This window comes from Malania oleifera, chromosome 7, assembly GCF_029873635.1.
Source record: "Malania oleifera isolate guangnan ecotype guangnan chromosome 7, ASM2987363v1, whole genome shotgun sequence".
Lineage (NCBI taxonomy): Eukaryota > Viridiplantae > Streptophyta > Magnoliopsida > Santalales > Ximeniaceae > Malania > Malania oleifera.
This window is the reverse complement of record NC_080423.1, coordinates 10,970,341-11,042,429: the sequence shown is the minus strand read 5'-3', so window position 1 is coordinate 11,042,429 and position 72,089 is coordinate 10,970,341. Positions and strand designations below refer to the sequence as shown.

The following is a 72,089-nucleotide window of genomic DNA, read 5'->3' as shown; positions in this document are numbered from 1 at the left end:
AAATAAATCTATTATATTATATAAAAGTAATCTAAATTTTGAAATCCATAATTACTTGATGGCTCGTAATAGTTTTAAATTTATCTTTTTAATTTATTATTTAAAATGTGAGATGATTACATAATTTAATTAATTAATTTATTTTTAATGTTAACTTATTGTTAGTATCTTTAATGAAAAGTAAATTATATATATTTATGTGACAGATGATATGAATCATCTAACATGCTGTTGATTTAAATTTATCTTATTATTATAGAAATTATTTAATAAAAGATTAATTGCATAATTAGCTAAAAAAAATTTAAGAAAAGATTAACTACATTATATTACATAATTAGAGAATTTAAGTTAATAATTTTACAAATTTAAAAGAAAAAAAAATGGTGCTTGACAGCGGCGGAGGGAGGTTAGAGAGACAGGAGATGCGAGGGTTTTAGAGAGGGACATGAAATGAAAACCGCGCTTCCATTTTCACACACAACGAGGCATGCCCTCGCGCACTCTTGACTGTAGCAGATTCCTCTCTCCTTTTTACGCTTCTTTTTCAATTTCTCCTTACTATTTTTAATCATCATTTCAGTTTGATCTATCCTTCTGCAGCGTCTCGGCTGTAGAACCGCTAAAAGGAGACTGATTCTCGCAGATTCAATTCATTATTTTCAATCCTTTCAGGTTTCCGTTAATGGGTCTGGATTTATGACTCGCTATCCACTCTTCTGCTACTCTGCCATTCCCTCTTACGTGAAAGTACCAACTCTGTTTTTCGTTTCCTCTCTGTAGCGTCAAGAACACGAGCGTCCTCAGCATCAATGCCCAACGGTTTTACCTCATATTCACCTTATTTTCGTCCCATTCCTCAAACCGAAGTTTTCAACAAGTGGGTTTGTCGTTTGATGCTGAACTCAACTCGTTTGGGGGCTTTTCGGGGTTGCTCTGTTTTCATCTGTCTGCAACGCGAAGGTTAGGGTTTGAAGAAGTTCTCTTTTGCTTATCTTTTACTTTGATCGCATTCCTGTTTGTTAGTTTTGGTGGTTTTGCCAAAGTGGGGTTTCAGTCACTCAGAGAAATTGCTCTTGGCTTTGGGGTCGGAGGAAGAGGAAGATGAGGTTAGTTTCATGAAGTGGCTTGTTCGATTCTGGGCAAAAAAATGGGTTGTGCTAGCTCGAAACCAGAGAAGGACGTCGCTTTGCGTCTATGCAAGGAACGGAAGAAGTTCATAAAGCAAGCCATTGATTCGAGGTGCGCTCTTGCAGCTGCTCATGTATCCTACAATCAAGCTCTTCGGAACATCGGCACTGCTTTGCGGCGTTTTGCCGAGGCTGAGGTGTTGATAGAGTCATCTCTCTCGGCATCGGCCACTGAGCTTGACAAAACCCCTTCAAACTCTTCTTATCCTTCTGCATCTCCTTCGCACATTGCTGAGGTTTCCGATTCACCAGTGCACAATAAAAGTCCCCTTTCACCACCAATGTCCACCTTGAGTTACATGAGATGTGGTGGGAGTGCTGCTGCCGTGACTGTTATGGTCAATCCACCCAGTAACAACTTTGTCCATGAAGAATCTGTCGCATTTTCAATGCCGCCACCCCCACCTCCCCCTGATTTTGATTCCTCTTGGGATTTCTTCGATCCTGCTGAAGATGTTGAAAGCTTTAGGCTTGTACGAAGTAATGGTGGAGATGTGAATATTGATAATATGCGGGTGTGGAAACAGTTTGGGGGTAAAGAAGTTGGTTTGGACAGAAAAAATGAACCTGATGAAGCATTCATGAGGTTGAAATCTGAGCGGAAGGCCTCTGTAGTTGCTGGGTATTCAGGTACTCGGATGGTTAGCCATTCTCAATCTGTTGAGCATGATGCCTCGTCAATACCCCCAGAAGGGTTTAGAAGTGGTCATTTTCGTGAAGAGTTACCCATTGGCAAGGCTGCTTTAGAGCAGTCCAGTTCAGAAAGAGAAATGAAGGTTGGGGAGAAAGACCTATCTGAGGAAAGAGAAGATCCTTCAGAGTTTATTACCCACAGGGCTAAAGATTTTCTTTCGAGTATAAAGGATATTGAGCATCGATTTTTTAGAGCATCCGAATCTGGTAAGGAGGTCTCCAGATTACTCGAGGCAAACAGAATAAGGGTTGGATATTCTGAGGTTAAAGGTAATTTTATGTTGTTATTAAGGAGAAGTTTGATTCGCACAATAATTTGCTTATTGGAATTGGATTCTTCTTTTGTTCACTTATACCTTTTTATTCCTGAATTATCTGGTGAGAGCTCTTATTGGACAACTTGTTCTTACAGGGAGCTCCTTTGCCTCAGCTTTCTTGGCAGCTGTCCAGCTAGTTTGTTGCAGAGGCAAAACTGCGCTTGTTTCTCATGGTATGTTTTGGCCTAGATGCAGGAATAATAATAGTCAATTAACAGTATTGTGGGTATCCGTTCATGCTTAAGCACGTTAGGCTTAGGAGCATGCATTTATATTTTTCAGCTGGATTACATTCTAGTGATTCTACTAGGCACTACTTGCAGAACATTTGTGATATACTTTCAGTTTACCCGTACAAGGCAGTATCTTTTCTATTGGTAAACCACATCATGGGTGGTCATAGACCCGCAATCTTTGGCTGTATTGACCATCTATTCCAGATCAAGGAGAAAGGTCATATATTTGTATCTGTCAATTGAGAAATAGAAAATACACTGCTAGGGGATCTAAAAAATTTATGCTTAACTGGTTTCAGGTCTCATGAGCCTTATGTCACTTGAAATTGCCCTCTGCAACTACGTACTGCCAACTGAATTTCTGGGCTTTTACAGTTCACTGTCTGCTCTGTTGGACAACATTTTGTCGTCTCTTTTGATATTCTAACTTCTTATTTTATGCATAGAGCCCCCACAAAATGTAACAAAGATCATAACTTGGAATCGGTCAACATCTTCACAATCATCTTCATCAAAGAATCTTCTTGCTGCATCTGCGAGAGATGATGTCTCTGAGAGTGGAAGTGACTATGTTGAAGCATTTTGTATGTTCGCAGGGAGCCATTCCTCCACTCTGGATAGGCTGTACGCATGGGAGAGAAAACTCTACGATGAAGTGAAGGTATTATGTTTAACCCACTCCATTGAAGTATTCTTGAACCTCTTGACCATCTCAAGTCTCTTATAACTTGGAAGTTGCATAAGCCATCATTTTTAGTGCACTGGTTTTTCCAATTTCATAATATGAAACAAGAATATAGTTTTTGGTTCAAATCATATCCAGGCCATTGTGACCTTATTGATGAACTTGGTAGGCGAGCCGCACTCTAAACAATGATGATGATAATTGATGAGAAGATTATGGGAAAGGAAAGTAAATGTGAGTTTTGCTATGTCACCTCTAAATAACTGTTGTAACCAAAGCTGCTTTAGGTTAAATAGTTTCACTTTATGTTTCGCTATTTGATGCTTTACTTGAATCTTCATATGTCAGGTCCCTGAGACCTCCATACAGATGATTGTGTTACCCACTCCGATAAATGTCTCTTTAGGGACGATTTCCTGCTTCAACACCAGAAATAAGCCCCCCACCCCAAACCCCACCTGGAGAGAGAGAGAGAGAGAGAGAGAGAGAGAGAGAGAGAGAGAAGGTGAGGATTGGACCAGAGTATACATTTGATCTAAAGTTGGTTATGAACCTCTTAATCATTTCCCAGATGAATACATTCCTTCAGAATTTGCTTCTGTTAACTAAAATTGAAATGCAACATACCATGCACAAGGCTCCAACACAAGAGGGTTTGGGGAGGGAATGATACACAGTATGATCTCCACATTTGTGGAGACTGTTTCTGTGACTTGGCACTATGACTTTCAGGTTATTTACTGGACCTAAGATGTACAATAAACATCACCAATGCCTTAATTTGTCTGATCTGTGTGACTGAGTGTTAGAGAGGGAGGGAGAGAGAGAGAGATTTGATGCCCACATGGTTTTTTGTTCCACAAAAATGAACGTGTCTATTGGTATTGGTAGTTTAGAACTTGGTTTTACAGCATTGTTTTGGTCACGGTCTCACAGATATGGAAGTAGAGTGAATTTATTTATTATTGCATATAATTCAATTAAGACTATAAGATTTTGTATGGAAGTTTGCGTTAATCACCATGTACTGGCGATTTTAATGTTTATTACATCAGGACTTGGAGTTAAATTATGGGCTTATTTCATATTAACTTGGCAATTGGGTCTCGGCAGTGCCAATTTATTGCTTTTTCAGTAGTATTGATACTATTCTTAGTGTGGATTAAATTTCTCCAGATATAATGTTGTTTCTGTTCTTCCATCTCGATCATCTTTTGATTGCTGTAGGCTAGTCAGCCTATCAGAAGGGAGTATGATAGGAAGTGCAACCAGCTTAGGCACCAGTTTGCAAAAGATCTTAGCAGCCAAGTGATTGACAAAACCAGATCAGTTGTAAAGGATTTACATTCACGAATAAGAGTGGCAATTCAAGCTGTTGATTCAATATCCAAGCGAATTGAGAAAATGAGGGATGAAGAGTTGCTGCCGCAGCTTTTAGAACTCATTCAAGGGTAAGTAAGATATTGGTTTGTATTTGTATGGATTTGGATAAAATGAAACACAATTGATCCGAGTTCTGTTAAAATTTATGAGTCCAAATCTGAGGTATGAAATCCGTGCTTCCAAACACAACCTAATATTATTTATATTTCCTCAAACATCTACATAGGAACTCAATAAGGACCATAGGTTTCTATTCTGAATTCCGATAAGGTGGGAATGGAATAGAAATTGTATGGGATATAATAATTTACATAACAGACTCCTGAACAGAAGTATGCATTATTTCATCAAACAATGGAATATGACAGAAATAGATAATATGGTGAAATTTGGGAATAATTCTTCCGTCTTTATTCAGTTTATTGATAAACAAAAAAAAATCCTTATATTATGACTATTCTAATCCTAGGATAGACGTGCTGTGAGAAAAAGGTAACCTGAATATTTTTCAAGCCTTTGATAGCCTTATCTGAACTTAAAATAGATCAGATATTAATTTATCTCATTCATCGTATCCATAACAAGTTGTGAACCCTTGGCAGATTGATCAAGATGTGGAAGGACATGCTTGAATGCCATCATGCACAGTACATCACTATTTCATTAGCATACCACGCAAGAAGCTCAAGAGGAACACCCCCAAGTGATACCCAGCAGCCAACCATGGCTCAACTTCAACAAGAGATTGAATGCTTTGGGTCATGCTTTGCAGATTGGATCAACAGTCACACCTCCTACGTGGATGCTCTTTATGGTTGGATGCAGAACTGCATTTTGCTGCAACCCCAAGAACGATCCAAGAGCAGAAGGCCGTTCTCACCTCGTCGAGCTCTGGCTCCTCCAATTTTTGTTCTTTGTCGTGATTGGTTAGCTGGGATTAAATCTTTGCCTTCCGATGAACTTATTGAAGCCATCAAAACCTTCTCGTCTGATCTGCACAGTTCAATGGGGAGACAAGCTGAGGAACTACAGAAGAAACAAAAATCATCTGATTCAATAAATGGAGAATCAGAGACTAAAGAAGAAGAGAGAAACGATGACCAGTCTTCAAATTTGAGCAGCATACAAGCAAGTTTGACGAAAGTACTTGATCGACTAACCAAATTTTCTGAGGCTTCTCTGAAAACATATGAAGATATTCGGAAGAAGAATGAAGCTGATCAAAGGGCTTATTCAAATTGCAGGCCCGCTGTATTTTAAAAGTTTGTGTAATTATTGAATATAACTGTCTCTAAGCTTCCGTTGGAAATAGATTCTCTGTAAAATTCAAAGTACTTGCATGAACCTCGGGCAGGATATAGAGTAAATGTTAAGTGGTGAAGAATTAGTATTATAACTAGTTCTTTCGTTGATTTTTTGGTCATGATATTTATGCAAATGAACTTCGTCTTTTGGTTTTTTTGGGGGGGAAATATGCATAGCTTGTTCTACAAAGTTTCTCCCTTCTCCTGTTAAAACTTCTTCCTAGTTAAAATGCCACTGCTGCGAAAAAAAGATAGGCGCATAGCCAGCAGATTTCTTGTCCCCACTTCCCCCAGAAAAAGTTAAAAAAAGGCCAAACTTTTCTGTTGAGGTTTCAAAAATATTAGACTTATTTTAACATTTGACATTCAATAATAGAAAAAGAAGAAAAACCAACTGTTTTTTTGTTTTCCCCATGGCACTCGTGAAATATATAAACATAAATATTGTTCAAATATTCAAGAAACTTTGTTGTCCCAACTTAATTATTAGGGAGGGGTTCTTTTAAAAAAATATGTAATTTCTCTCTCCTTCTCCCTCCAAAAGTGCAAGCTCCATCATTTTGAATGAATCTCAAGCCGAAAAACTGTACAAAATTGTTTACACGTTTATTTATAGAATTGCAAAAACTATACAAGAAAGTTTTACATATAAGGAAAGACTTTATGCTAACTATAAACACATTTTAAATAAGGAAATACAATAATGAAAGGAAACCGTTGGAGAGAAATAAGCAATCATGAAAGGAAACCGTTGGAGGAAAATTAGCCGAGTCAATCACCACACGTTGATTGACCGATGATAGCTCCAATCTCTGAGTTGTCTTGTTTAACACTCCCCTGCAAGCGAAAGGGGGTTCACGCACTATGAGCGTCGTGAAGGTTAACATCTTGATTGATCACCTTTTCACGAATAAAATGGTAGTCTGTTGGCTTTGGTGTATACCCAAGAAGGGGGGTGAATTGGGTAATTAAAATTCCTAGGTTAATTTCAATTCCACAATCAGTAATTCACAACTTAGGATTTGTCTAAGCACATACGAATACCCTAGAAGAATAATACTGAGCAGATATATAAAACAGATGCAGCAGACTCAGTATTTTCAAATCATTCATAGTATTTAAAGCATGCACAACATTCATATAACTATTCAAATATAAACATACATGTGCATAAATTAAATTGCAGAAATATAAAGAGTATAGGAAAAGAAAGAACTGACACAGTATATGTTGTCGGGGTTCGGCTAACTGTGCCTATGTCCCCACCTTGGCTCACTAGCACAAGGACTTCACTAATGCTCACTTAACGGGTGGAACGACACTGGTTACAACCAAGTCAATTAATGGGACTGACTTTAACCTACACTTTACCAGGATAGTACACCTAACTTTCCTAACTAGGTTTAAGCCAATCCGAGACTATTCATAGGGCTAGTCTCCCTCTTCCGACCATACGTCGGGAATACAACAGATATGAATAATTTGTGTACAATCAAATGTGCTTCTTATGCTAAGCAGATGTGTACAACGATACAACTTAAGATACACTCACGTATGATGTGAAAATAAGCTCAGTGTGAGTATGTGATTTTCTTGTTAAAAATAATCCTTAAATAAAAATACATATGATGGATGCTCAAGGATTTATATCCTAACAGAATATTTCTCCAAATATGTTTTTTCCCAAATAGAGTGCAGGAGAATCTAGGGCTTTTGTTTGCTTACAAATGAACTTGCAAAATAGAATATGTGAGTGTAAACACGATTGCAATAAGACTTTCCTAGTACAAGTTATATGTGCTCAAGTCTTTCAAAAATAACTAATATAAATTTTCTCCCATTGATATTTATCAATAAAATATATGAGAGATCCAAGTAGCCAACTCTCAAAAATAAATTTTCACAAACAAAGAACAAGTGAGAGTATAAACTTTGAAGAAAATAAATGCCTAAGGTTTTAAGTGCTCTCTTTCAAAATGATTTTTCAAAGATATGTAAAAGAGAGAGGAAGTATGAGTAGTATACTTTGAAAAAGATTGAAAGAATATAACCAAAATGAATATAAAAATTTGAGATAAAGTTTTCTTAATGATTTTGCTAATCTCCCTTTAATTAAGACAAATGAAGGGGTATATATAGACTTGGGGAAAAATATGACCGTTGGGGACACGGAGGTCATTTTAGAAAAATATTAATGATGTTTAATTAAAGTTAACCTCGTTTAAACTTGGTAAAAAATTGGGTAACTCGAGAGGGTCGGTCAACCATCTTGATGGTTCAGTCGACCGTGGTGCCTAGTTCGGTCGACCAGGGAGAATTTGAACTACGAGTTCGGTCGACCAACTTGAGGCGACCAAGGTTTTTTGAACTTAAAGGTTCGGTCGACTAGAAACATCCCCTGAGGTGGTTAGGTCGACCAGAGCATTGCAACTCATTTTTTGTCAGTCGACCGAAGAGTCAACTTGTTGACTCCAGGGAGGTTCGGTGGACCGACTAGTCAAACTTTTGACCTTTGGGAACTTCGGTCGACCGAAGTTCTCTATGTGTTGGGGTTCAGTCGACCGAACACACCAAACTTGCGTAATTCAGTGCTATTCTTCTTATGAAGTCACCTTTATTCACATGATAATTGATTCTAAGACTATGGAGACTTTTCATGTGATAATTTGGGACCTAAAGTCAGTCTATGGTCCTTTAACTTTTTAATTTGTCCCAAAAATCTGAAGTCGGTCGACCATTTTTGTAAACTTCGTTTCAACCCTAATCTTTAACCCAAACCAGTTAGTTATCTAAGAAATGAGTTTCTGTATAAAGTGTTGGTCTCTAGGGTCTGTCCATGGTCGTTCTGAGCTATCCATTTATATCATGCATGCAATGCATTATTATAGATCAGAATATAAAAACCAATGCAATTACAATAGAAAGTGTACGTCTTCTTCTATTTTGCTCTTTAGTTCCATGGAATGCGCTAGATTGATGTGAGCTTTAAGTTCCTGCTGGCTTCCATTTTTCGGTATCTTATGTCTGTGCTGAAATAAAAATTTGTTCACACACTAACTGCACACATAAAACACTAGTAGTTTGTCAGTATCAAAATAGAGATCGGACTCAAAAAGTTTATTTAAAATCTAAGCTATTGGAAAGAGTGTTGATTGTGCAGCAAATTGAGAAATCGAATCCATTAACCATAGGGCTTACATAAATTCATAGGGCTGCAAACAAGCAAATATCTTGAAATCTTGTAAAAATTGAGAATTCCCAAGAAGTTGCATATTATATCTTAAGTTGGTATCTTTGGTTGTTTAATTTGAAGTTGATTGATTGGTTGAATGAGTGTTTAAGTTTTGATTTACTTGTGTTGTGTTATGATTGAAGTATTGGATTGTGGATTGAATAAAGAACTAAGTTTTTGTGTGATTGCTAAATCAACAAGAAGTTAAGAATTCATTGAAAGAATTAAAATAAAATTTTAATAATCCAATTCACTCCCCCTCTTGGGACAACTCCTTAACTTTCATTGGAAACTTTGCCTATATGCATAACCCGAGAGCTTACTGAGTAAGGTAAGTGCTCTGATATTAGTATTAGAGTATAGGGAAACTACTTGTATGGGCGGGTAATCTTCCCTATTCCCAGGTATTATCACTAAAAATAATTATGAATGTGTGTTTCAGAGGTCAATGTATTTATTAATGGTGTGTTTTCTCAACTGCTATTGATAGTGAAATTCAAATGAATATGTATTTTTTATTTATTTAAATTCTCTGCCACACACTACTATGGTTTATTCTTCCTTACTTAGATGTGTCTCACCCTAGTGGATGATTACATTTTCAGGTCCATCAGAAGATAGAGCTTAGAGCTCCGAGCAGGGTAGTATTTCATTTTGGTGAATTTTTGGGGCAACTATAAAAATAGTTTAAGTATGGTTTATGTTGAAAAATACTGGTTGTAATATAAATAGATAAATGCTGTTATTTTCAAGGGTTTATAGATAGACTCTGGTATTTAAATTTAGGTTGCTTATTTTATTTTATTTTCGTTGCATGATTGTGGTGTATGGTATTAGAAACAAGTGATTGAAACACATAACCTTCGGGCCCCACTTGGTGGGTTCGGGGTGTTACAAGGCAGGGAAAAGTTCCTTGTCCATTTGTGTGAAACTCGTGATTGCCCTTCCTAGCTAGTTAGTCTTCCCAATTGGGAAGTACTTTTTCAGGAATTCATGTTGCATAGTGGCCCAGTTGGTCACCGAGTTCAGCTCTAAGGACGTCAACCAATACTTGACCTTGTCCTTTAGGGAGAATGGAAAAAGCCTAAGACGAATGGTGTATCACTAAAATTGGGTATTCGTATGGTGGAGTAGATCTCCAAGAACTCATCCAGGTGCTGATGAGGATTTTCTATGGAGGTCTCATAAAAGGTGGGCAACATCGAGATGATTGAAGTCTTAATCTCAAATTGTACCTCCTAAACATCCGAGATTTAAAGCGCAATTATCAAACCACTTCTAAATCAGTTTATTAAAGCATAGTGTGAAAAAGAGTAAAAAGATGATATTTTGCAATGGGTGAAATCTAACCAACTACACGAAAGCAATTAAACGAAGGCATGTAACTTAATAACAATAGGTTAGCAATTAAAGTCTATGTTACCCTACTCCAACAAAGTGATGCTGAGGTCTGAATCAAACACTGGACGTCATGGCTCTGATAACGCTCCTTTAAACTTTGATAGAAGTACTAGCCCAAGAATCTCAGGCCAAAGAAGGAGAGGGTCATTTGAGGGCATAGGGTAGCAAGGGTGCACCAACCATTCGGAGCACGGTCGGGAACTGGAGTGTACCCTGTCTTAACTATCACAAGCACCTCTGCGGATTCGTAGCCAACTATTTCCCTCTAATTTAGACATAGTAGTGCTTATCCTTATATGCAGCCTTTCATCACACACACAACAATAAATCAAAACAAGTAAATAGAAAGCGGTAAATTGAAAGCAGTAAAGGAGAAAGCAAGTAAAAAGATCATCCCTTTGTAATGACCTACTATTTATTTCCAGTTTTTTTTTTATACTATAACATTTATAATGCTCTGATACCAAATTGAATTAAACCCAACCATCAACCTAAGCAGTGAGAAGCGGAAATCAGATGAACATAACCATATATAATTATATACAATACCAGAGTGCTAACATGTTTCCCAAAATATACATATATGATTGTTCCCCAAAATACCATCAACTGGCTAGGGCTATACAAAAACACTCCCAAAAATACTCAATCTACTGTTAGGGCAATACTAAGGCCCCTCTATCTGCGAGCTTAATCTGCTCACCTACCTAGATCACCTGAAAAATGTTAAAGTAATGGGATGAGCCAACGCTCAGTAAGACAAAATATGTTATTGCTAGTGTGTGGCAAATGAGTTACATTACTGTGAAAATCTATTACTATATGATCATGTATCAGTGAATCTGTAAATACAATATCAACCATCACCTTTTTCCTATTGCTTAACATATCGGTACTTTAAGTTTCTACTCAAAATACTTCTAATATATATTCTGTCTCTGTAAACCTATATAAACATAGTAATAACTAAAAATTTCCCCGTGGATAACTGTGTGTCATGATTTAACCCCTCATGACAGGATTGTGCGGCCCGAAGGCAAGATCTACCCTGGCTGGCCAACCAGGAATAAATCACTATACTCTGTACTAACTGTAAAACATGTTTAACCATGATGTTGTGATAAACTATATCTGTATCAACTGTATGTCTGAAATGAACTGTAAAACTGTATGTCATGGTACTGTAAACTGTATCTGTATCAACTATATAATCATGGTATTCTATAATTATTATAAAATATTTCCTTTGTATGTATACTCTGTAAAACATAACTTAGAAAAATACTATAAAACATGTTTCTGTACCATATCTATATTCTTAAGCCACACAATAATTTTAAAACATATTAATCTTACTTGATAAACTGTATAAATTTTTTGCTGTGAATAGTAATCCAGTTATATTGAAATCATACTCGAATAGACTAGCATAGCATATTTCTCTTACCTAATTTCTGTTAAAATCCCCCTACTGAGACTGGTCCTACACCTGCAGGGTTCTCCACTCAATACCCTGAAAACCATATATGCCATAACAAAACGTCACTATTTCTACATCTACAACTTTTCTTATAACTGCTGAAAAGTCAAATTCAGAATAAAAGACCTTACCGTGGGATTCGTTCTAGGAGACTTGTAGAGAACTCCGCTAGGAGCGTCGTGGTGGCCTCAGATCGTCGATCCGACAACTGCCGGAGCCAAAATCAAAGAAAGAAGAGGAAGGAACCGTAGGGGAAAGGAGAGAGAGAGACTGCGGCCGAATTTCTGTGATTAAAATTTGTTTAAGGCTATTTATACTGCGGGATTCGTCGACGAACCACGTCACCTCATCGACGAGTCCTGTAGAAAGTTCGTCGACAAACCTGCACCCTCGTCGATGAATTTCAGACTTCCAAAAATCCTCTCTCGGCATCTTCTCGTTGACGGAACTTGCCCTCGTTGACGAGACCCTCTTATAGCCTCGTCGACGAATCCCCTGTGTTCATCAACAAGGCCATGAGGAAATCCCCTAGGTTATTATATTCAAAATGCAATGTCCGCGTTCGTCGATGAAGTCGACTGCCTCCTTCTATTATTATTTCTATTTCTCTCCCTCTTTATTATTTAAATACCATTATTCTTCGGGTCGTTACATTCTCCTCTCCTTATAAAAATTTCGTCCTCAAAATTTACTATCTGCATTATCTTCTATCATCCCATAAAGGCAAATGGTCTACATATTTTATTACCTGCCCTCACTTATACTAGAGGAATATCGTGGTTACATGGGTAGTTCTGGGAGATTACAAGTATAAAAGAAAATTCTCCCAAAACCAAAATACTACATATCTTATACTTTACATTATAATTACATTGTACAAAACAAAATTATCATTACTTAAATTACACATCACTGCCATTACCCACTAAACAAGTGGGGGTATTTCCGTCTGATCTCATCTTCAAGCTCCCACGAGGCTTCCTCTATCATGTGTTTCCTCCACAGGACTTTGATTAGTGGTATCTTTTTATTACGCAATTCCTGTTCTTTTTTGTCTAAGATCTGTACCGGAGCTTCCTTATATGCTAGATCACCCCTGAGTTCCAATTCTGCATAACTAATGATATGAGAAGGATCTGAGACGTATTTTCTTAACATAGAGACATGAAACACGTCATGAATCCTAAATAGAGATGGCGGTAAAGCTAGCCGATAGGCAACTGACCCAATCTTCTCGAGTATCTCAAATGAGCCAATGAACCTAGGGCTCAACTTACCCTACTTCCCAAACCTCATGATTCCCTTCAACGGTGCTATTTTTAGAAATACATGATCACCTACTCCAAATTCCAGTTCCCGGCGGTGAGTATCTGTGTAAATTTTTTGTCGACTCTGTTCTGCACTAATTCGATCTCGAATTAGTCGGACTTTATCGTACGCCTGCTGAACTATCTCTGGCCCCAAAACTTGCCTGTCACCCAACTCACTCCAATATAAAGAGGAACGACACTTCCTACCATAAAGTGCTTCATAAGGAGTCATACTTATGCTAGTCTGTTAGCTGTTGTTGTAGGCTAATTCCACCAATGGCATATACTGAGTCCAGCTACCCCCAAAATCCAATATACACGCTCATAACAATCCTCGAGTACCTGAATAGTTCTCTTTGTCTGACCGTCACTCTGAAGATGAAAAGTGGTGCTGAATGCAAGATGAGTCCCTAGTGCCTCTTGCAAACTCCTCCAGAACCGCAATGTAAGAACCCGAAAAATATAAAATGGATTTCTACAAATTTCGTCGACGAAGGTAATAGACTTTTCGTCGACGAAGAGAAGCCGAGAGGTCTGGAAAATTTTAAATATCAGACTTCGTCGACGAGGCTATCGACATCTGCGACAAAATTCTCGATTTTTCATCAACGAAAACCGGGCGGGTCAAAGGCTTAAAAAAGGGAGATTTGGGTTTCTTCTTCACTAAGTCTCTCTCTCTCTCTCTCTAAACTCTCTCTACTCTCTCTCTCTAGATTTCCTCGTCGGTCGTTAATAGAATCGAAAATCTGAGGTTACCACGAGGATCGTGGAGGGATTCTTTACAACTTTTGTGGATCAGAATCTCGGTTCGAGCATTTTTGGGTTTCAGGCCAAAATCGAGGTAAGGCTTAGTTTTCATTTCTGATTCGGTATATGTGTAGTAGTATGGATTATAAGCATGTTTAGTATTGTGATTGGTAGATTTTGGAGTCTCAGTTCGTAGTTTTAAGGGCCGTAGAGTTCGTGGTTTGGTTTCGGGTTGAGGTAAGGGGATTTTGTTTATATCAGTTCATTTTCGAAATCAGGATCGATAAGCTTGTAGGCTACGATCATATGTATGTTTTGACTACTTATTTGGGGAAATCTATCGGGTAAAAACACGAGATTTTCGGGTTATAGTTTTTGAGAAAATTGGGAACTTCGGGTATCATCTCTTATTTGATTGGAAAACCGTTTATGTCGTTTAAATTGTATTATTGAGATGACCGTAATTCATATTTGCATAAACTGTAAACTTGAAATTGTAAACGATATGATTTGCCGTAAACCAAATAAGTGTGGTATGTGTGTATGTATGTATGTTGTTCCACGTATTTGTGAAAAAAAGCTATGTGGCGGCTTATTATCGTACGCTGAAATGTATAGGGGCGTGAGTTCCAAAGTGATTCCAAGTTTTGTGAAAAACGGTTAGGGGCGGCTAACTACCGTACGCTGTAACAGCTAGGGGCGGCTAACTACCGTACGCCGTAATAGCTAGGGGCTAACTACCGTACGCTGTGCCCTGTAACGGCTAACTACCATGGGCAAGAGTGGCTAGCTCTATATCCAGGGTGCGAAATATCACCAAGAGTGGCTGGCTCTATATCCGAGGTGCGAAATATCACCAATATGATTCGGTTGGTCACAGAATGTAGCAATAGACCACAGTGGACCTAGGTTGACGCAGCGTAGTTTGCACATGGTAACGTAATCGAGGTTAGACCAGGTGACCTTGTGTAGTTGCATGTGTAGCAATGGATTCACTATTGGGCCTGAGTCGGAAACCTTCGTAGTTTAATGTGTTGGAACGTAACCGTTGTGAGACTAGGTGACTTGTGCAGTTGTGAGTAGTGTGATGACACTGACTGTATGTATGTATGTATGTATTTGAGTATCGTATAAACTGGAATGGATTTTGTGGAAATACTGGAACTGTATGGAATTGTATGGAAATGTATGGAACTTGTTTTGAAACTATACGTATGTGTTTCAAACTGTATCGTATGTATGTGTTATGAAGTATGAAAATGACATTGGTATGCCACACACTGATATAAGCTGTTTTCTCCCTTACTGAGAGGTATCTCACCCCCAATATATATACAAATGTTTTTCAGGTCCTTCGGGTAGCCAAAACTAGCATCCTAGCATCCGAAAGCGGGGGGTGTGTTTAGCTACTATTAGTACCTGATAGGTACAAATTTTGTAACCGGGTTGTCCTGATGGATTTCGTAGACACCCATGGTATGTATAGTATTTGTAGGTATGTTTAACCTTGTATGGTATAGACTCTGGTATGGTACAGTTTGATGTAAAGAAAGACCGTTTTCTGCTGTGTATATTGATGAGTATGGACACGTATTGTATGTATGTATATAGGGCATCCGTTACCCCACGGGGTCGGACCCTCTTGTATATAGTATCATGTATGTTTTATATTAATACAGAGATAGGTTAGGTTATTTAATTCACCCCTGGGTCCCATTTTAGGGTTCGGGGCGTGACACGCAATGTGAAATGTGGATCACGATCCGAGACTATGGATACTAGCACTCCATGGGGTCGAACAATCTCCTATATGTAAATCACTGCTAACCTGTTCATAGGGTAGCTAACCTTAATGGGAAGAAAGTGCACTGTCTTCATCAACCTATCAACAATTATCCAGATGACATTCTAACCATGCGGCGCCGGCAGTAGTCCAGTAACAAAATCCATGGATACGTGGTTTCACTTCCACTCAGGAATGAAAAGTGGCTGCAATTGACTAGCTGACCTCTGGTGCTCAGCCTTAACCTGCTGGCACGTCAAACACTGCCGCACAAACTCTGCTATTTCCCTCTTCATGCCACTCCACCAGAAATACTCCTACAGACCCCTATACATTTTCTTACTGCCAGGATGAACAATGTATAGAGATCTGTGTGCCTCCTCTAAAATCGTCCTCCTGATACTGTCATCTACTGGAACACACAATTTGGTACGAAATCTCAGAGCTCCATCATCAGAAATGCTGAATTCTTCCCCCTAACCATCATGTATTCTGGCTATCACTTCTGCCAATTCCGGATCATCCTTATGAGAAGCTTTAATTCTCTCATAAAGTGTAGGCTGTACAACCAGAGTGGCAATAAGCACATGAGGATCATCTTCTACTAACTCCACACCGATTCTTTCCAAGTCCATCTGAATTGGGTTCAAGGTGTTGAACTACTGCAGCTAGTTGTGCTGTATTTTCTGATTTACGGCTCAAAGCATCAGCCACCACATTTTCTTTACCTAAGTGCTAACTGATGGTGCAGTCGTAATCTTTGATGAGTTCTAACCACCTCTTTTACCGCATATTCAACTCTTTCTATGTAAAGAAATACTTTAGGCTCTTATGATCAGAAAATATCTCACACCTCTCACCATATAGGTAATGTTTCCAGATCTTTAGTGCATGTACAATCGCAGCCAATTTAAGTAGGGTAGTTCTTTTCATACTCTTTCAATTGTCTGGACGCATACGCCACCACCCTACCATGTTGCATCATTACACAACCAAGCCCTTTCAAAGACGTGTCACTGTAAATCATATACCCATCGCCTCCTGATGGAATCGTCAGTACTGGTGCAGTGACGAGCCGCTGCTTTAGTTCCTAAAAACTCTACTCGCATTCTTCATCCCACAAAAATCTGGCATTCTTCTTAGTCAAACGCGTGAGAGGTCTTAACAAAGCCGAAAACCCCTCAACAAACCGACTGTAATAACCAGCCAGTCCCAAGAAATTTCTAACTTCCTGCACGTTCTTCGGCCTAGCCCAATTCACTACCGCATCAATCTTGCTGGGATCCACTGATATATCATCTCCTGAGATCATGTGGCCTAAAAATGCAACCTTCTCAAGCTAGAACTCACACTTGCTAAACTTGGCATAGAGCTTATCTTCCCTGAGAGTCTGCAGTATCCGTCTTAAATGCATCTTATGATCCTCAAAACTCATCAAGTACAACAGTATATCATCAATAAAAACCACCACAAACTGGTCCAGATATTGGTGAAAGACTAAATTCATTAAATCCATAAACACAGCTAGGGCATCCGTCAAACCAAATGGCATAACGAGGAATTCGTAGTGCCCATACCTGGTCCTGAAAGCTGTTTTTGCAACATCCTCTGCTTTTACCCTCACCTGATGATAACCTGATCTGAGGTCGATCTTGGAATATACCCGTGTACCCTGGAGCTAATCAAACAAATCACCAATACAGGGTAGAGGATATTTATTCTTAATAGTAACCTTGTTGATTTCTCTGTAATCAATATACATCCTCATAGACCCGTCTTTCTTCTTTACAAACAACACTAGAGCTCCCTATGGCGATGCACTGGGTCGTATAAATCCCCTATTCAACAAGTCTTGCAACTGATTCTTCAATTTTCCCAACTCATCTGGAGCCATAAGGTAAGGAACCTTAGAAATTGGTGCCATCCTTGGAGGTAAATCTATGGAAAAATCCACCTCGCATTTGGGAGGCAACCCTGGTAGCTCTTCTGGAAAAATATCTGGAAATTCTCGTACGACTGGGGTACTGTCAATCTTCGATTCATTCTCTATCACTTCTTTTACAAAAGCCACAAACCCCTGACCTCCATCCCGGAGTAATCGGCTTTCCTGCATAGTGGATAACAACAAAGATAGCGCACGTACACGTGAACCAGCGAATCTGAAATCCTGCTCACCAGGAGGTCTGAAAACTACTTCTTTCTGACGATAATCAATACTAGCATGATTAATTGCCAACCAATCCATACCCAGTACTACATCAAACCCACACATCTCAAACACAATCAAATCTACTGGTAGTACTCTCCCTTGAATTTCTATAGGATAGCCCCTGAGTACCCTTTTACATCACAACATTGACCCTGACGGTGTACCTACTAACAATTCTATATCTAATGACTGGGTCTCACTTCCAGATAATTTAACGTACGATGCATATACAAAGGAATAAGTAGCACCTGAATCAAATAAAACAATAATGGAATGTGATAAAATAGTAAAAGTACCTGTCACCACATCCGCGGCAACCTTAGCATCACCCGGCGTCAACGCGTAAACCCTCCTCAGGGCCACATTCCTTTGATGTCCTCCATGAGGCACCTAATATCCTCCTCAATAAGGCCTGGGAGCTGGAACCTGGTCTGGAAGTCCTGGGTATGCACGTGCCATGTGGCCGGGTCCCCCACATCGATAGCATACATCTATTCTTACCTGACACTCCCCCAAATGACATCTCTTGCACGTCTGACATATTGGGATGATTGGCGCACCCTAATTCCCCTGAGGTCCTGCCATCTGCCTATGATCTCCCCTATCACGACCTCCTCTCCATGAACCCCTACTGGAGCTAGCCTAAAAGTCCTGAGGTGCAGGCCTCTTCCTCTTCCTTTGAGCTGCTATACCCTTCTGTATACCACTCTTAATGATCGCAGCTCTGTCTACAACCTATGTAAATGCCTCAGCTCTAAAGCCAATCACTTGCTCAAATAAGTTCTGCCTCAGTCCTTCTTCAAACTTCCTTACCTTTTTCTCTTCATCAGGTGCTAGATGTGGAGCAAAACATGACAACTCAATAAACTGAGTTACGTACTAGGATACCGACATCTGCCCCTATACCAGGTGCATAAACTCTGCTGCCTTCGCTCTCCGAACAATAGCAGGGAAATACCGCTGGAAGAATAACTCCTTTAATCGGTCCCACATCATTGGTACTGGAACCGGCCTCTGCTTCTCTATCAATCGCGCTGATCTCCACCAGCGTTTCGCCTCCCCTATCAACTTAAATGCTACAAATACTACGTTCTGCTTATCCATACAAGGAAGCACTGTCAACGTCTCTTCGATGTCTTGGACCCAATTCTCAGCTACAATCGGGTCATCTCGTTCAGCAAAGGATGGGGGCTTCATCCGCGTAAACTGCTCGATCGAATAGCCACGCTACCCAGGGCTCTTTGCCATCTTAGCCATCACCTGCTGAGTGATGCTACGCAATACAACATCTGTATCTCCTCCACCTATGTTGGAAGGTCCTAGCCTATCCTCCCCGGCATTTGTACCACTGCTTCCCAAGTCTATCCTGAAAACAAGAAACACACTTAAGCACCTCATCTCCTACACAGACCTATCCTATACCAATTCAAAATTAACTGCCTTCCCTAACCTTAACTTAATATCCTCATCTAGACACACAACTTGACAATAGTTTATTATGGTTTTCCTGAAATCGTCACCCTAGGAAAAACACAGAAACCACCATGATCATCCTGTACTCAGATACAGAAAAAACCTCAAATCCTTTCCTATACTCTCATTTTGCTTCCGCTACACTCTAAAGTCTACAAAACCTAGCAACCTAGGCTCTGATACCAAATTGTAATGACCTGCTATTTATTTCCAGTTTTTTTTTTTATACTATAACATTTATAATACTCTGATACCAAATTGAATTAAACCCAGCCATTAACTTAAGAAGTGAGAAGCGGAAATCAGATGAACACAGCCATATATAATTATAAACAATACCAGAGTACTAACATGTTTCCCAAAATATACATATATGACTGTTCCCCAAAATACCCTCAACTAGCTAGGGCTACACAAAAATACTCTCAAAAATACTGACTCTACTATTAGGGCAATATTGAGGCCCCTCTATCTGCGAGCCTGATCTGCTCGCCTACCTGGATCACCTGAAAAATGTTAAAGTAAAGGGATAAGCCAACGCTCAATAAGATGAAATATGCTATTACTAGTGTGTGGTAAATGAGTTACATTACTTTGAAAATCTATTACTATATGATCATGTATCAGTGAATCTGTAAATACAATACCAGTAATATCAACCATCACCTTTTTCTTATTGCTTAACATATCGATACTTTAAGTTTCTACTCAAAATACTTCTAATATATGTATATATATATATATATATATATATATTATTTTATTTTTTTTCTGTCTTTGTAAACCTGTATAAACATAGTAAGAACTGAAAACTTCCCTGTAGATAACTGTGTGTCATGATTTAATCCCTCATGACAAGGTTGTGCGGCCCGAAGGCGGGATCTACCTTGGCTGGCCAACTAGGAATAAATCTATACTCCGTCAGTTTGATCAGCCCTCCTCAACCCATATCTGATGGGGAGTCTGTCCACTCGTGGGCTCTATGCGATTGACCTTTATACCACGTATTATCTGAATTGGTGGTTGCACTCTATATACTGTATGTAGCAACGGTACCATGCTCTGTAATCTGTAATGGTCCAACAAGGTCTGATACTATATAATACATCTCTATATACAACTATCTATTTTACCATGATTCTGTAATAAACGTATAAACCATGACGTTGTGATAAACTGTATCTGTATCAACTGTATTTCTGAAATGAACTATAAAACTGTATGTCATGGTACTGTAAACTGTATCTGTATCAACTATATAATCATGGTATTTTGTAATTACTAAAAAATATTTCCTCTGTCTGTATACTCTGTAAAACATAACTTTGAAAAATATTGTAAAGCATGTTTTTGTACCATATCTATATTCTTAAGCCACACAATAATTTTAAAATATATTAATCTTACTTGATAAACTGTATAAATTTTCTATTGTGAATAGTAATCCGGTAGAATATATATAATTTTGTACTAAAATCATACTCAAATAGTCTAGCATAGCATATTTCCCTTACCCGATTTATGCTAAAATCCCCCTACTGAGACGGGTCCTACACCCACAGGGTTCTTCACTCAACACCCTGAAAACCATATATCCCATAACAAAACGTCACTATTTTTTCGTCTACAACATTTCCTACAACTAATGAAAAGTCAAATTCCGAATAAAAGACCTTACCCTAGATTTGGGATGAATTCCAACTTCGTCCCACCGACGATTCGTTCCGGCAGACTTGCATAGAACTCGTCCAGGAGCATCGTGGTGGCCTTAGATCGTCGATCCGGTGACTGTCGGAGCTGAAATCGAAGAAAGAAGAGGAAGGAACCGTAGGGGAAAGGAGAGAGAAAGAGATTGCGACCGAATTTTCGCAATTAAAATCAGTTTAGGGCTATTTATACTGCAGGATTCGTTGATGAGCCATGTCACCTCGTCGACAAGTCCTGTAGAAAGTTCGTCAACGAACCTACACCCTCATCAATGAATTTAAAACTTCCAAAAATCCTCTCTCGGCATCTTCTCGTCGACAAAATTTGCCCTCGTCGACGAGACCCTCTTGTACCCTCGTCGATGAATCCCCTGTGTTCGTCGACAAGGCCATGAGGAAATCCCCTGGGTTATTATATTCAAAATGCAATGTCGTTGACGAAGTCGACTGCTTCCTTCTATTACTGTTTCCATTTCTCTCCCTCTTTATTATTTAAATACCATTATTCTTTGGGTCGTTACACCTTTAGTATTCAAAACGTTTGTCACTAACGCCCGAAGGTACAAGAGAGTGATCGTGTAATATACATGGAGAGCATATGAACACCGCCGGTTGTCACAGATCGTCGGACACTTCACACAAATTGAAACAAGAATTGAAATCTATTATACTCCTACTCTCACTGACATCTTAGGTCTCTCACAAACCTAAGATAGGCCAAAGAGGAACCCAGAGCTCATGTTTGTAGCGAGTACTTATAAACTCTAGGGTTTACAAAGTTTGTTTCACAGTTTAGGAAAGTATGCAGCATATCTTGCATAGAAGATCGTCACTGTCAACCAAGTCACTCCCATGCTCCCCTCGTGCGCACCCCGGCCGAGTCTCGCGGGAAATTAGGAATTCGAATCTTCAATGTCTTCGACTAATTCGCACGTCAGGGTTTTGCTAGTCGAGTTGATGGTTGAGACTTTCAGGCTCTTGATCTTTAGGAAATCTCATGAACTCGATGTAGTCGCCCCTTAAAGCTACTTGGTCGACCACTTGGTTGATGCTCTCGGTATTCTTGTCTCATGAGAGTTTAGCATCTCGCTTTAGTCACTCTTGAGGGTTACATGTCAATCACTTGGTCGACCCTTGCAGCATTTCGATCTCAGTCTGAACTTCGAAGTCTACAATGGAAGACTAAGTCGCCCTTGGTGTTGCTGGTCGCACCACTTGGTTGAGCAAAACCTTCTTCTCCTTTGGTGATCTTGAACTTTAGGAGTTTGGCTAGCATCTGATTTAAGCTTTGCGTGTCCCCAACTTCTCCTTTAACTTCTCGTACGCCTAACTCCTCGGTTTCAACCTATTTTTCCTAAAAAGATCAATAAATCTTGCATCGCTCCGAACGATGATAACACTTGGTAAATACATAATAAAACAAGGATAAACAAAGGTAAATAAGGGTCTAAAATCATACATTCTAGGGAGTCATCATCGACAATCATAATCTCTCGGCTCAACTCATAAGAATTGGAATTAATTGCATAATTCAAGAACAACATAAACTTTTGAAAAAAAAATAATAATAATAATTAAGTAAACTATTTTTAGACTACAAAAATTTGATGTCATCCCATTTATATCTTAGAAATTCAATAAATTTGATAATAATATAGGAATATTACGAAATCAAAATTTTCATGTAATTCAATTCATTAACAATATTTTAACACCAAACTAAACAAAAAAAAAATCATATATTACAATCAAATAATTTTCATGAGTTAAGTTTTATTTGGCAATCATCCTTTATACTTCAGTAATTAATAAAACTGTTTTATAAAACTTCATTATAATTTTGCATTTAATTTCTTAAATCAATAATATAATAATTTAATTAATATTTTTCATTAATTGAATTAATAGTTTTTATAATCATTAATAATTGAATTAGGTTTTCTGTACTTCAAATTTGCTACTCAATTGATGGAATTGTTTAAATTTTGCAATTAGCAATAAAAAAGACCTTTTATAAAATGCATGTATTATTAATTTAAAATTTTTAATGTTAATAATTATCAAATAAATTTATTCTCTAGATTCAAAATTAGCATATGTATGGGACAAATTTCTATTAACAAATTTTAATTTCACACTTAAAGAGAGAAAAAGAAAAACAAAAACAAAAGAGAGTTCTAATAAGTGGTCATATTGTGAAATGGAGCATATCCTCATGAAAATGACAAAAATAGGTACTAATCTGTGGAATTGAAATTGTAGAGTCAGAGACTATAGACTATAAATTATTTGTTAAAGTTGGGTATTTCAAAGGTTAAAATGGTCAAAATTAATTAAGAACATGAATAAAGTTAGTGATCACCAATAAAATGGTCTCCCAACACTTAAGTGAGTCACAATATTAATATAAAATATTACAATCAACTAATGTAAGAATTGTCCTTCAAAATTTTTTCCTAACATATAAAAATGACCCGATTAAGATAAAATCAAAGCAATCACCCGTTGTCCACAAAACATCCAACCATGCAAAACTAGTGCTATAGTTTGGCAACATAAAAAACCCATGTTGAATATAGTGACATGGACACTCTATGCATATGAATCAAACAAAGATTTTCTCATGAAACAAGCATACCATTCCTAAAAATGAGATTTTGAGAATGTCATTTCATGATGATGTTTTTTATATCAAGAACCGATTCCTCCTAATAGAATTTGCAATTGCGATAAGTGAAATTTCAACTCTTTGCAAGCAATTAATTTTGACACACATATGCATTCAACAAAAGAGTGTAAATAACATTTTAACCAAATTATATACATTTGAATATAACATAAACTTGATTTAGTTGTCACTAGATCACTGTGTTTTTAGGTCAATTGATAAAGTTGAATCAAGTTTAGGAACAGCGATATTTAGAATATTTTCTCAAACATTGTTTAGGGAGGATGTTGAAAATTTTGTAGAAATTTAAAATTAAATTTAACACTGATTTAGACGTTATGAGGCAATCTAACATTTAATTCAAATTAGGATTTTATATTGTTTGATTTGTAACTTTGGGAAGTGAATTGAAAATGGTCCCAAAGTTTAGGTGATGCAAAGTCAAATTAATCCAAATATTTTTTTTTTTGGTGAGTTATAATCTCTAGTACAAATAAAAGTCAATAAACCTAACATTAGTAAAACGTAACATTAATAATGTTTAGAAGGCTAAGTGAATAAAGAACAATTGAAACATGAAGAACACTAATATTTTTATTTAAATAACTGAGTCGTAAACATTACATACTTTAAAGAGGACACAAGCATGGGTATTTATTAGGAATAATTGTGGGCACCCAATACATGTGTGCATCACATTTTTCAGTAATATTTTCGGATCCTACATACTTTGAAGTTCCAAGCTGCAAGGGCATGGATTCAAGCCACTGGATATGGAAACTACGTACATATGGCTCTCATATGTTAGATAAAAGAATTGGAACCAAGAATATAGGCTTTTCAAATGATACAACCCAATGAAATGTACAAAGATAAATGACTCTATAACCGTGACTCCCTCCCATAAAAGTGACTTGTTATTCTTCCAATGCCCAGCGATGCTAAAAGCCAGAGCACTGAGAGCTGCTTTCAGCGCTCAACCACAAGCTCTTTCAGCTTTCTTACCAGGAAGTAAAATGTGAAGCATAAAAAAGCAGGAACCACATCTTCCCCATCACTGATTTCCTCCATTTTCACATCCTCAATGGTTTAAAACATCCTGGGAGTTGCCTTCAGTTCGCTGGAGGATTAGAATCCAACACACTGTGTGTATTGTGCGTAAGCCTCTGACTTCAACCCGATAGGAGCCCTCGTAACATGATCTGGAAAATTGAAGGCATCTACAATTTCCCCCGCAACATTCCTCACCTGAAAACTCAGGTATTCTGTGAGCTTGTGGATTGCCTGCATACAAGAGATTGCATCACATTTCAAACAGAACTAAAAAAACTATAGCTCGTCGGTGAGGCCGTTTTACCCTCTAATTCATGTAAATCATGAATTGGTTATTTATGGTCGCACCAATTCCACAACATAGTCATGATCTAACCTACCGTGCAGAAGGCAGGAGATTTACCACACAATTCTTTTATTAATATTGTTTCTTGGAAAATTACACCATAGTTCAATTAATACCTTAGCTTTATTTGGGGCCACATAGTCAACAATGCGATAGGTTCCTATGTCATTCCAGATTCGATCCAAGGCATAGAGATCACAGGTGAGTTTCAGAACAGCACGAGTATTTGCATCAGGACATCTGAAGCAAAAATCAGACTAATTTAAGCTCGAGGAAAAACAAAAAAAGAAGTGACCTTCTGAGGTTGATTGAGAAGTACCTCTGCACTGCTTCAATGAATTTTTCGAGGATGACAGATTCAATGTGGGACTCCGCAAGTGTCAGAAGGTGGTTCAAGCATCTATTCCAAGCACCAAAGCTTCCTAGAGTCTTGGAGTGCTTGCGCAAGCGCACAGTAACTGTTTGGAGCAATCGAGAGGTTCGATACTGCATAAGACAAAAAATAAAAGTTAAGTTCTATTACACAGGAGTACAATAAATGTACAAGAGAAAACTAGGATAATACTCACCCTGAACGCATCCAACTGGAAGCCAGGATCGCGCAAATGGTCTTGACTTTCCCACCGTGCAGTAACTGGATTTGGCTGAGATAGGTAAGTATTCATGGACTCTCGCAAGTAATTCCATGTGACTGTAAGTGTCCCACCCTGGAATTTCTCTTTGTACTGCTTCAGTAGATCGGCAGCCACCTGCATGGTTAGTGAATAGTTCATATCTAGCTTCCATTCAAGAAATTAGTCAATCTTTACCCAGTAGGCAGCCATGCTGCACAAGCTCAGGTTATGTGAACTTATGAAGCATTTGAGGTGGAGGCAGAGAACCACGACTTCGGCCACCCATTACTACACCAAAATTCTGTGAATGCTTATCATTGTCCATTGATGTGATGTCTGACTGTCACAAGAGTGTACATCGACATCTCTAACCACCTACTCAGGTCAATTTCAGCCTAAAATTTTTGTATTGTATTAGATTCACAGAAACTTTGCAGCTTATGGATTGGAATAGACTAAGTCAGGTAGAAAAGGTGCAATGGGGTAGCTGGGTAGGTTGGCATCAGACTGGGAATCTATAACCAGCCTTCCAATTGTAGCAGGCTGAAACAATGTCAATGCAGGTTAGTTGCAGAGGCTTGGGGTAGGGATTCCACAGCCTGCACAAAGTCATCCATTGCAATTGGACAACATAAAAGTATTTTTGTTCTAAAATTTCTAAATCTCAACAGGAAAAGGCTGTGAATATAATGAGACGTATTCAGAACCTGTTGTAGAAGCACGGTATTGTCCCCTTCAAATGTCTGAAAGATGTCGTGATCATTCCTCAAGCTACCAAACCGATTGACAGCAGCATACCCATGGCCTCCACATGATTCTCTGCAGATACTCAATGACTTTGATGTATAAGCTGTCACATAAGCCTTAAGGCCAGCAGAAAGTGCATGGACATCCGCCGTGACTTGTTCATCATGAGATTTTTTCATCTCGGAATATTTCTCCACTAAATGTAGAGTAGCAAAATGGAATGCATAAGATGAAGCCAGCATGGGCATGAGCTTGTGTTGCTGAGATTGATAATCTAGGATGCTAACTTCAGGCTTCTTGGGAGGACCAAACTGCTGGCGTAGTAGAGAATATCGGATAGCAATTGTAACAGCAACCTTAAGAACCGAAACTGAACTATATGCAAGGCCAACCCTTCCACCTACAAGTTCCCCTAGCGTGGCAGCAAATCGTTTGTTAATGGATGGGAGGATGCTTGTGTATTTCCCATCTCGAGAGACATCCCCAAATCGGTTCAGAAGATTATCTCGGGGAATTCTTACAGAACGGAATCTCAGTGCCCCATTATCCACTCCATTCAGGCCAATCTTGTGGCCACAATCATGTATTTCAATCCCTGGAAGCATTTGATGCGTCTTTAAATCCCTTATTGGAACAATAAAGGCATGGATGCCCATGTCAGATACTCCATTCGAATCATGAGTTGGCAACATTAACCTGGCAAAAACTGTAGCAAACTTCCCGTGAACAGCAGCATTGCCAATCCACCATTTAATGGCTCCATCATTGGGCGTGTCAATAATGAATTCGTCTGTGATTGAATCAAACGTAGCTACTGTTTGGAGGCCTTGAACATTTGACCCTTTTAAATGCAGATAATAGACACAGGTTAGACTAGATGTGTACACCAGGCACAGATCTAAATGATGAAAGAGATTGATCTTACTAAAGCCAAGGGAGAAATTGTCAAAAAGAAAAGAAAAAGAATTTTAATTTAAAACATCCAGAGAGAGCTTTAAAAAGAATCCAGACCAAATTATATAGGTAAGGCAATAAAGGAAATGCTAAAAGGTTTTATCAAAATGTACAAAAGATACAGAACAGCATTTGATTAAAATTTTCTGAATCTCACCAAAGTATATTTATCTAAACAATGGGAAAATTTCTATAAAAAATTAATAATAAACAAATCTGACTTTCTATTGAATCCCCTAGGCAAGACTTAGTAGATGTCTATTTCTTCAGACAATGTCATGTGCACAAAAATACTATTAGAAATCTCTCCCAGTCTCCAAGGTCAACAATAAATAATGGTCTAAGCTCAGACTAAATTTAGAAAACACAGCAAAAGTTTGGCCATAAATATCTTTGGGAAGGTCTATCAGATGATCAGTCTTTTGGATGTGTCATGCACACATAAAGCTAATGGAAACCTTCAAGATTTTGACAAACTAAAGGGAGTAACAATCAAAACTTATACTGAAGTTAGAAAACTGAGCAAAAAGTTGGTCATTCCATGCAGCTTCCACACTGATATCAACATAACTACGTAGCAGGGTGTGCAACAATAAACATCAAGAAAAATAAGGGGCTGGCAAACGAACATACCATGATGGAGTTCTGTCATAGCAAAACAACCTGGGTACTCTAGATTGTCGATACCATTGTAGTACTTATCCCTATGTTTTTTAGTTCCTAAGTTGAGCACAGAGCCTCCCCAAAGACTGCACCAAATAATAGAAGTCACTTTAGGAAGAAATCTTTAGTAAGGATAAGTTAAAAGTTGTCATTCAACAAGTGTGGAACAGAAAATATTAGCAGTGCACAAAACAATCAGAAAACAAGAGTTTCATGACAGTTCTATTGTCCTTTTGGGTCAACCTACTCCTCAGCCTCCAAGGAAATTAACCATTCAATATAGATATGTTTATGCCATTTGAATACAAGCAACCGGCCTTGGCTAAAAAGAACTTAGTTCCAAAACAAGAGGGAATTTCTAGAGCCAAGTTTTCATGGAAACCAGTGCCATAAAGTGATCACACCTCTCAGAAAGAAAAGCCATGGACAATGCATTCTTCAATGAACAAACAGGATTTTGTTCAGGTTCGCTGAAAGTGAAGTTCATGCTTCAAAAGGCATATGAAGCATTTAACAAACAATGTGAAACAGGGCTTGAGACAAACGATTCACTGGGCATTTCCCAACTGAGATCTTAAGGATGGCACATAAATCACCAGTATTGTGAGAGATTGCTTCATGCAGGAATCATGAACCTCATAAAATTATGCAAAATTACAAGGTATTTTACATGCGCACACACACAGAGAAGTATCACCAAAAATACTAAGCAATCATTTAAAACTGTTTTGTCTGATGCACAAGGGCAATATCTTCATACTTCTTATATGAATGGATGAAGCCGTCCATTTTACATGTCTGATGACAGTAATATTAGGGAAAACTGATATTGTGCATAAGTTCGAAATTTTCAAAATGTAAACCAAGTCTAAGTCAACATCTTATTTGAAAAACCAGAAGACATTGATGGATATAGGATTAATATCAGAGAGGAGGAGGAGAAAATTTTAATTGCATGAACTTGGGCTTTTGGTGTACAGTAACTTGCTTGCAACCCTCAGGCATTGCAATTTAAACTATCATAATATTTAGTATAATAATCTTGGTAATAATGAAGGAAAAAGGAGATACCCCTCAACAATCTAACATCCCCAATAGAGATATATTAAAATATTTATCCTGGTCCACTAGAAATAATAAATGAGGACTCCAAATTTGTAATAGTATATTGGATTGATCATAAGAGTCAGTACACTAAATTTACTGGAGTAACGTCAAATTTACCAAGCGAAGGATCAAGTTGGCTTTATTCAAATTATCAAGTAGGGGAAAATTTATGGGAAAGAAAAATGATCACAACAATGTACATGGAATATCTAATAAAAATTATTCAATGCAACTCCAAGGAAATAAGATAGGCTGGTCTTGTGAAATAAACGATTATCAAACCGAAAGAGTGATGCAATTAAGGGCTTGCATAAATCACGTAAATTGCATGCAAATGTTTCATGGAAATAGATAGGAACTTAACTTACATTTCGAGTTATATGCATTTAAGTATATTCCTGTGAGCTATGATGTTGAGGCCAGAGAATATATCAATGAAATATATGGAAGTACATAAGGCTGATTTGTGCCATAGATTTAAATTAACTCTCACTATGATCAAATATGTGGAAACAGCTTCCAGACAACCAAACTAAATATTGAATGTAAGATTAATAGCCAAACGCACCTTGAAAGGGACCATTTTGGCACATCAAACTACCTTACCCACTAGAAAGAAGAGTTAAGGGGATTAATCGATTTTATGCTCCAAGCCTAGCCAACAAGTCTGGGCTGATCAACTAGAAAAAAAAAATGCTTAAGCCAAGTTGTTTGGTATTAGGCTTGCCCATATGTGGCACAAATATTTCCTCCAAAACCAAAACAGGAGCAGGGTCTCTCAACTTCCCCAACTTAAATATGTAACATCCTCATATCACATCACAAGCCAAAGATATCACCAGGTGATGTAGGATTCAAGAGGTAGGTCATATAGATTCTAGAGAAACAATACCATTGTAATGCTCTAGGCCAAGTCCACTAGAGTAGACTGTTTTCTACTAAGCTCTGCACAACACTTTGCTCCCATAGTTTCGACTAGTGTAGACTTTGATACCATTGTAATGCTCTAGGCCAAGTCCACTAGCCTAAGAACTTTTTAGCCAATCAGCTAGTCCTAAATGCTTATGCCAAGATGCTTGGAAGTAGGCTTGCCTGTATATCCCTCTGCAGCTTGTGGATCAGGACTGAGTTATCAAATGTTCTCTCCCTTGCCTAGAGGCAGGAGATTATAGTGGAAATGTCTATTCAACAAAGATAGCAGTAAAGTTAATTATGCTTATATGATTACAATGTTGTAAAAAGAAAATGCATGTAGCAAAGACGAGTAAAAATGAGATGCATTAAGCATAATGGAAAAGGAAGTGAAGATAAGCCCTCCAAAAAATCCATAAATAGGCAGATATGCACTTTAAATTACTAGTTTGGAAAACCACTAAAAGCAAGAAGGGATCTAAGAACATTTGACGTGAAATGATGAATTCTTAGCAAATGGGTGATGAAACATCACCACATGATTTACCCAATGTTTGGACATGCCTTTATCTCCTGCAATTATACGTTATTGAAATTAGCCAATAGTCAAGGCTTCTGTAAGCAAGGAGAACAAACATGTTATGAGCCTAATCCAAACATTTTTGTGGTTGAGCTGAACACTAGTTCACCATTACCACAGCCACATTTCTGATTTCCATCCCATTTATTACATTGTTTTGTTTATCCTTAGCATATAGAATCTTCAAACTACACTGTAGCACTCCTACCAGGTTAAGTCATATCCACTATTCTGCAATGAGTCAAGAACAATCGGTATCATCTTATAAGCCTGATCCCAAGTCCTAACATTATGTTGTTGACTTCACAGTGACACCATCAGTCCACATGTTCCATCGTTTTGGTTGTCCCTTACCACATAGAGTCTTCAATCTAGAGTAGCTCCCTTACCAGAAGTTTCAGCCATAGCCTTCTCAACACATAATCAAACTATCTTAGTTATTTCTCTTTTATCCTGTCAATTGTTTTATGGCTTCATCTATTGGTTTACCTCATCTACTCCCATATATGTGCGTCTCATCTTTTTGGCAACATAAGTCTGAGCTACCTACTTCTCAAATGGCCTCACTGTTAGTTCAAAAAAAATTCATCAGAAAGTTACGGGCATGTCATATACACAATGAAATTGAAATCCGTAAATTATATGTTAAAAAAGGCTTACTCCACACAAAATTTTTTACCTCAATCTCTTTGTCCTAGTGTACAATTATCCCTAAGCCATGAAATTTACCAGTTAAGGAAATTTTGCATGAAAGAGAAAAACTAATATTCACCACATGAGTTTTTTTCATACATCTAAGAAATTAAATAATATCTTTCCTATGCAAAAAATAAGTTCAACAAAAGAGCAAATCACAAGGTATGACATTTCTCAAACCATACGGTTACATTTGGTTGATGGAATGTCAATGTCCATAAGATACAATTTTGATAGCTCACAAAAGAATGTGTGTTGCCATAAAAAATCAAATGATAATGCAAAATTTTTTATGAATTTATAATATATAATAGACAAGGAATGTCTCCCAAATTTCACCACCTATCCTATTCCCTGTCGAGTGGAATAACACAAGTTTTCACACAAGAGACATTTTTTAAATTATTATATCTCTATACAAGTTTTATTACACTCCCATCTTATTTCATTTTGTTCCAAGGAATAAGCATTCCACTAACCAAATGTAACCTTACATTAAAGTTCGTATTCAAGATAGTAACGACGTGAGTGAGGTTCTCATTCTGGACCACAACTACGGCCAGTAAAACCCCCTTAATCTTTGAAAATCCTACCTGATACAATGCAATTTAAGTTTTCCGCATACCAGGAACCAAAACAAATAAAATGATGAGGATTGGATATGGAATAGTCAGCTTGCCAAATGGGAATATGACATTTTCAATCTGATGTTCTCATTGCGCATCAGATGAAAGGCACACATATCCTCATCCATGTGTTTTATTTGACACCGTACATCAGTTTATGAAGACAAGGTTGGATCTTAGATTAATTCACTCAGGGAGGTTTCCGTTCCCATTAAAATTTCAAATGACTCTACACAGTTGAACCAACATCCCAATAAAATGTTTACCCTTAAAATACATCAGAAGTCACCACTAAAAATAAAAAGTGGAATAGTTGAGTTGAAATCCTACAACCCCCTTGCCCATATAATCCTAAATATGTTATGCAATCGATTCTGGAACCCTACAATTGTTTGAAATTAACTCATAGCCCAATTTCTCCTTGAAATGCCAACAATCCCAACCGCAGAGAGAAGCAGAGTACATGCAAAACACAATAACTAATATCAAATATTGAAATTCAGCCGAAATCTCACGCTGCCAATAAAAGTCAAACAACTCGAGGAACAAAAATACACCCATATCGAAACTCGTCGAGATTATCAACCCCTCCCACCCAATTTCACAAATTACAATCACACAACACAAAACACAATCCCGCGCCAAACAAAAAGGGTTCAGAATAAAATTAAAGAAACGAAAACACGTTCAAAAACCCAGAAGAGTTCAAATTAAAGAAACTAAAAGGAAAAGTCACCTGTACTGCACCCCCAGCTTAATCCCAAGCGACATGTCGATACTACCAGCAGCCTCAGCGATGGCAAAATACTTCATTGGGTCATCAACGACGTACCTAAAGGGTCTGATCCCAGCCTCCGTGACCAACCCCTGAAGTTGCCTCATGCACAGCTCCCGGTGCTCGGCCGTCGAAATCTCCACCGGCGTCTGGAGATCAGGCCTGGAGTTGAAGTACTCGAAGACCCTCTCCTGCACGTCTCTGTGCTTCCCCCTCAAGTAATCTGACAGCAGCCCCGTGCTCACGGCGAGCTTCGGCCGGGCGGCGCACGGGAGCGGTTGCAGCCCCGCTGCGACGGGAGGCATTGGGGCCAGGTGCAGGGAGAGCCGTTGGATCCGCCGGGCGGCAAGGGAATCGTCGTCCTCGGCTGTCTCATGGAGAACGGGAAAGTCCATAGAATGGGGAATTGAATGCGAAGAAGAGTAGTCTTGTGGTGTAATCTAATTACAGGAATTTGCTGATCTGATAAGCGTAGTGATAGAGAGGTGCGGGCAATTATATACGGCACGCTGGGTGACGTGGAACCTTATGGGGTGTGCACGTGGCGGAGGCTCATTGGCGGGGGAGATAGGAGCTGGCTTTTGGCGCGCAATCCAATGTCAAGGGGAGATGTTTTTGGCAACGACTTTTCATCGGAGGCTGACAAGTGTGACGAAAAATTGGTTTTCTCTTTTCTATTTTAAGGAGTTAGGGAGATAAGGTTTGTGGATGCTTATCGACTTACGTTTTTTGATCGGCAGACTTCAGATGGGCTTAAACATGTTCCGCGAGCGGGAGTACACCACTTTATTTAGAAATTCAATTATATTAAATTTTTTTTGGTATGTGTCCATGAATTGAATATTCATTAGTAGAATATTAATTATGAAAAGAAATTCTCCAATTCGGTCTTAATGTTTCATTTTTATTAGTATAGCTAATGCAAACGTGATTGATCGTGCTGACAAAGTCAATGGCATTGTTATTTTTTTGACTGAATCTTTTATACATCAAAATTAAATATTATAACAAAGATTTGTTCTTCCTCAAGTGTATTTAATAAGATGGTTTCGTAAGGCTCATCGAGATTATATGTAAGAGGGGTCGTTTGGGAGCAAAAATTAGAATAAGATCAAGATTGAGAGGATTTGTGTCCCTATTTGTTAGTGAGGTCTGGGACTAAAGAGATGGAATAGATTTTCAATTGGAAACTAAGGGATGAACTCCTTACAAAATTTAGTTAAATGATAACATTCTGATTGATTTGGACTACAGAGAACCCAAATTTACCTTGTGTAATAAGTGGATAAACGAATACGTTGTCAAAGAAAGTTTTGATATTTATTTTGCAAATTATTAATAGATAAATACATACTATGATAACGGAGTAAAGGTCATACCAATATCTCCTTTAATCATTGTGTTTTTATTCTAGTAGAGTAGGGGGAGAATATTTGGCCGAATAAAGGATGACCTTAAATTTGAGCAATTGGCTGCTTGAGGAAAGCCAAATCAAGAATAAGAAATGGTGGTTGACAATTAGCAACAAATTTAAATCTAACCCTTATAGGTTATTTGATCTTTAAAACCTAGAATGTGCTAAAAATGTGGCAAATGAACTAAAAATATGAAGTGAAAAATAGATTGTCAACACAACAAAGAATGAGTCATTGTATAATGAAACTTTAGTCACAACAAGAAAGCAATCCACCCACTTCTTAGGAGCTGGAGCACAACATTCTAGGAAATCTTCACAATGGAAGAGGTGAAATGAGCCCATAGAGCTTTAAAAAAAAAAAAAAAACATATTTTTGGGGGAGGGAGGGGAGAATAAGAAATATTTTCATGCTCCAAGCTAGAAGGAGGAGGAGTTTCATTACTAAACTAGGAGCTGAAGATAGTAGGTTGCTTTCCTTTCATAGGAAAATCATAGGTTTTATTTTTGAGTCTTTTAAAGATCATATTTCAAATCAGGAACCCTTCTAGTCATACTAAATTAACTAATCTAATGGATTTCAAGCTTAGTGATGATCAAAAGTCTTCCTTAAGCAGGAGTTCACAAAACTATAGATCAAAGCAACGTCTATTCAACTTGGAGGACTCAAACTATATTGAACTACGGTGATTTCCAGGTATATTCTTTCATAAACTTGGGCATATTGTTGATAATGAGGTGATTGAAGCAGACTTGCACTTTCTTAATTAGGGATTTCTATTAACAAACATCAATAAGACTATGATGTACATTCCTAAAAAACCTAATCCAAAAAACTTATATAATCCTAGATTAATTAGTCTCTATAGTGTCTAGTATAAAATTACGTCCTAGACTTTGGCTTATAGTAATTATCGTATTATTGATAAAATTATCTTTGAGAAAATCAAAAAGCCTTTGTGAGAGGGTATTTAATTTCAAATAATAACCTTATTGTTCATGAGCTACTACATTTCCTCGTAAAAATTAAAGGTAAGATCAAATAAGTAGCTATCAAGCTTGATTGATATGAAGGCTTTTGATAGATTAGAATAGGAAGGAATTTTTTAGATTCTTGAGAAACTTGATCTCCTTATAATTGGATCTCTTTTATTCATTAATGTATTTCTATTGCAAGATTTTTTATTCTAGGCAACAATAAGAAGATAAATGAATTATGCTAGAAAGGGGTATAAGGGAAGGGGAACCCCTTATCTCCTCTTTCCTTTTTCATAATCTATATAGAAGCTTTGTCAGCATCAATCTTTTATAAAAAACAGGAAATGATAGATCCTTGGAAGGTATCAAAACTAACAGAGAAAGTCGTAAAATCAATATTGTTGTAATATGTGGCTCATATATTGAGTGGAACACATGTACAAAGAAAACATGGTGGAAAAAACAAGAAAGTTGGTTTGTTGAAGAAACAATCGATGATTTTAGAGAGTTGCATTGACAGTTTGCTCTTAGGAATAAACCGTTGACGGTTTGTCTAAAACCATTGATGGTTTTGTTCTATGATTTCAGGTTTAGAAGAAATAGGCGATGACTTTGCAGAGTTACATCTATGGTTTGTGTTGGTCTAATAAGATTTAATCTTATTTTGATGATAACAAATCAAGATTACTTAACATGTCTATGTAAGTTTGAGTTTTAGGACTTAAGTGATCTTAAGGTTTCAAGTGGATAAACTTGAAGAGTTTGAATGGATAATCACACTTAAGGCTATAAGACATGATAAACATGAAAGTTCAAGTCATATGAGACATGAAGCTTGTTGAAGTAGTGCACAAAGAGCAACAGACATATTGGAAGCTTAATAACATGAAGACTTAAGCACTTAGATAGAATAGTGAAATGGAAGTTTCATGTAAGTACTTCAAAACTCAATATTGATTGATTGAAACTCCTAGGATATGTCATTGGACTTAAATAACTGATTTTATTCATGGAAAAGGGTTTCACAAAGTCCAAATTAAGTTTTCCAATATATGAATTAAGTTTGGAACTAAAAATATTGAAAAACAAGTTTTACTGAAAGGGTGGGCAACTGATGTTAAGTCTTCAGGCGATTGTGGTGCTTCTGTATTTGAAAATATACAAATAGAATAGGCACAAACGATTGACCTATCGCGTACAGTCGATTGACCCCATTCTGAATTTCAGAATGCGCTAATTTTAAAAGAGCATAGACGACTAACCCCTCAAGCACAGGGGACTGATACTTGAAACCTAAGGTGTAGTTCCAAGAGGGGGAGGGTGAATTGGGTTATTTAAAAAAAAAAATTTAGAGTCTTTTAAAGAGTTATTGATTTTTTACAGTTTTTTAAAGACTTTTTTAAAATTTTTGTTGATTAGGTAGTCTACACAAACACTTACTTCAACTATTCAATCCACAACCACAACAACCAATTTAATAACCATTCAAGCAAAACAAACACCATACAAGTAATTAATATTAGTTTTGCAATATTCAACAACCTTGTTTATGAATGTGCAAGTCCTGTAGTTGGCTTTTGAACTAGAAATTAAAATAACATCTAAACACTTTTTCAAGATTAGAATTTAAATAAACCTTCAGCTAATAGGTTTTGGGTTGTTAACCAATCAATGTACTCCCTTATGGTTTCCACAAAAAATTGATTAATCAATGTACTCCCTTTCGGTTTCTGCAAGTCCAAGAACAAATTAGGCTTTGGTTTATTTAATTTCTAATCTGCTTTGTTTTTATAATTAAAAGAATTACAACATTCACGTAGTTTATATTTTTTCTGAAATTTAAAAAGAGTAAGGGAAAGAGAGTGACACCGCTGTTTTCACGAGGTTCGGCTTACCCCAGCCTACGTCCTCGCCTTAGGTCAACCGCCTAAGGATTTCACTATACCTTGTTCCTTTCGGGTGGAACAAAAACCTTTACAATAACCAACCTCTTTTTTAGGAAGAGAAACCTCTCCAAGCAACAATCTATGCTTGGTCCAACAATCCAACAATACCTTGAACCATCAAAGATCAAGTAGAAAGGAATGGATATCTGCATACAAAAACACTCTCAAATACAGAGTAAGTTGTACAAGTTAACTCTTAAATCGTACTTCAAAACCAAAACTAAATAGAAAATGTGAAACTCAAGGTTTAGACGTCATCAAAGTTTCTTTCTTATTGATATAAGAATTTTAGATGCAACTCAAAATCAGAACCCCTTTTTAATCCAACAATTTCGTAGAGTTTTCTCTCAACAAAGGTGTGATCAAGAATGAACTTTAGGAGAGTTTCAACATAGAAATCATGTATTGCTTGAATGTGTTCTTCATTTAGTAAGGAAGATATTTATAGACCTTTTTAAAGAAAAGTTTCATTATTTAACATAAAGCATTTAGGTAACTTTTCAAAAAATATTAAATTATAGAATTAATTTTTTAAAATCTTCTATTTATCTGCCAGCGCTGATGTACGAGTTATCTGCTTCAGAGCCAGTGCTGATGTAGGAACAAGTACAGACACTGCAGAAACAGATCTCTCAAGAACAGGTGAGCCTTTCCTTTTTTCAACAGTGTTCTTGATGTGAATTTGGATTCTATTTTGTTGGCTTTATAAGGTCTAAAATCTTGTTTTGATGATAACAAACAAAAGAAGCTTAACATATTTTGTTAAGTGATGATATTTCAGGATTCAAGTATGAGAACACAAACTCAAATGCTTATAAGGATGATTCACAGCTTATACACCAAATAATGATGATCAAACGAAGCTTAAAGAACATTAAAGCATGGATTCCAAGATGATATTTTAAATCTTGAAGATCATGGATGCTACAAAAGGACTTGCTAAAAGCTTAAGTATATCAAAGCTTGAAGTCAAGATGGAGCCAAAGAAAAGCAAAACAAGAGAGCGTAAGAAAAACAAGACAAGAGAGCCAAAGAAAGACAAGCATGAAGACTCAAGCACTTGGAATGTCAAAGTCTTAAGAAATCTTTATGTAAGTACTTCATATTTTAAATATCTTATGGAAATATGTTTGAAGCTCTACTAGGGTTAAATATTGACTTAGAGACCTTATTTCAAAACCCGAAAAATGTTTTATAACAAATCAAAGCAAGAAAGCAAAAAGGATTTTAGAAAAGTAAAATGAAAATTCTGAAAGTGGTATGCCCAAACGACTGAGGAGAATCCTCAAAAGTTTGAAGAAGCACCTCAGATGACTGAAGTTTTACTTCAGACGTCAGAAGAATTTCTTCAGAAGTCTGAAGATTTAATTCAGAAGACTGAAAATTTAATTTTTGAAACACAAAACAGGTAGAACACCTTCAGACACCTAAAGGTCAGTTCAGTCGTCTGAATAGGAACTTCAGAAGTCCGAACCTACGCTTCAGACATCTGACCCTGTGTCCAGTTCAAATTTTTCAAAGTTTTTAGGAACATCAGAAGACTGAACCCGAAAGTTCAGCGTCTAAACACTTTTAACGGTCAGAAATTTTAAATGTTTTAAATTTAAAATTAAGGTTTCTTGAGCCCCAAATTTTCTAAAAACTTGGAAGATACTCCAAGTAAATTTGGGCATCACGAAAACACTTTTCTAAGCCTATAAATACATAGTTTTTCAAATCAAATTTACACCAATAAAGAAAGAATTGAAAAATCTGCTGAAAGCAACTTGCTCTTGAAAAGCTCTCTCTTGCTCACTCATTTAGGGGTGAGCATAATTCGGGGAAACCCGAATTAACCGATCAATTTCGGTCGGTTCGGTTCGGTTAAAAATAGGTCGGTTTGGTTCGGTTATGGATGTACCAAATTTCGGTTAATTGGTTATCGGTTCGGTTAAGAGAAATTTTAATTCGGTTAACCGAATTATCCGAAATAATAATAAATTAAAATTTAAATATAAACTAGTAATATATATATAGGCGGGATGGGGGAAAGGCGGGGGCAGTTTTATTAACCGTGTCTCTGTGCGGCTGTGCGCCTGTGCCTACATTTTTCTTGCCTCCAGAAACTGTTTTCCAAAGGCTGGCCTGCAAAATAAATTGTTGTCCAAAGGTTGGCCTGAAAATAAATGCACCACATATCCATGCCCTGGTGGTGGCACAATGCCACCTTAATGGAAAATATAGAAATAATCTCCGGCCAATTAATTGATGATTTGATGGGATCTGATGCAAGGAGGAACTTATTCTTTGTGATGAATGTTCCAATAACACAGCCAGGTCATTTCCCACAAATGAAAGCCATGAGATGATGAGGTCATGTCCATTGCTCTCTTAGAATTATGGAATTGAGTTGTAGTAACCCCACTAGAAGTCACCAGGGGGAATGCATTCCGTTTCTATGACTGCATATCATCTGGAAAACAGGATTTATAAATTCCACTTTTATAGATTAATAGTAAAATATTCTTTTTTATTAATAAAATTAATAGAAGCAAAATATCTTTTTTTAATAAAATTAATAAATGAGCCCCAGAATTGATAAAAAAGTTATAATTATAATCTATTTTTAATAATTAATTTAAAATAAATTCGGTTAAATTCGGTTAACCGAATTACCCGAAAAGGTAATTCGGTCGGGTGAGGTTCGGTTAACATCTCTTATTCGGTCGGTTCGGTTAATAAAAATCATTAACCGAAAATTTCGGTTAATTCGGTTAATTAACCGAATTTGACCGAACCGACCATTTGCTCACCCCTACACTCATTGCAATACTCTTTTGCTAAGAAACTGAAGTATTGATCATCTCAAATCTAGTTCCCACTGTTGATATCCATCTAGAGAAGGAATTGATGAATTCTATACTTGAGCTTCATCTTATTTCATCTTGATATTTAAATTCTGAAGTACATAGTGCTGAATTTATACTAATCTACTCTTTAAGAGAGTGTTCTTGTAGGCAGCGGTTATCTTGTATTTTTGAAGTGTTTTTGACGATTCCAGGTTATTGGATCATTGCCTAGGCGTGGGGTATCGCTTGAATAGGTGATTACTCTAGTTTATTAAAAGAGTGCCCAAGCGTGGAGTATCGTTTGGAAAGGTAATTACTCTAGCCTATTGAAGGAGTGTGTAAGGTTTTGTTCTGCCTGGGAAGGAACAGGTATAGTGGAATTCTTAGGTGGTTTGCCTAAGGCGAGGACGTAGGTTAGGGATAAGCCAAACCTCGTAAAAACTGCGGTCTCACTTTCTCTTTCCCTTACTCTCTTTATTTTTCAGCATACCTATAAACTGCATCGTGGATGATTTAATTTCTTAATCCTATATACTATGTTGTTTGGAAATGAAATAAACTAAAGATTAATTTGTTTTTGGGCTTGTGGAAATTGAAAGGGAGTAAGTTGGTTGATCAATAAATTGTGAAAATCGTAAGGGGGTATGTTGATTGATTCAACACCCAAGACACAAACTAAAAGTTTATTTAAAGTCTAAACTTTTGGAAAGAGTGTTGAAATTTAAATTGTGCATCATATTGAGATAACAATTTCATTAACTACAGGGCTTGAATCAAATCCATTAATACAAGGATTGAATCAAATTCATATACACAGGGCTGCAAACAAACAAATACTTTAAATTCTTGTAAAAGTTGAGAATTACCATAGAGTTACATATTATATCTTGAGTTGGTATCTTTGGTTGTTTACTTTAAAATTGCTGGTGGATTGTTTGAGCATTGGTTTACTTATATTTAGTATTGGTTTATGGATTGAATAAGTAAATAAAACTTTGCTATGTAATTGTTAAATCAACAAGGGGTTAAGAATTCTTGTAAAGAATTAAAAGAAAATTTTAAAACCCAATTCACCCCCCTTTTGGGACTACACCTCAACTTTCATGTTTTTCTCCCACGAGTTCGTTTGAAATTGTATGTATGCGCTTCCGCCTATGATTTTTGCATTTTTCCTGGATTTGGGTTTGATATTATGGTTGTTTTAGCTGACATTTGCTGTGTATTTAATTATAGTGTATTTTGAGTTTGTTGATTCAATTTGAGGGGAAGACTTGCTTAATTTTATCTGAGTGCTGGATCAAATCGATCTGGGTATTTGCTACCTGCTGTGGATCCCAAGTGGTTTGTGTTGATCTGACCTCTCTTGCATTCTTGACCTTCCCTAATGGCACGGCTTCAAGAATTTTATTTTAAGTGTGAAAAATAGAATTTTTCCAAACAATCCAGCCCGTTCACTTACAATAAAATTTTAAAAATAATAATAATTAGAAAAAAAAAAGACAAATGGAACACGAGAGTGGGACATACACTTTACCATAGTGAGCATCTGCGTCAATCTTGTAGCGGTTGTAAAGAGCTTGCATGCCTAGTAGTGGGCAAATACGTCAGGGTGAGAGGAGAATCGACCCAGAGAATCAATCATGCATACGAACAAAACGAAGAACACGAGGAGGGCGGCGTCGTGAACGCAGGCCCCAGTGCTTTCGACCAACATCAGGAAGTAGTCTAGTGCATCGGCAGCTGTGAACAAGCCGGCGAACGAAGCTCTGCTCTATTTTTCGGTGGATGGATTCGCCGTTTTGGGAAGTGGATTCTGGCAGGAGGTGGAAAGTTCCATTTCTTCCATTGTAGATGACCGTTTTATTTTCAGGCAAATCTCGTTGGATAGTCCAGCGAGATTTGCTTGCCACGTGTCAACAACTCAACTACCCTGACCCTTTAAATCTCACTAAACCAAGCAACGCGATTACGTTAGAGTCATTTTGGGAAATATTTTCCCAAACAGGGTATTATTTAATATATTATTTTAAAATAAAATAAAATGGAAAAAAACTCAACCTTTAAGGCCAGAAAATTTAATGGAAATAAAATTTCACGCAAAATTAGTTGATAAAAAAAATATGGAAGTAATGAGAGATTGTTAGGATTCTGCAATTGAAATTTAAGATTTGGTGATGGAGTTGAGGAATCGCTACAGCAAATGCTTGCTAAATCGATCACAACCTTTTGTGAAATACAACGAGAAATAACTCTTAACGTTGAAAACTTAATGGCACTGGAAAAAAAAATTTTCATGTCAAAATAACTAATCGAAAAATATGGAAAGCAACGAGAGATTGCAAAAATCTTTCAATTGAAATTCAAGATTCAGTGGTAGAGTCAACTGCGATGCTTACTGAATCGATTGAAGAGAGAGAGAGAGAGAGAGGAAATTCTAAGAAATGCTTGAGTATTTGTTTTGTTTATCAATTCAATTTTTAAAGAATGAAGACCATCATTATAGGATTTGTGATTGCGTTGGAGGCACCGTTGAGTCTAAATAAAATGTCAAGTATTTATAAATGGAGAGAAAAAGTAGTGGGGAAAATTTAAATCGATCTTAGAAAAATAAAAGTGAAAAGTATATAAAGATGAAATATAAATATTTTTTACTAATTTTTAATGAAAAGGATATAAAGATAAAAATCGAAAAGAATATAAAGATAATCATGAACTTTAATAAATAACTTTGCTTGTAAAATATAAAAATAAGATTGTGTTTGACATATTAAATATAAAAATTTAAAATTGAATTTGTATAATTTTTTTTATGTGTTTGTATGAATAATAAAAATTATTCATAGAGGATATGAATATGGAGACAAAAATGAGCTTGAAGAAATAATCTTAAACTTCGCTATGTCATATGCTTTTAGTATAATGAATACTTGTTTTAAGAAGAGAGAATAACACTTAATAACCTTTAAAAGTGGGCAAAATAGGAATCAAATAGATTTTTTTTTTTTTAATTTTAACTAGGAGAGTAGATCATTTATCATGCAAGGATTGTAAAGTTATTCCAGGTAAAAGTCTAACCACACAATATAGAGTCTTAATGTTAGGTATATGTATTGAAAATGGAAGAAAAATGATAAAATAAATCAGTGTAAAAGAACTAGGTGGTGGAACCTAAAAAAGAGAAAATATAATAAAATTTAAAGACAAAATGATTAAAGATGAGGATTGTAATATAGAGGATGAGATAAATATAAATATTCTTTGGAGTAGATTAGCTAGCTCTATTAAAAAGATAGTAAAAGAAATTTTGAGTGAATCAAGGGGAAGATTCTCAAATAGCAATGAAAGTTGGCGGTGGGATAAAGATGTGCAAAAAGTCCTAAAGACAAAAAGAATTTGGTATAAAACGTGATAAAAATGTAGAAACAGGGATAACTTTGAAAAGCACAAGGAGGCAAAAAAAGATGCAAAAAAGGCTGTTAGTGAAGCTAAATACAGATCATTTAATAGTTTGTATGATAGATTAGATATAAAAAAAGGGGAAAAAGATATACTTAAACTTGCTAGAGCTAGAGAAAGGAAGAGTAAGGACTTAAGAAATGTAAAACGTATAAAAAGTGAGGATGATATTATCTTGGTTAAGGACGAAAACATTAAAGAAAGATGACGAAGTTACTTTAGTAAGTTGTTTAATGAAAACCAAATAGAAGGTTTAAACTTAAAATTGTCAAATGAGGAAAAAACTAAAAATATGAGATTTATTTGCAAAATTAGAGTTAATGAAGTTAAATTTGCATTTAAAAAGTATGAAAAATGGGAAAACTATGGGACCAGATAACATCCCAATTGAAGTTTGGAAATGCTTAGGTAATAATGAAATTATATGGCTAACTAATTTATTTAATATAATTATAAGAACTAAGAAAATGCTAGATGAATGGAGGAAAAATATTTTAATACCTATATACAAAAATAAAGGAAATATTCAAAATTGTAATAACTATCGTGGAATTAAACTTATGAGTCATATGATGAAACTATGAGAAATAATAGTTGAACAAAGATTAATGTTAGAAACGAAGTTCTTAGAAAATAAATTTGATTTTATGCTAGGGAGATATACTATAAAAGCTATATATCTTTTAAGAAGATTAATTGAAAAGTTTAGGGAAAAGAAGAGGGACTTGCATATGATATTTATTAACCTTGAGAAAACATAAAATAGGATACCTAGGAAAGTTCTATGGTGGGTTTTAGAAAAAAAATGGTGTATGTAATAGGTATACTGATGTCATTAAGGATATATACGATGAAGTAATGATTAGTGTAAGGATTATAGATGGAGAAACCATATAATTTCCAATCATTATAAATGTACATCAAGGATTTGCTTTGAGTTATTATCTTTTTGCTTTAGTGATGGACCAACTTTCTAAGAGTATTCAAAAGTAGGTTCATGGTGTATGTTGTTTGCAGATGATATTGTATTAATTGATGAAACTAGAGATGAAGTAGAAGTTGAGTTAAAATTATGGAGAGAAGTTTTGAAATCAAGAGGTTTTAGGATAAGTAGAAATAAGACAAAATATATGAAATGTAATTTTAGTAATGATAGGAGAAATATTGGAGGTAAAGTTAAACTTGATGATAAAGAAATAAATAGCACTTGTAGATTTTGATACATTGGATTCATTATGCAAGCTGAATGAGAAATTAAAGATAATGTAATGTATAAAGTTAAAGCAGGTTGGGTAAAATGGATAAATGCTTCAAGTGTGCTCTGTGATTGTAAATTACCTTAAAATTAAAAGAGAAGTTTTATAGGCCAACTTTAAGATCAGTTATGCTATATGAATCGATACGTTGGGCGATGAAGAAACATAATATCCAAAAAGAAAGTTGTCGAGATGAAAATGCTTAGATGAATGAATGATATAATATTGAAAGATAAATTAAGGAGTGAACATATTCGCTGTAAGTTAGGTGTAATTCTTATAAAATATAAGATAAGGGAGAGACGAGTTAGATTGTATGAACACTTGTAATGTAGGCCACATGGTCCACCAATGAGAAAGTGTGAGTTAGTTATTGTAAGGGATAGAAATAGATATAAAATAACTTGAGAGGAAACAGTGAGTAAAAATTTAATATCTTTGAATTTATCAAAAGAAATGATCCATAATCACATAAATTGACAAAAAAAATATTCATATACCCGATCCTGCTTAGTGGAAATTAAGAGTTGATTTTATTGTCGTATAAATAAAATATAATCAAAGAATAGAATCAAATTTATATTTCATCATACTTTATTTTTAAATTTTTGTTTCGTGCATTACTCAATATAATTTTATAATAATTTTTGAAAATCTGGCTTCGAATTCAAATTCCAAATAGCAAGATGATTTGACTGTCGTTTGACACAGATTTTTTAACAAAAAAGTGATATAAAAAAATTACTGGTATGACGGGTGCCAACGTGTCCGGCTATGAATGTCTTAAAGGCGCGGCTACCACGGGTCGCCCCAAATCCGCATCCGAACTAGAAAAGCGGGTCCGGACGAACCAGTGCTCGCCTGACCCGTATTTACACCCGTACCAAGCTCCCCCACTTTTCATTTCCCTCCAAACATTTTCAAAAAATATCCTCAAAAAATTTCCTGGTCCGCCATGGCTCCGGCTCCTTTCTTCATCCTATCTCCTAAGGTCAGCGTCCTCTAATACGGTAATACCTTTGCAGATTTTCATATAGCACGCATCCACATCCAAGACCCTTGAAAATTTCCATGCCTTTGTACTAGCCGTGTTCCTGATTTGTTGGCCATCTAGGGTTTGCGTTTTTCATTTTCTTTGTCAAGTCTATACACTCCCCCCCCCCCCCCCCCCCCCCCAAAAAAAACCCAAAAAAAATTCCGACTGGTAAGTTTTTTGTAGTTGCTTAGATCTTTCATCAGAAGAATCTAGAAATATTTTCGATTTCTATTCTTGCTTGTGGAAGATTCGTATGGTGAGTGCAGGAAGTTTGTGTTTTCTGTTTTTGTTTTAGTTTTAGTTTTTGTTGTATTGAGCAATGTTGGTGCCGGCAGGAGGCCGGGTTTCCGTGCATGTGGATCGGAGGATCTTGTGCTAGCTGTTCTGTTATTTGTCGAGAAGAATTTAGAAAATTTTCTTTATGCTTTTTGTTCGTGGAAGATCTGTATGGTGAGTGAAGGATTTTGATTGTGTTTTCTTGTCGAGTGTTGTTGGTGTGTGCAGTAAGCTGGGCTTTCTGTGTGTGTGGATCGGATGATCTCGTGCTAGTTCTTCTAATATTTGTTGAGAAGAATTTCAAATCTATCTTGATTTTTTTTTTTCTGGAGGATCTGTATGGTGAGTGAAGGATCTTCATTTTGGCGTTTTCTTGTCGAGTGTTGTTGGTGTGTGCAGTGAGCTGGGGTTTCTGGGTACGGGAACCAAAAGATTAAGAATTCATCCATTTTGGTTAGTTCGAGAGAAAGGTTTCTGAGATTTGTGTACTAAAAGGCTATATATTAAATTGGCCTTACGGGATCTATAATTTGCAATGAGTGAGGATACTTCCGCTGATGGGTCTGGCAAAGCCTCATCTGTCCTGGGTGACATCACTAATCGACTTGGAAAAAGGGACTTTTCATTGTTTTCTGACAGTACAGTGCGTAAATCTGAAAACAAGCATGGTAGAATTGTGGATAACGATGAAGGGGATTCACAGTCCCGCAAGCAAGGATCCCTAAAATTGGACAGATTGGTCAGGGAGAAGAATATGACTAACTGTGTTGTAGGTGGCAAGGAGAAGGGTAAGCAGCCCAGAGATTGTGTTGTTACCCTTCAGGAGAACAGCAAACCCGTAGTGGCACAGGTAAGTAATGAAATTAGAGAAGCCCCCATTATGTTAGATGGTGGGATTCATTCTGAAGGGGATGATACTGTAAGTCATAGCGTCATGGAAATGGGCGATGCATCAAGAGATAGCTGCTTTTCTAGTAGTTCAATGCGTGGAGGCTCTGGACCAAGCCATATTGATTGTTGTGTTGCTGTGGAGAAGTGTCAGGGCAATGAAAGAAGAACCGCTTCAGATGTTGCAGATAGCAATCCTGTCTGTGAAACATTACTTACTCGTGTTTGCAGTGATCATGCTAAGGATCTCAGTGTTGATAATTTGGCCTCAAGAAAATGTGGGTCTGTCAAGGGTTCAAGGTTGGCTAAGTCGCAGGGCTCTAAATCTTTTGAACTGGAGAGATGCCGAGGACTCAAGAATGATTCTTGTTTGAATTTGTCTACGGATTTTGATTCGCTCAAGGCTTGCTCTTGTTCTTTTTGCATGAAAGGTAGCTTTTTAATTTCTGAATTTTTACTACTCTCTCATTATGCTCAAATTATCTGAAAAGTTATGGTTGTTAATCTTTTGATAATCAGCTGCTTTTGTTTGGTCTGACCTCCATTACCAAGATATCAAAGGCCGACTTACTGGTGAGTTTTGTATGAGAATTTAAATTAAATTAGCTCGCACTGGTGGCCTTTCATGATATATAGATATATTATATCATATTCACTTTGGTTATTGTGTTGTTTCTTTGTTCTTGATATCACAATACTTTTTATCCAGCAATAAAGAAAAGTCAGAAAGAAGCGAGCATTTTGGTTCACAAGAATAACAGGCATAAGCTGCCTGCCAGAAATGGCCACGAAAATTCCAGTAAACCCTCAAAATTAGAATCTGATCTCATGGATCAATGGAGGTTACTGTTTCTTCGCACGGAGGACATCTTTCTTCATGAAATCAGCCAACTTGTAAGTGTAATTTTTGTCACTGTTTTCACCTGATTCAAATTTCTATGTGAAGGTTTATTTTACTTCTTGTTCTCTCTTGTGTTGGCTTCGTCTAAGTCCAAATTCAATGTCGCTGTTTAGGAGAGCTCTGGATTTTTATTTTTGATCAAATGACATTATATTGGCGTGATGATAAAAAGAACTTGGTTGTCGTAAGAATCCTAAATCCTACTGCTAGATTGGCAACATGTGATAGCTTGATTTTTTGCAATTTATTTTTGGGTTCTATATGAGTTATTACTTTAAAAAATATTGGATTGCCAATATCAATGGTTTCCTATTTGCAGAAGTGATGTTGGATGAGAAGCTAGCAATTGAATGGATTATTTTGATGATCCAGCTTTGAGGCTGATTTCTAAAGAATAGTGTAAAATGATTAATAGGTTCTAAAACTCAAATGTGTTCAGCTTGGTAGTTAAAACTTATGTACATGTGGGGTTTTATTTTTAATTTCTAGTTTCTTTAGGAATGCATTTTTAATTTTTCCTGTAATTTATGCTTTCTTATGAATAGGATATAAATGCTTGGTAAAAGTCAGCTTTCTTGTGAATTTGGATTGAGAAGCTAACAGAGTTGTTTCTCCTCTTGTATATTCTTCTTTCCTCTTCTTCCTTTTTGCTTCCTCGGAATGCTTGGAAAGGGATCAAACATATTGAGAAGCTTTCACAAAGGCCAATAGCCAACAACTGATGTCACTAGCCTGAACTTCTTTATCTCTTTCCATCTATCTATTTTCTTGCTGTAAACCCTCATCATTTTTTTTTTCCATAACCAACTCTATCCAAAATCATTTTCTAATTTATGGAAATTTTAATCCAACTATTATAAATACTTTAAATTCTTTGCGGCAGGAATCTAGCTTTCATGCACTAAAGGATCTGAGAGACAACTGCAAGACAGATTTGGAAATGACTAATGGGACGTCCTCGGTTAGCCAAAAATGTTCTTCTGATGCTTCTGGTGATTGAGTTGTTTGCAACTCTAGTAGGAGCCATTTGGAAGCCTTTTGACATTTGTAAGATTTTGTCAAATGGCTGCTTTTGTTACTGTGTGTATGCTTGATTCATGGTAGGTTAACATTTTGATGGTTTCTTTTTCACTTAAATTTGAAGCTGTAAACCTTTTGCAACACATGTACTATCTCTTGGTGCCGTTAGTGATCCTCCTTGAATAACATTTTGCCCCTAGTTTGACCTTCCCTCGTGCCATTTCATTGGTTTTGTGTTCCTACCATTTTCCCTGGATTAATATTTTTATTTGGGTGTGCCCAAGGGCTTATCGGATGGATTCCTTTTAAAATTTGAAGTTATGAAGTATGCCATATTACAAATTTATGACAACTTGCAATAGAAGGATACACTTGGATTTTATTATTTGCTCTCATATTTTTTTAGGCATGAATTTTTTGGGTGTTTTGTTTGACTTAATATTTTGTAACTCTAGGTTGAAGAGGACCGGAGTACCAAAATCATAATAACCAAAGTGGTTATGAAGTAAGAAATTTTTTGGTTCGACTTTTAATGGATTTGGGGGCTTGATTGAGTTATAGCTAACATATGACATCACAGAGAATTGTTTATCAGTTGAACAATGGTTGAAGTTTAGGAACAATTATATTGTTTCTAATTATATGTTGGAAGGTTTATTCCATTCTTAATATTGTTATATTTTTCTAGTGAATTATTACCCTTACTAATGCCATGTAGTAGTGCTGGGCTTTAAATTATTAGGTTGAATGGACCTAGGATAGTGATTGTTGGTTCAACCATTTTAAAGTTTGAACAGTTTGGTTTTGTTAGTGGCATTAAGCGTTGCTTGTGCAGTTTGTCATTGTAATTTAGGATGATCTTATTATGGAAAGCTAGATTCTTGTCCACAACGGCCTTTATGCCATCGAAAAATTTGTTGCACAATCGTGAATGTAGGATTGTGTGAGTATTGTTGAAGTTCGATTCATAATCATTTGTACATTTTCTTCAGAAAGAAACTATAAGGGCTTGTTTATTATGGAAAATGATTTCCATTTCCATTTTTGACTTTTCAAGTTATAAAAATTTCAACTTAATTTTTAGACTTGCATTAAAAAAAAAAAGAAAATGAAGTGTTTTGTTATGCAAAACAATTTTTTCATTTATTAATTCTAGACTTCAACATAATTAACTTGTTTTTCAATTTTTCAAAAATTATGTATGGTGGTGTTTGGGATCTTGGATATTGATGTTTGAATTTGGATTTGTGGGTTGAAAAGAAACTTCATATAATTTTATATAATATTTGGTCATAATTCGCACAAATCCACATAGAGTAAGAAACAATAAATCTAGAAATATTATATAAAATTTAAAAAACTAGAAATTAAAGTGTCATTTTTGTAGTTATTTGAAAAAGTTATAAATGAAAAATAAGATTATTTTCCCAAGCAATTAAAGTCAACATTTTATTGCTTTTCCTTTTTTATTCAAGTGTTGTAAAATTGAAAATTTTGCTAAATTGTTGTTCATTAGAAAACAAAAAATGGGGGGAAAAAAAAACTACTTCACAATTATGCAGACCCTATTTATTTCAAAACCAAAGTTCAAGGTAGATAGGGTTCTTGTGGTAAGTAGAGTTTCATAACATGCTTCCCTAATCTATAAATCCTGATGGTTTAGTGACTGATTGGCATATATTCAATAGAAATTGGGAATAGTGAATATATGCACCTCTCCTTGTTTGCAATCTTTTGATTTTTGCCTTTTCTTCCAATTGAAAACTGTCTTCAATATCTTTGTTACAATGTCTCAAAGGAAAAACTTGATGATAAATTGAGTAGAAGGACAATAGTGAGTTGTATTTATTTGTTAAGTCTTTAGAAGAATAAAAGAACACACATTAAGTAGTACAATGGACAAATAGGTCATTTACTCATGAAACATGAAATAATGAGATTATATTATAGCTGGAGATGATAGCTTCCATGTTCATGTGGGAAATGAAGTTGATAGATTGTGCCTCCTCCATGAGGCTTTGGCTATTCATGAGCGTTCATGGTGATGGAAAAATGGAACCCTAACCTAGTTGTACATGACCATAGTCATTCGTAGTTTATGAACTCCACGATATTTTGTTTGACTATGCAACATCAAGAAATTCTTGATGAATTACATCCTTGGTTAGTGCAATACAATATGTTCATGCTTCAAAAAGTTTGCTGAGAGCTCATCTTATATGGCCCAAGGTTAGTGAAGCCAAAGCTATTGCTTTTTGTAATTCTATTTGCAACTAGATGACAACTCATTCCTACGGATGTACTATTGTGTAAAATGTGAAGCAAAGTAAGACATTTTCACCCCCCCTTTTCACACTTTGCAAAGAAAGTCCTTCAACAACAATGGATTGTGTTCGAGCCTCTCTAAGAGGGAGAGAGAATCTAGGATCCTACTAGTCAAGGAAGAAAAAAAGGAATGCTTCATCTTAACAATTCCTTTAAAGTTCAGGATTGGTAGGTGGGTAAAATTAAAGCAAGGCCTTAAGGTTTGAGTGAGAAATTCTCAAAGAAATTTAGTTTTTGGAATATACAAATTGAAGAGGGGTGATTAAAGTCATTAGGGCACCATTAATCTTGAGAAGATGATATATCCTTAATGAAGAACAATAAAAAATTTGAGCAAATGCACACCCATGGAAAGCATTTAGAGTGAATTTATTAGCTAGTGAGAAGACCAAGCTCTCAATTCAACTACAGTTGCAAATGAATCTCCAGAAAAACACTATACTATGAATCCAAAAGACATGCTAAGCAATTCAATGAGCCATTTGGAACAATGAGGAAGCAAAAAGGAGATGGAACAAATGGATAAATTATTTGGTGAGAACGAGAAGAATTTTGTTTTGCTTTATAGAAGGGGCCATTCCTTAATATAAGAAGACAATTTGAAGGAATGACAATTCATGACCACTGAAAATATATCAATGATTGGAGTGTCCAATAGTGGCAAAAATTGCACTTCGACAAATATAGAATCAAATAAAAAAATATGGAAATAGTAGCTTGTAAAAGGGGAAGACACTTTCCATTTTTGAAAATCAATTGGATTCCTTGGGTGCAGTGTCAAATTTATTACTTTGTGACTTAGAGGTCACAAGTTCAAGGTGTGAAAACAACCTCTTGCAAAAAATGCAAGACAAGTTGCATACTATAGACCTATCGTAGTTTGGCCATTCCTTGGACCCTGCATTGGTGAGATCTTAATTTGTGCATCAAGCAGCCCTTTTTTTTTTTTTAAAAAAAAAAAGATTGATGTCGATACTTAGTGGTGATTTATGTACTATTTCAAGCACATAATTTATCACCAAGAGAATCTCTATCTACTTTGATAGGGCGGTTATTTAGGTACGCATCGAAGGTCTACTGGAAGGATTATATGAGTTAGAGGTAGTATAAGAGCTTGGACAGTATTTGGAAATGTTATAAATAAAGATATTAGTAAATTAATCCAATAGACTAAAATGAGGTAGAATGCATATTGCATAAAGAGGTAAATACTGAGGAACCTTTGGTTCGGTTCTTCTCTAAGAGAGAGAGAGAAAGAGAGAGAGTGTTGGGGATGTGGCTCATATTTTGAGTGAAACACATGTACCAGAGAAAGCATCGTGAAGCGAGGGACCAAAAGAGATATGTAGGGTACAACCTTGAGAGCAAACCGTCGAGAGTTTATGCCATAACCGTCAATGATTTTAGGTAGTGTTGCAAGGGTAATCTTCTCGACTACAAACCGTCAACGGTTTGGCCTAAACTGTCAACAGTTTCACTCATGGACCTAATGGATTTTTGAATCCAAGATCAGTAGATTGGGAGTTTTTGGAGGAATTTTCTCCAGGGGATTGCTATAGAAGTGTTTTAGATAAACTAGAGGTCTTCTGTACACATTAGACTAATATATAATCATGATTATGTAACCCTAGATTGATTTAAGCTTGTAAGCTTCATTGTTCACAATGAAAACAGCCGCTGCTCCCGTGGACGTAGGCAAATTGCCGAACCACGTGAAATCTTGTGTCTTTTGGTTATTGCTTTCATTGATTCTCATTGTTTAGTGGTTTCTTGTTTAGTATAGTTCATCATCGAGTGCTTGCTTGCATGTTCCATTGATTGTTTCATGAGAGTTCGTGTGAGGTTATTTGCTGCGCACGCTCAGCACCGACAATTGGTTTCTAAGGGCTGATTGTTAAGAACAACAATTGGTATTAGACTTGGGTGATTGTTGGTGTGGTGAACAACAAGTGGTATCAGAGCCATTGGTTAGCAATGACTAGGATTTCTTTTGCAAGGTTCAAGGTTGTTAAGTTTGATGGAATAGGGAGCTATTTAGATTGAATTTGCACTATTTTAGGAATTTATTAGCCAAATCCTTTCATTTTCATACACTACCTTTATCCAAAGAGGAATACCACTTCAGCGTGGGCCTGTAAGACTTTCATGAAAAACATTTATGAGCTACTTCTCATCCTTAGAATAAGTAACCATTTTCCTTACATACATTTTCAACTAGGTTTTTGGGCATTAAATCCCATCATATTTTTAAAATCAAGCATTATGAATTTAAGAGGGATCTTCAAGTCAGTGAATAGGCATAAGTCTTCTATATCTATTGTCTCCAAATCTTACATGTCTTTAATTGATTTAAATTATTCTTTGATGAAATTCATGAGCTCTTTGTTGTTGCTCACTTGCTCACCCTTTTTATTTAGATTTTCTTTTTCTATTGGGGTATCTTGTCCAACTTGGTCAATTTTTTGTGCTAGGAGGACCATGCATGGAAGTATCTCTTTCTCCAATGTTTCGAATGGTTGGTCATCAATATGAAACCTCTCACCTTATTGAGATTTTGGTAGATCCATACTTAGGACTCACAGTGGGAAGATCACGATGGACTAGACAAGACTTCCTAGACATAGAAAGGCCTAAAAGAGCCAGAATCAAGAAATAGAATGTACAAAGTAGGAAGGAATCAGCACCAATTATACAAGAAAATAAATATGCATAAAAGTTAATTATGAAAAATGAATGAGGTTTCAAGGTCATTATGTTCACCTAGATTGCATAATATCTTTTTTTTTTTTTTTTCATTTCATGGGTCATACAAGAGCTTTTGCCCTACATGGGACATATGTTTCGTGAGTACGAAAAAGATTGGGGATACCCTTCAAGATTTCATTATTTCAAGCTATGGCGCAATACTAGGATATAATTACCTTAACCTCCTTATTTCAAATAACAAGCTCCTTAGTATCTTAACAATGTAGAGTTATGTACAAGGATAAATTATTGATTATGCCTATATCATATGGAGATTAGGAGTAAAGAGTTATTAATGTAGATTTTTGGCTTTACTTAAGGTTCTAAAGGTTCCTAAACTATCCTCACTATCGCCAGCACAGGCTAGTAAGGTCCCCAATCCTCAACCATTGTAGGCTTCAAATGGAAAGGGTTCAGTTTGAGTGAGGGGATTTTCATGAGGCCTATACGGAAGATGATGCCCCATGGAGGTCTCACAATTTCTTGCCTCTCCTAATCCTAATAGGTGAGAGTTTGATGATAGAACTTGCGTAGCGTTGGTATTCAGTGTTTGCAAGGAGTTAATGTATGAATAAATGCAGATAAATGATGCAGAATTGATAAGATTACTTTGCAAAGTTAGGGAATAACCAATCTAAACAAGACAAACACACATTTAAATGCAAGGCAAAGACATAATTAAAAGCAAAACCACAAAGCATTCAAAGATACGATGGATACTAAGCTAATGAAATAAATCTATCAGCAAGTCAACATATACAAGCGGCTTGACTCTCTAAGTGTCTTCAGCGGAGTCGCCAAGTTGTTGACACTGTCGACACCCCAATTTTAACCAGGCCTTTCCGAGGAGACCTCATGTCAAAACCTTTCCACACTAGCTGTGGACCCCACACATTCTTGTAGGTCCCACGCTGGTTGTGGACCCCACACTGCTTGTGGACCCCACACATTCTTGTAGGTCCCACACTGCTTGTGGACCCCACACATTCTCGTGGACCCCACGTGGCTTGTGGGCCCCACATATCTTCATTGGGCCCCACATGTTTGGTGGGCCCCACCCCTCTGGTACGCTAGCTCGGATTCCTACATCCGATGCACGTTACCCTCTGGTACGCTAGCTCGGATTCTTACATCCGATGCACGTTACCCCCTCTGGTACGCTAGCTCGGATTCTTACATCCGATGCACGTTACCTCTTTTGGCATGCTTGCGCCTGCTAGCTCGGGTTCCTATAACCCTTAAATGGCTCGTGGACCCCACATGGTGCGTGGGCCCCACATATCTTCATTGGGCCCCACATGTTTGGTGGGCCCCACCTCTCTTGGTACGCTAGCTCGGATTCCTACATCCGATGCACGTTACCCTCTGGTACGCTAGCTCGGATTCCTACATCCGATGCACGTTACCCTCTGGTACGCTAGCTCGGATTCTTACATCCGATGCACGTTACCCCCTCTGGTACGCTAGCTCGGATTCTTACATCCGATGCACGTTACCTCTTTTGGCATGCCTGCGCCTGCTAGCTCGGGTTCCTATAACCCTCAAATGGCTCGTGGACCCCACATGGTGCGTGGGCCCCACATATCTTCATTGGGCCCTACATGTTTGGTGGGCCCCACCTCTCTTGGTACGCTAGCTCGGATTCCTACATCCGATGCACGTTACCCTCTGGTACGCTAGCTCGGATCCACATATCCGATGCCTCGCTAGCTCGGGTTCCTGTAACCGTCAAACGGCTTGTGGACCCCACATGGTGCGTGGACCCCACACATTTTTTATGGGCTCCGCACAGCTTCTAGAACCTTATTATTATTATTGTTATTATTATTATTATTATTATTATTATTATTATTTATTTTAATTTGTCAAATGCAAGCATATTTTGTCCCCCCATCATTATTCACCACATGTCATGTTTCTTCCCTTTATCATTCTTCCCATAATATATTCCCTTCATAATTCTTCATCCCATACTTTGTTCCCTCCATCATCACTCACCATATGTCATGTTTCTTCCCTTTATCATTCTTCCCATAATATATTCCCTTCATAATTCTTCATCCCATACTTTGTTCCCTCCATCATCACTCACCATATGTCATGTTTCTTCCCTTTATCATTCTTCCCATACTATATTCCATTCATAATTCTTCATCCCATACTTTGTTCCCTCCATCATCACTCACCACATGTCATGTTTCTTCCCTTTATCATTCTTCCCATAATATATTCCCTTCATAATTCTTCATCCCATACTTTGTTCCCTCCATCATCACTCACCATATGTCATGTTTCTTCCCTTTATCATTCTTCCCAATATATATTCCCTTCATAATTCTTCATCCCATACTTTGTTCCCTCCATCATCACTCACCATATGTCATGTTTCTTCCCTTTATCATTCTTCCCATACTATATTCCATTCATAATTCTTCATCCCATACTTTGTTCCCTCCATCATCACTCACCATATGTCATTTTTCTTCCCTTTATCATTCTTCCCATAATATATTCCCTTCATAATTCTTCATCCCATACTTTGTTCCCTCCATCATCACTCACCACATGTTATGTTTCTTCCTTTTATCATTCTTCCCATGCTAATTTCCCTTCATCATTCTTCCCCCCATACTTGGTTCCCCCCATCATGACTCCCCTATGTTTTCTTTCCTATGCTTGCCCTAAGCTAAGCCTATAAATAGCCCTCTCATTCCAAGCACAAGGGGAGAGCTCTTAGTGGTGGTAAGGAGAAGATTTCAAATATTGAAGTTTTCTATCACGAGTTTGTGAAGTTAGTCTTTTTTTGAGTAAAAATCAAGAGGTCGACTAATCCCGTTTCCTATCGGTGTTGAGTCACCCCATTTGAAGAAGGCACCTCGTAGTGCCTCAAATCAGAGCGCAAGAACAACTCTCGGGAAGATGTTGTAGAGCGGCCCTAGTAGACTCATCAACAGGAAAAGAAGACCGGAGCAGAGGAAAACGAAAGAAGATCAAGCGATCGATTGATCCCTTTTCCTACCGGTACCGGGTCACTCCATTTGAAGAAGGTACTCCCTAGTGCCTCGAGTCGGAACTCAAGAACAACCCTCGGGAAGGCGCTGTAGACTAACCTTGCGGATTCACAGACAGGAGAAGAAGACCGAAGGAGAAAAAGACGATAGGTAAGACCAATGAACTTTCTCTTCCTATGTTACATTTCCGTCCCCCTTTCCCTAATCGGCCTCTGTTGGTTTATTTGACTTTATTTCACTTTTCTTTACTTTAAATAGCTTCCTTTTAACTCATAAAAAAACAAAAAAACAAAAAAATTTCATAAAAGACACAAAAATTCAGAAAAAATTTCAAAGAAAATTCAAAAATTTTTAAAGCTTTGAAACTTATTTACCTTTGAAAATTTTTGAAGAAAATCCAAGAAAGTTTCTAACATGTTTGGCAAAGGTTAGATTTGTTTCCCTACATTCAAGATTTTCAAAAATACATTCTAAAGGCATATCTTTAAAACCATGACTTTCGTGATTGTTGTCTAAAATTCTGTTGTATTCGGAAGGACATTGGAAAATTCCGGAAAATCATTGGTCTCGACCAAGACCTTAAACTGGTTTTTCCCCCCCACACTGGTCAACGTTTGACCGGCTCACCATTCCCAAACTGGTTCACCCCAGTTTTCTCCATTTTCGCTTGTATATTATTGTTGTATCCATAAAATTCACAAAAATCATGAAATTTTCAAAAATTCCAAAAGTATTTTCACATTTTGGTTTCAATTGATTTCATTTGTGTTATTTTGAAAGTTCGGGAAAAATATCAAAAATCATTTTCACACTTAGGAAAAATCACAAAAATATCTTTTTAGGCACAAGAAAAATTCATTCCAATCCCGAACCAATCTCAAAAACCTCCCGAAATAGTATTTTTGATACTTAAAAAAAAAAAAAAAAAACCTATAGATTTCAAAATCCTCGGGAGCGTATTTTGTATCCTATTTTCGATTTTCCTTCCCGATGATTGCAAACGAGAACATTGACTCTTCGGAGTACTAGATTGCCCCGGTTCTGAGGGAATACCTATATAATATTTTCATTTTGTTTTTGACTTTTGAAAGGGAGTGATTTTTAAAGGCTTATTACATTTATTTCGGGAAAACTCTTTATTAATCTAGTACCATTCGTAAGAACGGGCGTGTAGGGGGTGCTAATACCTTCCCCTTGCGTAACCATACTCCCGAACCTAACTTTGGTGACGTAGACCGATTCTACCCCTAACGGGGTAGTAATCAAGTGTTCTAACCACACTTCAAAAGGTTAGTGGCGACTCCACCACACATCGTTTTTCACGAAAATTCACATTTTCAAAATACACATTCATTTTTCCCAGTTCGCAAGCCGAACCCATTTTTAAACCAGAGATTGGTTCTCTGGGCCGGGTCCGGGACGTCGCGACAGCTTGGCGACTCCGCTGGGGACCGTTGAGAGTTAAGCCAATGATTAATTAAGAATTATCTCGATCTCAAATCTAAATAAGCCTTTTTGATTACTTCCTTTCATTTTTGTACAAATTTGGTTACATATGCATGAATGTTCTGAATAATGGATGGATGTGGGGTAGGGGGTGTAGGTTGAAATGGTTAAACTCACACACTCTCACAGCTCTACACCCGGGCTTTCCCAGTTAGGATTAGAAAGGAGTGTAATAGTGCCAGTTCCCATGTGGCATGGCCTATGGGAACTCGCGAACCACTCCGCTCAGTGCAAGCTTTTTCCGGACCTCTGTGAGGGAGGATGAAGTTTCAATCTGGGGACCTTTTTCAATAAGGGTTAGAGCTTAACCACACATGATTTTCCATAATCCCTTGCCTAGGGTAGAGCCTCGGAGGACCTTATGTACATAATTACCCCGGGATTAAGACAGAGGCTCCATCCTTCTCCCTATGATTTAATATGATTATAACTTGAGATTTAAAACATGTTGCATCCTGCATTTCATTCTAGGCATTCCCATCTGCTTGGCCAAGGTTCTGTTTAAAATCCGACTCATGGGGAGCACAGTAGTCCATCATGAAACCGAACTAGTGGTACAATTGTACTCCGAAAGTCAACAAAAGAAGAGGGGCGACAGCACAAGTAAGGAATCGGTGCCTGAGATACCAGACAGGGTTGACATCAACGCTCGATCCAATTCCTTAAAGGAGCTGAGAGACATTTGGAAAGGGTGGACGCCTCAGAGACGATTGACTTTTTCTCAGACGTACGGGCACATCGGTTTTCTATTGCATGTTTCCGTAAACTCCCACATGATTGAAGCATTGGTGGAATTTTGGAATCCGTCGTATTGCTGCTTTACTTTGGATGGGGTAGACCTTGCTCCCACCATAGAAGAATACACTTCACTATTGCATCTGGTTAAACTGCCAACGCCTTACAGAACGTACGCACCCACTCGAACCTCTGTTGTCAAGGATTTGTTCAGGGCCACCGAGCTTAAGGTCCAGAACCTGGGAGACTCAAAGGTCACTTGGGAAAGCCTGAAAGAGTTGATGAAGAAGGAAGGAAAGGAAGAAGTCCAACTGCATCTGCTAGCGTTAGCCATCTACGGCCTACTTATCTTCCCGAAGGAACTAGGAATCATCGATCATGCCACCATTGCCTTCGTAGCACAAGTAAAGGAAGGGGTGAACCCAGTCTACGGTATTCTTGCTGAAACGTTCCGATCTCTTAACAGATGCCGAATTAGGAGACATGCTCGTTTGACCTGCTGTGTGCCATTGCTTTATGTGTGGATGATGAGCCATTTGCCATGCATCCAGGGATTCTTTCGCGCTGCTTTCTCAACAATCAGAATACCTTTAGCAGAGTTCGAAGTAGCTCGTTGGGAGGAACATGCCAGCAGGACTGAATGGAAAGACAGACTTCACAATCTAGTCAGCAAGGGGATTGTATGGCGGGCACCGTGGATCGACCAGCCCAAAGTGATATATAGATGTGGAAACCTTCCTTGGGTCCCACTGCTAGGTCCCTGGGGTGGAATATCCTATGCACCACTCATGTTCCGAAGGCAAGTAGGCGCAACACAGTTTGTGCCCATGACCCATGGACTGGCGGACGCTCGGTTCACATATGAGGATGATGATAGCCAAAGAAAGATCCGGGAATTCTTTGTATCATGGAGGCATGTGTACATAGTCGAAGCAACCAGTCAGAACTCGGGAGTCCAGGAGAGTTATGAACTATGGAAACGTGACAGGGTGGACCCTCGGTTCCTGTGCAAGGAAAAAACTCTGACAGACGAGAAACGGTCGAGAGAAGCTATGTGTCCGTCTAAAAGAATGACCTCCAGAGAACAGTTTCCAAAACAGGGTCCAGTAGATCCTCAACTTGAACCAAGCAAGCAACCAAAGATTCAGGGCTCGCCATCAAAGAGAGCATCGGGAGTTTTGAGAAAAGAGAAGCAGAGACTTCAAAAGATGCTTGATCAAAAAGTCCAACAATTGAGGGAGTCAAGAGCAGAAATTGAGGAAAAATCTCAGTACATACGAGACCTAGAGAAGCAGTATGAAAAACAGAGATACTATTTCAACAAAGTACTTGAAAAGATGGAGCCTTGTGTAAACAAGGCCAACTATTGGGAAGCCCAGTACAAAGCACTGAAACAGAAGGAGGAAAGTGCAGCTCTCACAAAGTCAGAACCAACCCCAGACGATTCAGGCTGCCTCGTTAAGAGCGGACCAGGAAATCAGGATCTGACACCTGTGTAGACTAGTTGGAAGTTTTCTATTTTTCTCACTAAAAGTTGTATGAAAATTTGAAAGAAATGATAAGGATTTTTTTCAAAACCTTGGCTAAAGCACATAGGACTGCATGATTGCACCTTTTCATACATACTCATAAACATCCATTACATGCATTTATTCTGAAGGATGCGGGTTTTCATGAACAGGGAGGCGGAAACAAGTTGGACGTGACTGAGATCCAGCAAGATTGAGGCAAGTACGCACCCATACAACACCCGCGGAAAAGCTAAGGCCATGGCAGAACAGTTAGAGAGCCGTGTTCTGGGGATCGAGCAGGGGCAGGAAGAGCTGAGCAATCAAATAAAGAAGATATTGGACCTATTGCTGAACAAAGGGAAGACAGTCCAAGATCAGGATCATGAAGAAGAAAATGACCCTATCCACCCGCCCGGTTTTACGCCAATTCAGGGGCAATCTTCTGGTCCGCCCCCATTCACCTCAGAGAAACCGCCGCATGGCACGCCACCTTTTATCCCAGCAGTGACAGGAATAGGGATGCCCTCATCAGCGGTTGCGGGTGTAGGGACAAGCAAGACTGTGACGGAATACCGTTGTGACGAATTGGAAGAACGGCTAAGGGCCATAGAGGGGACTCGGACCACCAGTACCGCCAGACCCTCAGATTACTGCCTAGTCCCTAATGTAGTCATTCCTCCAAAGTTTAAGATGCCAGACTTCGAGAAGTTTGACGGGACCACATGCCCTCAGACCCACCTCCGGATGTATTGTCAGTCGATGGCCGCCTATACCGATAATGAGAAGTTGATGATGCATTGCTTTCAAAGCAGTCTTACCGGGACAGCGGCTAGATGGTATGTCCAACAGAATAAGGCCCAGATCCGCACGTGGGGTGACTTGGCCGATGCCTTTGAAGCGCAATATCGTCATATCTTGGAAATGGCTCCAGACAGGATGTTTCTTTCTGAAATGGAAAAAAAGCCAACAGAAACTTTCAGGGAGTATGCACACCGTTAGAACAAAGGATGATATCTACCATCCCCGGGATTCCTCTCACAAATCCTCCCCCACACTGGTATAATCCCGAGGTCCGATGCGCGTACCATGCCAATTCTCCAGGGCACCCTATTGACCAATGTTGGGCCTTTAAACACAAGGTGCAAGATTTGAAGGATGCGGGTTGGTTGTCATTCGATGCGAAGCCAGTTGGTATTCAAGAGAATCCTTTGCCTGACCATGGGAAGGACAATGTCGGAATGATCGAGGAACAAGATGGGGAAAAATTCGAAAGAAGATGGGAGCAAATGACGCTAGACTGGGTGTATAGTGAACTGACAACAGCAGGCCTAGCAGGGTTAAAGGCTATTTGCCCTAAAGGCGCCCCATGCACATGCCAAAATACTATGAAAAGATCAGTACAACAATGTGAGACTTTCCGGATTTTTCTAAGTAGCTTGATTGACAGCAAACGAGTGGAAGTTAGCCGCGTTCAGAAAACAAATGAAGTTTCAGTCATAGGGGAATCTGACCATCCCCAATTCACCAATAGACCATTTATCCCCATCATGGGAAAAACCCACGAGTCCCAGAGGCCCCAATTCGGGTAGTGATCTCAGCCCCTCGCCCTTTCGCATACCGCAGTGACCGGGCAGTGCCATGGAGGTACAATTGTGAAGTACGCACCGAAGGAGAAACTAGCCGTGTTGCTGAAGCAAGAGGGATAACCAGAAGTGGAAGGGTTTATACGCCGGAGGTCTTGGAGAAGGTGCAACCTAGCCAAGAACAGAATAGGAACCTGAAGAAGCCAGTTCAATCTCAGGAAGCCGAAGAATTCTTGAAGATTATTAAACACAGTGAATACAACATTATTGATCAACTGAAGAAGATGCCAGCCCATATCTCTGTTTTATCACTGTTGTTGAGCTCGGAAGCCCATCGGGAAGCCCTATTAAAGGCTCTTAATCAGGCCTATATTCCCCAAGACAATCAGCATCGATAATTTTAACCATGTGATTGGTGGTCTTACGGCTACCAACTACATTACATTCGCTGATGAGGAGATCCCCGTGGAAGGACAAGGGCACAATCAGGCGTTGCACGTTTCCGCTAAATGTCGAGATCACATGATTGCACGAGTGTTGATTGATAATGGGTCATCTTTGAATGTCATGCCCATGACGACCCTACAAAAACTGCCTGTTGACCCATCCTACATAAGGCAAAACAATTTGACTGTGCGGGCTTTCGATGGCACCCGCAGGGAATCGGTGGGATCTATTGAAATTCCTGTGCAAATTGGACCAGTCACCTTCGACATTACATTCCAAGTCATGGCCATAACCCCGTCTTATAGCTGCTTGTTGGGGAGGCCGTGGATACATAACACCGGGGCAGTTCCGTCTTCTCTGCACCAACGGGTCAAATTTGTAGTAGATGGGAAACTGGTTTGTGTATATGGTGAAACCGATGTTATGATAACAAAGCCCACTTCCACTCCTTATGTGGAAGTCACGGAGGAGGCATTGGAGGACTCATTCCGAGCCTTCGAGATCATAAATGTCACAACTATAGTAGAAGGATCTCGAATCCCACACCCTCAGATCCCCGCCGCAGTGCATATGATGGCGTCCGAAATGATCAGACAGGGGTACCATCCAGAAAAAGGGCTCGGAAAATACCTACAGGGGATCCGAAAGCCGTTAATGCTTAAGGAAGTCAAAGACAGATATGGCCTTGGCTACATACCTACGGTGGCAGACCGAAGGAAGAAAGCTGAAGAGAAGAAGATGCGGAGGGTGGAAAGAATCACTGGTGAAACAAGCTCCAAGGAAGGACTGTACGTCCCGTCCATCAGCCAAACCTTCGTAAAAAGCAGTCAATCCAACCTGGAGGCAGAATTGCGGCAATTAAGTATATCAGTATTGGATGCTGAAGTCCCGTCGAACACTTCTACAGAGTGGATCCATCATCTCCAACCAGGAGTACAGCTTCAGAACTGGAGTTCTTTTGATTACCAGATATCATCATGTAATGATCTTTGTTTCAGGATTTGTTTAGTTCTACTTTCTTTTGTATTCCCCCGGCCACTGAAAAATCGGGGAAGCTCTTTAATGAAAATGAATCATGCATTTCTTGTCATTTATGTGCATTTTGGAAGTCAACTGTCGAAATTTGTTTGTTAATTTCATGCAGGAATAAAGAAAATAACAACACCAGAATCCCTCGCCAAGTAATGACATTAACTTTGAAAATCTAATCCATGAAACCGAAGTTGAAGATCAAGAAATAAACTTGTCCCCTGAAATGAAAGAATGGTTAAAGTCCGATGAAAAACCAACCTTGACCAGTAGCGATCCCACCGTCATGATTAATCTTGGAACTGAGGAAGAGCCCAAGCAGGTGAAAATCGGAGCACTACTAAAGGGTGAAGAAAAAGACAAAATGATTGAATTACTAAGGGAATACCGAGACGTGTTTGCCTGGTCGTACCAAGACATGCTAGGTTTAGATTACGGATTTAGTAACCCACAAGATCCCCTTCACCCAGATTCAAAGCCAGTAAAGCAGAAAATGAGGAGAATGCGGCCGGAGATGTTACTCAAGATAAAGGAGGAGGTACAGAAACAGCTTGAGGAGGATTCTGGAGGTAGCCCAGTACCCTGAATGGATGGCCAACGTTGTCCAATAATCAAGAAGAATGGTAAAGTACGAGTTTGTGTCGACTACCCGGGATCTAAATAAAGCAAGCCTAAGGACAACTTCCCTCTCCCACACATTGATGTGTGGTGGACAATAATGCAGGGCATGCTTTATTTTCATTCATCATGGATGGATTCTCCGGATACAACCAGATTAGGATGGCACATGAGGACAAGGAAAAAAAACGACTTTCATCACATTATGGGGGACTTTCTGCTATAAAAGTCATGCCATTTTTTTCGGACTAAAAAATGCCGGAGCCACTTACCAGAGGGCTATGGTAACCCTTTTCATGACTTAATGCACAAGGAGGTTGAGGTTTAGGCGACGACATGAACGTTAATTCGCGAAATGAGAAAGACCATGCGTTAAACTTGGAAAAATTGTTCGAGAGGCTCCGGAAGTGCCAATTGAAGTTAAATCCCGAAAAATGTACTTTCGGTGCTACGTCCGGGAAGCTATTGGGGTTTATAGTAAGTGAGAAAGGGATTGAGGGTAGATCCTGACAAGGTCAAAGCCATTAGAGAGATGCCTAGCCCAAAGTCTGAAAAGGAAGTGCGAAGTTTCTTAGGTAGGCTCAACTACATTGCTCGGTTCATATCTCAATTAACCACCACCTGCGAACCCATCTTCAAGCTGCTGAGAAAGAACAACCCAGAAAAGTGGAACAAAGAGTGTCAAGTGGCCTTTGAAAAAATAAAGGAGTACCTTTGAATCCCCCAGTACTAGTGCCACCAGTACCCGTAAGGCCTTTAATCTTGTACTTGGCGATTTCAGAAACTCCATGGGTTGCGTATTGGGCCAGCATGATGAGACCGGGAGGAAAGAAAGGGCCATTATTACCTTAGTAAGAAGTTCACAGATTATGAGTCTAAGTACTATGATTGGAAAAAACATGTTGCGCTTTGGTATGGACGGTCAGTAGGCTGAGGCAATACACCTTGTATTACTCCACCTGGCTGATCTCCAAAAATGGACCCAATAAAGTACGTGTTTGAAAGCCCGAGTAACTGGAACGAGTAGCACGATGGCAGATGTTGTTGACGGAATATGATATTTCTTATGTCACCAGGAAAGCTATCAAGGTAGTGTCATTGCCGAATACCTAGCTGAAAGAGCCGTGGAGGATTACCAACCTATGGAGTTTCGAATTCCCAGGACCAGAATATAAACTCCCTAACCCAAGAGGAAGAAGACTTCGAAGAATGGGAGGATGTTGTTCGATGGGGCAAGTCAATGTTTGGGGACGTGGGATAGGCGCAGTGCTCATATCACCAGATGGGAAAACATTATCCGGTGGTAGCTAAGGCTCATCTTCCCTTGTACTAACAACATAGCCGAATACGAGGCATGTATATTGGGTTTGCAGACCGCTTTAGATCGGGTGTCAAGAGACTAATAGTAAGAGGAGACTCGGCCTTAGTCATTCACCAACTAACCGGAGAATGGGAAACTCGCGATTCCAAGTTAGTACCGTATCGAGAGTACATTCAAAAGATAATAGAAGGGTTTGACAGTATCAGTTTCTCTCACACACCAAGAGAAAACAATGTAATGTCTGATGCACTAGCCACACTGGCAGCTTTATTCAAGGTAGAAGAAGGGGTGAAGATCGAAGCTATTCATATCAGAGTACAACCCGAACCTGCCTACTGCACGGTGATAGAGGAGGCCGACGGAAAACCGTGGTTTTATGATATCAAAACCTACATCCAGAAAAATGAGTATCCCAAAGGGGCATCCAATAATGATCGGAGGACTATTAGAAGGTTGGCCATGGGTTTCTTCTTAGATGGTGAAGTTTTGTACAAAAGAAATCATGACATGACCCTCCTACGGTGTGTAGAGGCACAGGAAGCCCAACAAGTCACGCGTGAGGTTCACGAGGGAGTCTGCGGTACCCACGCTGGAGGCCACTCATTGGCACGAAAAATTACTTAGGAGTGGGTATTATTGGATGACCATGGAGAGAGATTGCATTGACTACGCCGAAAGTGCCATAAGTGCCAAGTTTACGGTGATCGGATCCAAGTCCCACCAGCCCCACTTCATGTTCTCTCCGCACCTTGGCCCTTTTCAGCCTGGGGCATGGATGTGATCGGGCCAATAAGCCCAAAAGCCAGTAACGGACACCGTTTCATCTTTGTGGCAATCGATTATTTCACTAAATGGGTAGAAGCCGCCTCGTATTCCAGTATCACACCAGAATGTAGTGAGTCGTTTCGTCAAAAGAGAGTTGATCTGCCGGTACGGAGTTCCCTGAGAGAATAATCACGGATAATGCCAAGAACCTGAACAACGCAAGTAATGACCAAGCTATGCAATCAGTTCAAGGTTAAGCATCACAATTCAACGCCTTATAGACCACAGATGAATGGCGCGGTGGAAGCAGCCAACAAAAACATTAAGAACATTTTGGAGAAGATGACAGAAACTTACAGAGATTGGCATGACAAGCTTCCCTTCGCCCTAATGGCTTACAGGACTACGACTAGAACCTCCACGGGTGCTACTCCCTTCTCTTTGGTGTACGGAATGGAGGCAGTGGTCCCTGTAGAAGTTGAGATCCCATCTCTAAGAGTTCTAAAAGAAGTAGAGTTGGCTGAGGCAGAGTGGGTACAATCCCGATATGACCAGTTAAACTTGATTGAGGAGAAAAGGATGACCGCCATGGCCCATGGACAACTATACCAAAGAAGGATGATGAGAGCGTTTAACCGAAAAGTGCGGCCCCGACAGTTTCAGGAGGGGGACCTAGTGCTGAAAAAGATTTTACCGATTCATACAGACCCTCGTGGCAAGTGGACACCAAACTATGAAGGGCCTTACGTTGTAAAGAAGGCGTTCTCAGGAGGTGCCCTGCTGTTAGCAAATATGGACGGAACTGACCTATTGCACCCTGTTAACTCTGATGCTGTAAAGAAATATTATGCCTAATGGTTGTATACATCTCCAAAAGAAATTAATGAAAGGATCACAGTGTTATTTCATAGGTTCCCTCTTTGCTCATTGTTTCGATTAGATGACGGAGGGCCATTTTTGGACCACCAGCTCCCTTAAAGAACCTAATGTTTTTAATCACTTGATGAACCTTTTTGAGCTTTGAAATCGAAAACCATCTTCTTTGAAAAAGTCATTTCCCAAAATTTAAACCGGTTGGGATTTTCAAGGTCAGACAAATCATGCGAGACAACAATGGGCTATCAAAATGATGGCAGGCCATTTTTCTGCTACCCAAAAGAAATTCAAAGAAGAAATCTCTTGCAAGCCCTTTTGAGCCTGAAAAATTCATTTATCGATAAACCCGTCAAAGGATCACACCACACACTGGGGCAGTTTAAAAGAAATCAGTCCCAAATGAAGTTCAAACAAAAATGACAAAATCCCTTCATGAAAGAGAAAAACAAAAGGGAGCAGTAAAAGCATATGGAAAGAGAAAGAAGAAAAGAGAAAGAAAATAAAGGACATACTACGCATGTGATCCTTGACCAAATTACTCTTAATGAAAATTATGATTTTGAGCCTTATTTAACCTTTTTCTTCTTTAACCTATAACCCCCCAGCCTACATTACGGTCCAAATGAAGTCCTGACCAGATTGGTATACGTTGTTGTCTCTAATGATTTGTCAGACTCAATGACGAGTCTGAACTACGTAATGACCTGATCCTGAAAAGGTACGTAGGCAGCTTGTTCAAAAGGACGAGTTCGGTCAAACTCTCGCAAAAATGTCTCGCCCCAAACTGGGGCAAGATTTGTTGCCATGGGATGGGTTTTTGAGCCTTGGTTTCCTTATTCTTCTGAAAACCTAAATCCCTAAGCCTACGTTTCGTCCTGAGTCTTAAAGACCATCCAGAGATCGAAATGTGAAGCAAAGTACCAAAATAAACCTTGAGCAAACAATGGACCTAAAGGCACTATTCAACCTTACAGTACCAAAAGGGCCAGTCTCCTTCTAGTTGAAACAGGGGCAGTTTTCGCGAAAACAAGAGGTTTTAGTTTTCACAAATTAATGTCGATACCTTTTAAAACAAGGGATGCTGTTGTAAAACTTATCTTTTTCCTGAATAAATTTTGAATGTAACAGAACAACTATTTCGCACAAGTTGACGTCCTGATTCAGCACATTAAAGACATAAATGCATGATTATTCTCATTATTAGTGATTCCCCGTTTATTGAGGTCAAAAATCAGGAACCTAATACACCAGGAGGGTGTTCAGGCACCAATGGGGATCCTAAAGTATGTCAAACATCGGTAATGAAGGAATGTTGGGTCAGATTCGGCGTACTCCTTCGAGGTTTGGGAATCTATGGAAGCGTCAGTGATTAACTACCAAGTTAGATCTTAAACAATCGCTAAGTTTGGAAGATCAAGGAAAGTATTGACAGCCAGACACTGGGGCAGAAATTGAGCATCTTTGGATTTTGAGGAAAGCGCTGACAGAACAAAGGTTGAGTATCTTCGGAAAAAGTACTGACAGTCAGACACTGGGGCAGATTTTGAGTGCCTGTAGATATTTGAAAATGGTCAGACTCGTGACGAGAAAAGCACTGGGCCAGATTTCGAAACCCTTTTGGAATCCGAAACGCGGTAAAGACTAATAGTGTATGGATGAAACCAGGGCAGTTGTTGAGTTCCATTTAAGGCGAAGTCGGGTACCATCGTGCCATACTAGAACCTAAAAGTGTGGCCAAGATCCGGGATCGAGAAGAAGGGCCATGCATCCTCATACATTTCATGCATGCACTTCATGCATCCTCATGCATTTAGTGAAAGGCATTCCCATTATAGGAAGCAGCATACAGACATATTATGTAACAGGCATCATGTATATATAACAACATGCCCCTGCATTCAAGCATCGCAATTTAGTAACACGCATACATATAGCAGTAGAGCACCATTCATTCATACTTGCCTGATTGAATAAATTCTTGATTAATCCTGTTACATCCATAGCCAATCAGCGTAGGGGTTTGGTCGTTGTACCCTCGGGACCCAAATTTTTACATCCATAACAAGCCATTCAGAGGATATTACAACCCGGTTCAGTGTACCAGCAACACTATTGTCCTCAGTAATAAAAAATAAAAAAATAAAAAAATGGGAAAGAGAAAACACTCAGATTTTATTAATTGCCCTCACTTATGGCGGAGGAATACCGTGGTTACAGTCATGGTCCTGGGAGATTACAACCAGAACTCTCCCAAAACCCAGAAAAAAAAAAAACAACAAAAACAAAAACAAAAACAAAAACAAAAAACAAAAAAAAAATGATCTTTTCCAGGTCACGTACAGACGGATTTTCATTTCAGGCTGAAGAACGAGAAGTCGGACCTTTTCCATACGCCATAATTTTGAGCCGTTTCTGTCCCGCTGGATGTCCTCCCGGCTTTTCTCTAACTCAGCTATTCTAGGCCCAAGGTCGTTGGAGTAAACTGCTACCATTTTTCTCAAATCATCAACCTCCCGTTTTAACATATTATTTTCTTGCCTTAACTCCCTCGTTTTCTGCTGTTCCTCTTGGTATTTCGTCCGTAAGATGTAGGTTTCATTCCCAAGGAGGGTCACAGTCTCGTTCTGTCTCTGCAGACGATGGGCTAGGTGAGATGTTGAGGACATCGCCTGGGCACTGTGATAGAGTGCCTGGTTGGCTATGCCGGGATCAGACATCGAGGCCAGTACTGTCTCATTCCTCAGCATTTCTTTTTGGAACTGAGGAGAGAGTTGGAAGGAGCCGAGAGCATTAGAACAGAATGGCACCTCTGGTGCCACATTCAAATCAGGAACCCGCTTGGAAGATGAGGCCCCAGCCATGAGTTAGGAGTGTTGAGAGATTGGAGATGGTCGAGGTACGGTTTCTCGTAACAGAGGATGGCCAAAGATGGGTTACAATTGCACGTGGAGTTTGCTGGTGGTGTTTAAGTGTGAGAGGAAGTCCGTTTAAATAGGATAAAAAGGATTGCCATGCTAAGTGTGTGTCTGACAGAAAGACGAAAGAGGCGACGTGCATCGGGAAGCCCCCAAAGTTTGTGAGCGAGGTAAGCTATGGGAGTCGTGCAATCCCCTCAGTGGAGGATTATGTTCACAAGGCGGCGAAAAATAATCCCGAGGCGGATTTTGAAAGACGTGGAGCAGTCATAATACCTAAACTCGAGGAAAAGAAAGAGAAAAAGAAGAAAGTGGGGGCGCATTTATTCTTGGGGCCTTTTTTTTTTTAAAATGAACCCGAAGCCGATTTGTTTTGCACAAAGCCCAACTATTTAAATAAGCTTGGGTTTTATATTTGAAAAGAGAAAGTGTGCCGGCCTGTTTTAAATGACCTAGGCCCTATTTCTTTCTGAATTGGCTCGGCCCGATTTTGAAACTCAATCCAAGCCCAACCATTTTAAAAGACACGGGCTTTTGTTTTTCGAAAAGTGGGCCGGCTTATTTTAAAAATGACTTGGGACCCCTTTTGGGCCGACCCGATTTTAAAACTCAATTCAAGCCCAACCATTTTAAAAGACACGGGCTTTTGTTTTTCGAAAAGTGGGCCGGCTTATTTTAAAAATGACTTGGGACCTGTTTTGGGCCGGCCTGTTTTAAATAACCTGGGCTCTGTTTTTTTCTGAATTGGGCCGGCCCAGTTTTAAAACTCCATCCAAGTCTAACCGTTTAATTAGACACGGGCTTTATTTTTTAAAAGGAAAAGTGGCCGGCTGCTTTAAAAATGATTTGGGCCCTGTTTCTTTCTGAATTGGGCCGGCCCGTTTTAAAAAAAATCAAAGCCCATTTTTTTTGAAAAGGAAACTCGGGCCCAATTCCATCCCAAAGACCACACGTGACCTGAACACGTGATAAAGCCCATGTGGCTCGCCCGTGACCCCCCGAGTTCACTCAACTCACTCAACTCGAAGATGAGTTGACTCATCCTCGACCTCACCACCCCAACTGAAACCCTAATGAAACCCTAAACCTAACTTCCTAACCAGAAATACCTCAAGCCCTAAATTTCCAACAAATTAGTACTAAAGCATACACAACATTGAGATATATATATATATATATATATATATATATATATATATATAAGGGAAGAAGAAAGAACTTATCTCCTTTGGGAGTTCGGAAGAACTCCCCTTGCATCTGTGCGGATCTTCCTTACCGGGCCACTCCCGGTGACCATCATTTGTCTGGGCTTCACCAGATCTCTCCAGATCTGACCGTGAGAACAGAATAGGAGGCCAATCGGAGCTGGATCACTTCTAAAGGTGTTGGGATCTTAAGTTTGCCAAGATCTAAGGTCTCTGAAGAACGGTATATAGAGAGAGAGAGCTTGGAGATAGGCAAGAGTAGAAAAGAAATCACGGAGGGGGCTAGGGTTTTGAGTTTGCAGCAAATAAGCCTAGAGAACAGAGATTGAAAGGGGAGAACAGAGAGGGTGAAAGGAGAGAGAAGAGAGAAAGAGAGGGCGTTCGAGAGAATGAAATGCAGTAAAATGAACAGAACTAAAAATTTGGTTTAAATATCCAATGCCTCGGAGCCACGAGATTCAACCACGTGGCAACCCGTCATCCGTCCGATCAAAAATTCTGCGTGGCCACCATGATCACCGCACGATCTGTGTTTTCCAAGGACGGTCAGGATTGTGCCATGCCTTGATCCGGGTCACATTTGACTAGCCACTCGGTCACCAACACGT

At 38.3% G+C, this 72,089-nt stretch overlaps 4 protein-coding genes across 7 annotated transcripts; 3 read left to right on the top strand and 1 right to left on the bottom strand.

Annotated features, from left to right (window-relative positions):
* Nucleotides 1-398: 398 nt before the first annotated feature.
* On the top strand, nt 399-5,927 carry LOC131160314 (protein ALTERED PHOSPHATE STARVATION RESPONSE 1). 4 transcript variants are annotated; one of them, XM_058115877.1, is made up of 6 exons: nt 455-675; nt 784-2,153; nt 2,296-2,373; nt 3,033-3,097; nt 4,349-4,572; nt 5,107-5,927. In XM_058115877.1, exons 2-6 carry the CDS (start codon nt 1,151-1,153, stop codon nt 5,762-5,764), a joined length of 2,028 nt encoding a protein of 675 aa, XP_057971860.1. In that variant the 5' UTR covers nt 455-675; nt 784-1,150; the 3' UTR covers nt 5,765-5,927. The 4 variants fall into 4 exon arrangements, with proteins under 4 accessions (XP_057971857.1, XP_057971860.1, XP_057971859.1 ...); XM_058115875.1 differs by having other exon boundaries at nt 456-675; nt 2,883-3,097; XM_058115874.1 differs by having other exon boundaries at nt 399-2,153; nt 2,883-3,097.
* An 18,466-nt stretch (nt 5,928-24,393) lies between these two features.
* On the bottom strand, nt 24,394-33,363 carry LOC131159470 (acyl-coenzyme A oxidase 2, peroxisomal). The gene is made up of 7 exons (XM_058114405.1): nt 32,852-33,363; nt 28,165-28,280; nt 26,538-27,418; nt 25,786-25,965; nt 25,536-25,702; nt 25,333-25,456; nt 24,394-25,101 (listed from the first exon to the last, which is right to left on the bottom strand). Exons 1-7 carry the CDS (start codon nt 33,283-33,285, stop codon nt 24,946-24,948), a joined length of 2,058 nt encoding a protein of 685 aa, XP_057970388.1. The 5' UTR covers nt 33,286-33,363; the 3' UTR covers nt 24,394-24,945.
* A 12,308-nt stretch (nt 33,364-45,671) lies between these two features.
* Nucleotides 45,672-49,099, top strand: LOC131159726 (uncharacterized). Its single transcript, XM_058114866.1, has 4 exons — nt 45,672-47,399; nt 47,488-47,541; nt 47,678-47,862; nt 48,753-49,099. Exons 1-4 carry the CDS (start codon nt 46,616-46,618, stop codon nt 48,867-48,869), a joined length of 1,140 nt encoding a protein of 379 aa, XP_057970849.1. The 5' UTR covers nt 45,672-46,615; the 3' UTR covers nt 48,870-49,099.
* Nucleotides 49,100-60,980: 11,881 nt separating this feature from the next.
* On the top strand, nt 60,981-61,721 carry LOC131160746 (uncharacterized). Its single transcript, XM_058116627.1, has one exon. The coding sequence runs from the start codon at nt 60,981-60,983 to the stop codon at nt 61,719-61,721; it is 741 nt and encodes a 246-aa protein (XP_057972610.1).
* The last annotated feature ends 10,368 nt before the right edge of the window (nt 61,722-72,089 follow it).

Coding starts and splice junctions, on each gene's coding strand:
- LOC131160314 (XM_058115874.1), top strand. CDS start 1,151: ATGGGTTGTGCTAGCTCGAAACCAGAGAAGGACGTCGCTTTGCGTCTA. Junction 3,098..4,348: donor AACTCTACGATGAAGTGAAG/GTATTATGTTTA, acceptor TGATTGCTGTAG/GCTAGTCAGCCTATCAGAAG. Junction 4,573..5,106: donor CTTTTAGAACTCATTCAAGG/GTAAGTAAGATA, acceptor AACCCTTGGCAG/ATTGATCAAGATGTGGAAGG.
- LOC131159470 (XM_058114405.1), bottom strand. CDS start 33,285: ATGGACTTTCCCGTTCTCCATGAGACAGCCGAGGACGACGATTCCCTT. Junction 25,703..25,785: donor TCCAGTTGGATGCGTTCAGG/GTGAGTATTATC, acceptor TGTCTTATGCAG/TATCGAACCTCTCGATTGCT. Junction 25,102..25,332: donor TGGCCCCAAATAAAGCTAAG/GTATTAATTGAA, acceptor TCTTGTATGCAG/GCAATCCACAAGCTCACAGA.
- LOC131159726 (XM_058114866.1), top strand. CDS start 46,616: ATGAGTGAGGATACTTCCGCTGATGGGTCTGGCAAAGCCTCATCTGTC. Junction 47,400..47,487: donor TTGTTCTTTTTGCATGAAAG/GTAGCTTTTTAA, acceptor TTTGATAATCAG/CTGCTTTTGTTTGGTCTGAC. Junction 47,863..48,752: donor TTCATGAAATCAGCCAACTT/GTAAGTGTAATT, acceptor TCTTTGCGGCAG/GAATCTAGCTTTCATGCACT.
- LOC131160746 (XM_058116627.1), top strand. CDS start 60,981: ATGGCAGAACAGTTAGAGAGCCGTGTTCTGGGGATCGAGCAGGGGCAG.